Source organism: Centrocercus urophasianus, unplaced genomic scaffold (genome assembly GCF_019232065.1).
Source record: "Centrocercus urophasianus isolate 14NV4802_14NV808 unplaced genomic scaffold, USGS_Curo_1.0 seq_7, whole genome shotgun sequence".
Taxonomy (NCBI): Eukaryota; Metazoa; Chordata; class Aves; order Galliformes; family Phasianidae; genus Centrocercus; species Centrocercus urophasianus.
The window spans coordinates 3,824,722-3,896,810 of record NW_024885310.1 but is presented as its reverse complement, the minus strand read 5'-3'; the positions used below and the strand labels follow the sequence as shown (position 1 = coordinate 3,896,810).

Sequence of the window (72,089 nt, the reverse complement as noted above, 5' to 3'; positions counted from 1 at the left end):
TTGATAACCAAGCTGTCTATTTTCAGGTTTCGTATTTGTCTGGAGACAGATTTTGGAAGGTTGTCAGATGCACCTAACTGTAACACAGTCAGCCTAGAAGCAGTGAAGGAAATGCATGCAGAGCAAGCATTCCAGCTTCAACTTATTATTCAAATCCTGATGACAGATTGCCTTCAACAAGAAATAGACATTAGTGAAGATGTGGGAAAAGCTCAATAGCAAGATCCGGTCATATAACCATTCTCTTTGCAGTCAAGAGCTCCAGCAAGACACTGTGTGCAACCATATCTGTGCGAAGAGCAGACATGCAAAGCAACTTCAGAGACCCCACCATCTCCCTGTGGCTCACACACACCTCACCGTAGACACAGGGAGAGGGCTGATGCCTGAGGACCCTTTTTATTCACCAGCTCCTTTCTTCTCCTATGCCCTCTGAACCTCCTTCCAGCTTAGCTTGCAGCCATGGACCTATGGTCTCTTTACTTGGCTGGTGACAAATTTCAGTCCTTTCGGTGCATTCTTCAGTTTCTCTGCATTTCTAACAGTACTGGAGATGGATGGGAACTACAGTAACACAGAAAAGTACCATTCAAAATGCAAGTCAGCTCAGCAGCTGAGTCTCATAACATCCACATCTATAACACCTAGATTATATCTGCAGCCCTTATGCTGCGGTCTTGTACAGTGCAAGACAATCAGTTCCGGGGCAGCTGCCAAAATCCCCTGAAGTGCCTCGGCCCTGAAGTGCCTCACACAGGAAGCTAAAAGAGAAAGGAAAAACTCCGCTCTGCAGCCATGATGACAGCAGATACGTTGCTTGCGACCATTTGAGAACAGTCCCATCACATTCACTGCATTTCAGTGGGAAGGTGAAAGGCAAACTCTCGTGCAATATGAGCACAAGAGTTTTTAAGCCATTTTAAGAGTTGTTCTGATATTACCATGGCTGGGACTATCCCAGAGCCCACATAGTGGGAAAATCTTTGAAGGTTGTATCTGTACCATAAATCATTTTAAAACTTTTTCACACACTTCCCTGAATGCTCCCAAGCAAAACGGGTTGGAGCTGACCTTTGTCGCTTCTGGCAGAGGGTTCAGTGAGAATGTAACCATCCAACTCCACTTGCCAGAGAGCCTACAAATATTAAAAACACTGGATCACACAAGACTGAAGATAGACTTGAAAAATCAATTAAACAACAAACGGGTGCTTATCCCTATTGTAGGTCAACCTATAACACTAGGTCTCAAAGAAAACTAGTGTAAGTAAACACATCAAAGCAACATTACTTGCAGTCTCAGTTTAGTTAATCACATTACTTTTAAATATTTAATGTTGGAAGTGCAAGGAAAATGCAGAAATTGAATTGAAACCTGATGTCAAGACATGACAATTCCAGTAACGTAATGTGTTTACATGATGGACTACTAATAAAATGCTTTATATAATCAGATGCACAATAAAAATGCCTGTAAGTAGCTTGTCATGTATTAGATGAAATGTGGAGTATTATTTGGCATCAAAACCAGCTGCTATTCCTTCAGCATCCATCCCACTTGCAGTAGTTTTAGAGATCAACGCAAAGGCATAATAGAGAAGAGAAAGAAGAGAATGATAAAGATATGAAAAATGCCTGTTTAATTATGCTCCAGGTTTTATCTCTGTCTCGTATCTGCTCTCTCCCTTTCCTCTCCAAGAGAAATAACTGGCATGTGCAGGATTGTGAAAGTAGATTGACACAAAGGAAGAGAATTGGCCATGTCTCCTGGCATTAATCTCCCTTCACAACAGCCTGTGATTGAGTCAGAGCTATTATTCTCACTTTCAGGTCTGAGTCACTATCAAAAAGGATGCTATTTCTCCAGCATCCTTTCCAGCAGGGATATACACTGTCTGGCAGAGATGGTATAGAGCACTTTGAGTCCTACAGAATTTGCTCTGGCTCTTGCTTTTGACCTATTCACAGCTCATTCAGTGAAAACACAAAAACAAAAGGAGGACAAGGAAATAATATTGCTGTTTCAATTTCCTCATCACCTACTTTCTTACATCCGTCTCCTTTAGTTTACCCCCATGACAGCATCTAAAATGCTATCTTCCTCTGTCACTGTAACCACATTGTTTCTTGAAAGCCTCTTTCCATTAAATTTTAACTCATCTCCCCTACTCCTTACGTACAAAAAACCTCAACTCCCATTGCAGCTTCTCTGCTCCTTCGCCTTGTGCTTACATGCATCTGAGAAGATCAAGTGGAATCCTTATTCTGCTCTGAACTTGAGATCAGGCCACCTGAAATACCTGCTCTGACTGTTCACACTTGCAGTCACCCCACAGCCCTGCTGCCGAGCTCAGCATAGGGCACCTGGTGCTCTGAAACATCAGTTCTCACCTTGCACATCGTGTCTCACCTTGCACATCATATCTGCTTCCTGCTCTCAGCTTCACCTCAGCAAAGTCCAGCACCCCACCCCAATGACAAACAGAAGCAAGAACAGCCCTGCATAGGAGGAAGAAGCCCAGAACCACAACGACCTGCACAGGTGAAGAAATGGTACAACGCCTGCATCCCTGACCCTGGCTTTAAAGTTCTAGTCTTTGTTTCCCCTCCAGCTCTTTCCTAAGGTGACTATGGAGCTTTTTATTTGGGTGGGGAAATGGAAGAGGCTTACTCTGGGTGGAGTACTTGCTCCCTAAATTTTCCCAGCAAATGCAGATGGGATTTGGTGCACCCAGGAACAAGAGTGGACACCTTTCAGCCTTCCTCCAGTGGTGACAGTGTCACGCTCATACCAGCAAGAAGATCTGATTCTAGCAATTATTTCTGGTCTGCTCTGCTCTGAAGCTAAGAAACATCCTCCCTTTATCTTATTTCATGCTCTTCACTACAGAACCTGAGTGCTTTCCTCAGCCAAATTTCTCAGCTCACCACCTGCTTTCCCTGCAAACACCTGTGGAGATCTGAAGGCAGAACCGTGTCTGTTGTTGCAGTTATGAAAATAATGTAGGACTCACATCATGCTACCCTTATGCTTAGACCCTCTTTCATCAAGCAGCATTCCGGAATCATTTTATTGAACTCTTTTCAGGATCTGTTCCAATTTCTTCTACATTTTGAACCACAGATATTAGGTGTGACCAGGTGTGGGTCTGGCTGGCAGATGCATTTACTCCGGATGAGACCAGGCTGAAACTGCTCTATGGTCCTCCCAGCATTCATGGGAGAGCATTATATGCAGGAGATCACAGTGCTTCTATTAGCAAAAGGATACCCTGCCAGCACACCTGGCTGCTGGTCCCCAGGGCACCTATCCTGAGCCCTGCTATCTCAGCAGCAAAGATCCTGATGCTTCAGAATGGGTCCTTTCTAGGAGACTTTGGATGGAGCCATTTCTGTACGTTAGGAGCCGAGAAGAAGACACCTATTTGTTGTTACCGTTGTTTGTTTGTTTTCGCCTTACCTAAAGCTCTTTTCTTTCATCATTTCCTGTCATCTGAAAAAAAGCTCAGATACATTTTTGTGTCTGGACAAATCTCAGAGCCATCACTTAATCCTTCATCCAACATCACACTTTGCTTAAGTGACTTTACAGAACTAAGCCTATATGGAACTGACTGTAGTATTTTACTCTCGCTGTGAAATATTCTTCCCCTATGTGACACCAACTAGTCTTGAAATGCTGTAAAAATGCTGACAGAAGAAATACCAGAGAATGGTTTTAAAAAGCTTGTGAAGGATCAGTAGGTCCAGAGGTGGTTTTTTGGTTTTTTTTTTTTTCAGCATAGGAACAGCTAGGGGACATTTAAAACCAAACGGAAAAAAATCCTAGAGGACACAAAAGATTTAGTGCATTTCAGGGAGTCACCAACATGAAAGGTAGCATATTTTGGTGGAGGCTAGAGGGGACAGGATCTGATGGACAGTATGTCAGCCCCACAGTGGTAACAGGGCGGGGGGGCAGGCAGCACTGCTGGAACAAAGGGAAAGCAATGAAATGAGAAAGGTAAATGAAGCGAAGTGTAGCATCAGGCAGAGGCCCCAACATCACAAACACAGTCACAGTGTACAGTCTCATAGATCCCCCGAGTTTTACATTGAAGAGAAGTGACAAAATCATCAGGAGAGAAATGAGAATGACCAGCAGAAGCCTGAGGAGGAACAGTGTGAGAAGAGAGTCAAAAACACTAAAGAGCTGCCTGAGGTTAGTGCTACTGGACTATGATTTATGAAGGGATACATTCAGAACTGCCTCAAAGGTTAAATGTGAGCTTGGACAAGAGCATGAGAAAAGAAAATCTTTAAGAGACCACGATATAAGCAAGATACATTGCACACACAGCTCAGCTATCACAGCTGAATCCCTGAACAGCAGCTCTTTGCCTGACCGTCCTCGAGTGGCATTCTCTTTATGTCTTTGTCATTTGAACCCAGATATCTCCACTGCTACAGCATCTGAAACACAAAAAGGAAGGAGCCCAGAAATAAGGCTGCGGAAGGCTCATTAAAATCATATTAGCCTTTCAGGATTTGGATTTCAAATGTAAGCACTAGTCCACATATGAGCTTGCAGCATAGATTCATGTAGGCACACATAGAAACATCTCGATTAGGTTGCATATTCTGCTGCTCATCAGATCTCTTTAAGTACTGTTTAGCTGTGTTTTAAAGCTTTTTTCTCACTAATCTAGATACAAATGAAAGTAATTTATGCAAACGTCTCCCACTGTGTCGCTTTGGAGACCAAATTGGTACTTCTCACCTCTCAAAGAAGAGTCATGGTAGAGTTGCATTTCTAACAAGCGACTCTCATTTGGGTTTTCCCATGTCCTTTCTGCATTCTGGAAGAAGCCATCTGCCTTTCAAAGCAAGTGGTTCCACGCTTTCCTTCCCAGACCCACAAGCCACATTCTCCCTTAGCATTTGTCCACCTACAGATTGCAGTACGGACCTCCTGAGGGGTGGAATTTGTGGCCAGTTAATTTCATTCTGCTCCATCTATAATTATGGGTATTAATCTGCTTTAGATTTGAAACATATAGACATTTTTCGCTCAGCATTGTTACACCTTTAATTACGACCTTAGGTTCAGGTGGTATAATTTTACTTCAGAGATATGCCAGAACTCAAGTACTGACATCTCCAGGTTTCCTAGAAATTGCAGGGATCATAGAAATTTAACTTGATAATTACCTCAGTATTTCAAGTCAGACAATCACCTATAAAATAATTACGGGTTGTTGTTTATCCAAATTCACTTTGCTACTAGGTTACTGCAGGTTACAATATATGATGCCTCACAGAAATAGAGGTAGAAATGTATAACGTACCCAAATGCAAGGCTGTTCAACCGGACGTACAAAGAGTGCCAAAAGACAAAGAGAGGCACCTCTTTTCCAACACATAAATGCATAAAATAGTAAACACCACATTTTCAGTCAAGGGATATTCAGAATTCTTTGCTACTGACTCTTTAGCCACAGAAATCTCTTTCCCCAGGAGACTTCCAAATGTGCAAGGATCACAATGGCACGAATAGGAGTAAAAATATCCTTCACATTCTTCTTGCATTAAATGTTCAATAACTGGCCCCGTATAATCTCTCTTCTTACACTAACAGAAGCAGCCTCAGCCAGCATTTCATCATGCTTCTTGTCACAATTATGGTGATTTAAACTATGAACTGCTACTTGCTAGAGTTTCTTTCTTCAGTGTTGAAAAAAAGCAATTAACAAAGTCCAAAAGGGGAATATTTTAATATCTCATAATTTGATCAGATTTTGTGTTTGTTTGCTTGTGTGTGCTTTTTGTTTGTTTGTTTGTTTGTATTTCTCCTCAAAAAGCCAATGTTTTTGTGTTACCTCTTGCATGTAAAGATGGAGAAAAAAATTATTTGGCATGAATTCCGTCATGTTGATTCTTCTGGGTTCTCAAATATTATGATCCATGGAAAGTCTGGATTCATGCTTACTTCTACTCTTCATTAAGTCAGTTGTAGTTGAATTGCTGGTAGGGCAGGCTGCTGATACAGTAGGTGGGCATGCTGAATAAAATACATACCACAGCTGTACCTGCACTTGTCAGAGAGCCAAGCTGCTTTATGCCAGTCTGTTCTCCACTGCTTCCTGGTCATAGCCCATCTGTTTCTGAATTCATAAAATGCTGAAGAACACAAATATCTGAACCTATTATAGGTAACATGCTTCCATTAAATTCTGATTGTGGGGCTGTGCTTAACAGACTAAAATTGGTAATGCATCTCTTTCAGATTTGTCAATAAATTGGACACCCACTCATAGATATTTCAGTTGAATTCAAAGGCTTTTCTGTGTAGGGACTTTGACACATGGTGCACCTGGCCAATAGTCTTGCAGTTGTGAACAAAATCAGAACTAAAAATAACTATCAAACCAGAGTACGGAAGGTTACTAAGACAGATTAGATAAAAACCTACGTATAGGGAGAGGTCCCACAGTAGGAGCACTTACAGGTGAAGCAAGCCAGACAGCTATTAACCTGAAGCTTACCAATAGCTTAAAAGACTGCATCACCCTTCAGTTGGATTCAATAATGATAGGGCAGACAAAGACGATGGAATTAATCACACCTTACCTTGTACATATAATCTTTGCACTGGGGGTGAAACGCTCAACTTTGCAAGGTCATTTCTACAAAAACTAAGAATTAGAGGAACTCAGCAGGCTGTCAATAACTGATTTAATAGGAACAGACTTTAAACAGGAAAAGTAGGTGAAGGATCTATCCCCAGGAAATTTGCTGAGAATACCTACAGCACCTATGATTAAACTATCTGTCCTCTGGATGTCATCATTGCTCTTTTTATATGCTGTTGGTTAAAGGTGTATTTATGTAGAAAATAACTGTAGCCCTAAGGAAGCTGGCTTGGGTGCATCATTTTTGGTAGCTCAGTGCATTTCTAATTAGAATTGAATACACAAGAGTGCGGTCCAGATCATTACTATTTATGATAATCTACAATGAACCATTTTCTATAATGTAATGCAAAAAAGGACCCCCTGTGCACATTTCATTTGATGTGAATTCACATCTCTGCTTCAAGAAGCACTTTATGCCTCTTCACAAAAAATTTCCATCTTTCCATATGTGCAGCTGAGACATAGCTGCCAGTCAGCAATCCTGTTTGCAGTATTTGCAAAATCTTTCCTTTAACATGGAATCAGAAGTTCACATTTCAAAAAGAGGGCTCTTGGTTTCTCCAAAAAAAGGAAAGCCCCATTACCAGCAATGTGTCAGAGCAGAAAGGAAACATTTAGAACACACTTAGAACAGACTGTGACAAGGTCAACCCTGAAAAATTTGGTGGAGAACACAGCAAAGCGGGGCACTGCAGATATTCACCCTATTTCCACGAGAGCTGTTATAAGATATAACAGTGAAAGAGTTCAAATAGAAGCAGATCCTAAGCTAAATCGTTCTTTCAGCAAGAGGCATAAGGTTGATTTCAGATCTTCTCAGTACCTTTCCAGTCCAGATGAATCCCAAGACAAGAAGGGGCTCAATACCCTGGTGCTGTTGAGTCTGCTGGCAGGTGGTGCAGACCAAGCTGGCCTCAGCTCACTGGTAGAGGAGGCTGTCATCTGGGTACTTCTCCTGAGCTGTGCCAAATCATTTTTGGCTGCTGTCAGCATCCCTCCTGAAACAGCAGAAACAGCGTCAATTTTAGCAGCATAGGGAACACTCTGGAAATCTTTGAAACATAAGTATGATCTCCTTCTCCCTTCTGTATGGTCATTGCACACTGAGCGTTATCAGAGAGCTACAATGCATCAAAAATAATAAAAACATCACTTTTTTGCAGAGGAATTATCGTTGAACTTTCTGAGAGAGAAGCTGCCCAAGTGGTATAAGATAATGCTCAACATATTCCTTCCTAGCAACAAGCATTCTCCTCTCACAAGATCAGCCTGAGTCGCAGTTTGCACTGGAGCAGAGGGACAGGGGTCCAGCTTCATCCAAAGATTAGTTAGGTGTCATTCAGGAAATTGCTTATGCTTAGGTCTGCAGAAAGCAACTGAACTGAACTTTGTGAGACGGAGAGATGGTTTTGTGCCAAGACTCTGAGCTCCTGGTCAGCCAAGCAAAGAGGCACTTAGAGCCTGTTAGTTTCCCACATGCCTATGATGTCGTGGGGAACAGCCACAAGCTCGTACTATCAGCAGGGCTGAACAACTCAGCATATTTTTAATGCCTCAGCCTCAAGAGAATCATACAATTTGGTAGGTCACAGGTAGAGCAGAATCTTTTAGGTGAGCTAACTGGGCAAATTCCTAAAAATGGATACTGGACTTTCCTAGGAGGAGGTGGAGAGTTTTCTCAGCCTTTTACATAGAAGCTCAGCAGGAAGCATACCAAATTCCGAGGAAAAAGGCTATTTCCAGGTGTTCTTATTTCCAGCTAAGCTGAAACAGAGCAGCAGGTCACAGAAGAAGAAAAAAATGGCTGGATTCTCCTCTCCCAGTGAAGGGCCCCAGCCATGAGAAAAATCAAAGTGTTGTGCCCTTGTTCTGAGTCTTTTAAGCTTAAGTTAACCCTTTTCATTTAATGCAAGCAGAGAAGCTTAAAAAGTTTCCTTCCCCATATTCCAATATCCTCTAAGCAGGGCACTGCCCTTGCCTTCTTTTTTTTTGGAAGGACGTCTGCTTGGTTCGTTTTTTTAAAAAGATGTGTATACTTTGCCTGCTTTCATGACAAGTTCCCTATTGCCAGTCTAAATACTACAGAGTGTACCTACTGTCTTGCTGAAATGCTGCTCTGCGTTCAGCTTGCTAGGGTTTTATGCATCTTCCAGCAAGGCAGTCCATGGACAGGTAGACCTGAGCCCCTCCACCTGCTTGCCACACCAGCAGGACATGTGGCAGAACTGATCTGAACCCAACAGAGCTACATTTTTCCAGTATTGACATGCACAGGCTCTTAGGGCCTCACTAATAAGGATATAACGATGCATCATTGTGGTTTTATGGCTTCCAGATCAGAGCTAACCTCAGCTTCATAGGGACACTGAGAGAGACTCTGCCCTTAGAGAAGGGCCAAACAGTCTGCAAACATCTCACCGGGTGTCACAGAGTCATGCCCATCCTGCCTATCCAACATAGAAGGGTTGTGTCAGTTCATTCCTTACAGCTGGTCTGGTGTTTTGTAGAGAAGTATGAAGCAATGTTATTAGAAATGTGGTTCGGGCTGCTCAGTCAATTGTTTTTAAGCTTCCTCTGGAGATGTAAAAACATGGCTAGAAAAATAACTTTGATGTGCTGCCCCATTTCAACACTGGAGTTTTGCCTTGCATGTTAATGTGTATGTTTTCATGCCTCAGCTACACTAACTGTACTCCTTTCCTGTTTCTATTTATTTTGGAAGCAATATATGTTTACTAAATCAGTTGAAAAGTGTTAATGATCAGCTCACAGAATACTAATGTGGACTCAAATTACTTTCACATGAATCAAGACAAATTAAAAAATACTATTTGATCATAAACTGCTTGAATCCTTCTCACAAGAATTCCAATATCTCAGAATAATGATTCCTTCTTTTCACGTTGTTAATATCTCCTTAGAAATTTAAATTGATCAGAAAGGTGTAGGGACAAGAATGTGTGGATTATCTCTGGTTCTAGCAACAGAGAAGAGTGAAATAAACCCTACGCATATGTGTATATGTGGCAGGAAGGAAGGTATCCAAACTGTTTGCCCTAAAAGCCATGTCTCTTCCGTAGTCCTGAAAAAGTAGGAGACGTGAAAGAGTTGTGACATGGGTACACCTAACCCTACTTGCAGCTTATTTTTCTGCCTCGAGAAACAGATATGAAATCTGCAGACTAGTAAACCTAAAAGGCAAAATGGCTCCAGCACAAATTTGTATTTCTCTCCAGAAGATTCCCTAAAATCGAAGCTTAACAAAGACGAACAGATTTCAGTGACAATTCAGGCTTATCCTGTCTCAATCAGAAACAAAGCTGGGTTTCAGAACTGCCTTTCAACTATGCCCCATATTCTGGTGGTACCAACTTCTAAACTATTAGGTTCCTACAAGTTCTACTGCAAGAGAGTAACCCAGTTGAGTGATTCTTGCTGGAGAAAGGAAGGCAACTCAGCCATTGCAGTACACATCCCAGCTGGGAGCAGCGTGCAGGCTAAGGTCATATGCCATGCCCACCAGCTATACCTGCACACGGGTGACAAAGAATACACAACCTCTCACAAACCAGGCTTTAGCAGTTTTGCTGTGAAAGCCATTTTGCTTGTAATCTGTTGAAGTGTACTGTCTTCAGGCTCATGGGTGTCGCAAGTTAGTCCCTCGGTGCTTTTTTGTACAGGAACATACAAATGCTACACTAGTAAAACACTTCTCAAGATAACACAAATAGTGGCTTTGCTGGGCAAGTCAAACCAGCAACAGAGAGCAAAGCAGTACTGGTGGGTAAAAGCCATTTTGCTATGATGACTGAGCCTATGCAAGGGGCTCACTAGCTCCCGATGTGCTGAAGCTGTGCACAGAAGCAGAGCAGCCCGCAGTGCAGAGCAGCACTGGGCACTATGCCCCCTACTTTCTCTCACAGCAGGCTGACAGCTTATGGTGATGATGCTAATCACTCTATCTGTCCTGTAAGCTAATCCATGAGGAGCTAGTGGGTACTCCTCTCCTTGCTCACATTTTCCTTACCCATGAAAGAATAAGTGCTGGCACAACACCTTTGTCACAGGTGTCCCAAACTGAGATTTAGGAATGTAAGGAAGGACGTAAATCAGGGTTTAGCTCCTCCACTACTACCTTGCAGAATCCAGGTAGAACATTCAGCTGTTCTTTTATTTTTTATACAAAAATGTAAGCTATTGTAGATATTTTATGCATGGAAATTAAGACTCGTCTAAGAAACTATCAGAAGGAATAGGCTCTCCAACCTATTCTATTTCATTCAAGATAATTTTATCCAACCAATTTTTAACAAATTTAAAACACTGCCCATATCTACTTTGGCTATGAGGCGCTGGTAATCAAGTCAAGCACCATTGACTATGGGAATAGTGAACTGTAGAAAATGACTTCTCAGCATTATGTAGTGTCACAGCACAATTTAAATAACACATTCATTATTCAAGGTCTCCTAATTCGTACGTACAGAAATAGATACAGAGAGCTAAAAGAGGCTTTCAAGCTTTCAACAGTTAAATAAATAAGCGACCAATATCATTACAAGTGTATTGTACACTCTTTAAATATCTTATAGATTGTTGGAAAGTCCTTCCAAAAGTAAATTCAATAATATGAAGTGCTAATGTAGGATGAGAGATGCAGATATGGTAGAAACGTCCATTGCATACTTACACCACTTTTAAATGAATGAATAGAAGATTTGAGAGAAACTGTGCAGTCTGGGCAGGAATATCAGCCATTATTACGCTGATGTACAACAGGGCTCTTACAACTGTGATTACAGAAATCTAATATTGAAGTCATGCTCTTTTCTGTAATTTCAGTAGATGTCAGTATTTGTTTCTGTGCAAGGCAGAATTTATTGCAGAGATTGCTGTCTTGATTTTTGTAAGCATTTAGAAGATTCCAAAGGCAAATTGTTGCAATTGCATCCTATCTGACAATTCTGATAGGAGCACAGGTGAAGAACATTATACAGCTTTTCTTTTCATGGTACCCAAACCAGTTTCATATAATTTCTGTAACACAGCAATTTCAGACTATAGTTAGATGCAAGATGTGAAATATAATATGACATAACTGCTCATATAAAGATATAATAACCTGAGCTGTTCATAAGTCACTTCTGAGGAAATCTACCAACCTGATATTTGCCCGCACATTTTTAAGAGGCCCTCCCTGCGACTCCTTTCCTCTCTTGTATTTTATTATATCACATTCAAATTTACTCTGTAACTTTGCCTCTGTCTTGCTGTCATGCTCTGTCCTGCACAAAAAGCACCCTCTCTTTCTTAATATTCCTCTGTGTTAGCAAGTTAGGGAAGCATCAGTTCAATCCTAAGGCATTTCCACTCTTCATGGCAATCCCATGTGTAGAATTTTCTTTTTATGCTGATTACTTCTCCATATGCAATCCTTCCTCACTCATAACTAAGGAGGAGACATTTTGTATTTACCAAAGGAGAAGAACACACACAAACTGTCCCTGGTGACCTGTAAGCCCCTCCTGCAGCAGGTCACGGCCAGGAAATCAGGATTGTGAGTATGCTGTATACAGCACTTCCCCTATGAGGCACCAGCACTCTTTTTGCCTTAAGGCTGATGGAAACTGGCTTTAGTGAAGTCAGCTGAACTGCACGAAGTTGCAGTGGATTTGGTTTCACGTTACCTAGCTGTTAAAAGTGATCACCAAGCCACATCACTCATTTACTGAGCACACTGTATGAATCTCTGCCTCCCCCGATGTCTGTGTTGCTCTTTTTGCGAGCTAAATATGTACACGAGCATGTAGGTCAGGCCAAAATTCATCCTTGCCCAGTATCCTGTCTTTGGGCTATCAGCAGGAGTTTTCAGAGAATGAGAATAAGAAACAGGACAAATCAGAAAGCCTTCTACATACTCCCTCAGCTTCTAGCAATCAGCTGCTTAGAGGACTTTCCGAACGAGGGCTTGCCAAAGTACCATCATGCTAATAATCCCCCATGGACCTCATGTCAGTACTATATCTCATTTTTTTGAACTCCTAACATCCCGGGGAACGAGGTCCACAAAATAATTATGCCCTGCATGACAAAAGTTTGCTTTAAATTCCCTGTGTGGCTGTACCATCAGAACCCCCTTAGGTCCTGTATCGTCAGAAACAATGCATTAGTCACTCATTAATCACTTTCTCCATGACATTCATTACTGTGCACATCTCTGTCTTTCCCCCTTAGTGGATCCTCCGAAGGCTCTTTGATTATTTACTCTCTCCATATCATCTTTCCCTGTACCCTCTCCAGCCCTGTCCCTTTGAAACACAGCGTCAAATATAAGATCCAAGATGAGGGCACAGAAGCAGGGTGTGCAGTACAGATTCTAGTGGTCTGATGTGAGTGGTCTTTCACATAACTGAGCTTTACCTCAGCCAGCCCTAGAATAAAAATCAATATAACAATTAAAATAGTACTGGCTAGCAAATGGTACAAGTAATATATAAGCTGGTTTCTTAAGGAATAACATTAAACACCACCAACAAAAAAGCAGAATTTAAAAATTCAAAAAAAAAAAAAAAAAAAAAAAGGTAAGTGTTTCTCAAACTAAACAGTCAGTTCTTTTCCCAACATCTAGTGATGAAAGCCTCTTTGCTTGGGGAGGAAATTCTCAGAGAAGTTTACCACTTCAGGGGAATGAGAAATAAAGGGAAATGCAGAGCTGACTCCTGAGGTCTCTGTGATGAAGCAGACAATTTCATCTGCTCTGCTATTGACCCCTTGAACAGGGCTTCAGAAAATCCATGCATTTAAGAAACACTACATGACAGCTTATTACTTGCTAGAACGGTCACTTATCTCTGGCTACAAGTGACTCAGCTGAACAAATATCTTCTCATACATTATCATGTATCTGTTAGCAACAAAATTGGTTTTCTTATGCATAGTCAGCATTACACTTTTTCTCTCCCAAAGGCAAAAACCAAGGTACACTTAGGCTGAAGAGCTCAGCATCTGAATACTACTCTCTTAGATGCAGCTGTGCCTCCAGACTGTGCCACAGCACATAAAGAGTTGGGCTTCTCAGTGCTGCTGACTTTGCGTCAGCTAATTCTTGCTATTCCTTTAATTCATAGGAGAACTGAAGCATCTCTTCACAAGGAGAAAGCATGTTTGCAGTCACAGACAACGGGAGGCAAAATCCTAGCAAGAATGCAACCATCTGCAAACAGTTTGGCCTCAGCACAGGTTGAGCCTCATGCAGCCAACATGGCCACTAAAAGCCTCGCCCTCATTATGGCTTTCCTTTTCTCTTCTTTCCCAGTGAAACAAAACTTCTGCATTCAAAAAATGTTTTTTATAGAACACCCAGCAACTGATTCAACAGACAGTATTTCAGCCTACTTCACTGGGATCTGGAACTGCCCTCTTCAAACCACTCTTAAGAATCTGTACCCCTAAGAACCCTTTATGAGTTAAGCAAACAGACTTTGGTGCACAAACCACACGCAGGTGATTGAGATCCAGGCTGTCAATAGTTGTGCAAGAGTGTACACCCAGATATCATGCTCAGTGTAACTGAAAGCATTGCTGCTTCTTTGATCTTTCAAATCAGTGGATATTTGGATAGTCTTCGAGGAAACATTAATATGCCAAGGCTTCTCTGCTATCATTAAGAAAACACTGAACAGGTTAAGCAGGCATCTCTTGTTCTGCTGGCTTTACTCATCTAAAAGCTCTTCTGTCTATTGACAGTAGCTGTCGCAAATACCATAAAATATGTATGTGAAAGTAACTCATTTACCCAGACGTTGGAATAGAGATGGAAAAATGGAGTCTGCTGTTGTTTATCTTTTACTGCATCAATGTTTTGACTTTCTCCTCAAGCAGTAAGGATCACACACCCAGTCCCAGTGAATGCTCACCACCCCAGAGAAGAGGCAAATCCCAAGTGGTGGCATTTCTTAAGGGCAATCCTTCCACCACAGCTGCAGATCTTCCGGTGGGACTGCATGGCCCTCCCGCTGTCAGAGCTACTTCAAGTTCACCAAATGACAACCATCTCCTCATCTATAGAAAGTATCCAGCCAGAGCCTTTTGGGTCCCCTACTGTTTCTTTCTTGCTTGCTCTCACCATTAACACTGAGCAGGGCTGTTTTTGTACTAGAAGTGATGCAAATTCCAAAGGCCAATCAGAGGACACTAATGTATACCAGTGGTGCAAGCCTAGCAAATCAGATTAGCAAGCCAAGGTTGGCAAACCAGTTTCTTGCTGCAGCAAAGAGTAGCTTAAGCTGCCCAAGATACCATGTACAAATGGTAAGATTTACCCTTCCACTGTCCAGGTATAACCAGCCATTTTGCCAGGTGATGGAGAATGAAGTCTCTTCTCTGGTGGGAAGTTTTATAAGACTCCTATGGAAGCTGTTCGCACTAGAGAAAGCAAAGACAGACTGTAAACCATGCTGATGCTGGTGGCATGGAATATAGAATGAGGCAGCAAACAAGAAGATTTTGTTAACCATAAAAACTTAGATGATTTGGGAAAGAGCTTAAGCACAGCCTCCAGAGCTGATGCTGTGAAAAAGTGGGGAAAGCAGTTTCTGACCTAGAAAAAAATGGATGAGCAACAGTCACAGAGAAATTCACAGTATGGAAGAACCACTTGGATTAGGAACGATGGCTAAGATGACTCTTTGGAGAAGCTGTCACTGCTTGTGATCAGAAGAACACTGAGAAACAATAGCATTTCATCTAGTTAATGTATCTGAAGCATTTGTTTTTAAGTAAGACCTACAGTATTTTTTTGTCTCAAAAAATGTAGTTGCCAAAAACATTTGCACTTGTATTTCAAATTCACATTTCTAAAATGTTTCTATTCTACTGCTAAAAAGCGACGTTACACAAAACGTGTCATAGAGCAGATCATACTAAAAACTGCCCAAAGCGCTGTACTTGGTTATTACATCAGAATATGGATGTATCTAATTTGAATGCTCCTATTATCTTTTTTTTTTTTTTTAAATCCCTTTTGCATACAATTAGATCAGGAATGGATAGAAACACACTTGTCTGTCTAGGACAGAGAATACTTGAAATATTTAAAGTTTTAAAGGTGCACAAAGAAAAAAATGGCCAAAGGAGTATTCAAGAAACAAGAGCTGGTCAGTTATAACCTATTATTTGAATCAGCCTATGAAATAGAGTAATATTGTAAGAAAGGTTTTAATATAGACAGACACAGTCAGATATGTCAAAAGAGAATGTAGGTCACACTAACAACATAGAAGACCATAGACTGAAATGCAGTGACACTGAAAAGGACTTCAGAAAATCAATTTACCATGAATTCCCTATGCAATCCATGGGCTAAGGTTAATGCAATACTTGCATGATTATGCAGGAGATGATGATATTACAGGTATGTATCACTGATGGGACCAACATTGCTGTGTCCAGTTCTGCTATCCAATTTTCAAATCATAATGATACTGGAATATTGAAAGGGAATAAAAAATGTATCAGCAAATGACTTGAAATTGTGTATGTATGCCTACCTGTGCATGGCAGACTGCTGACAGCCATCCCAAAAATGGGGAGAGAACTCATCCCAGTGCCAGGCCTGACATCAGTGGATTAATAAGGAGCAAAACCGTACAAGTAATCATTGATTAGAAACAGAAGTTGGACAAATTTATGTTTAAAAAAATGTCTGCTTCACTTCAAGGAGTAAAAATCAGTATTAGATTAAAATCTGAGAGCAGTGCATGTGCTAAGTGGGTGTCTTTTCAGCAAGAATGAGTGCCTTTACAAAAGACCTGCTGTAGTTCACCTGGCACTTAGTGGCTCCAATCACATGGCTGGCATGATGCAAGAAATAACACTAGCTGCTCTTAACATCCTTAGAACCACAAAACCATAATACAGTCACTATGGTACAGCTATTTTGACACAGAGGAGAAACAGAAGGCAAGGAAAAATAAATCCGCACATATACATACTAAGTTGGTTAGCAGTTAGCTTTCAAAACAGTCATCTGCATCAACAGAAACCAACACAAAAATACACATACTTCTGCCTTAAAGATGCAGGATAGAAATTGGGTCCATGAAACCTTCATAAATAAGTAGTAGAAGGAAAAAAAGTAATTCCTTTTTATACTTTCATACGCACACAGACACATACCCAAGAGGCAGGGAGGAGGAATAAATGAGCATTTAAAGGTAACGTGGTCAAAGACTCTAAATATTTTATTCAAAAGAGGATTCTCGGGTACCAGCTCAGTGCATCTGTTTTCCCATGTAAAAAAAAAAAGAAATCAATAGCAAAGACCGTTTTCAAGGCAGAAATTACTGCAACATTTGTGTTTGGGAGAGACAGACCCCCCAAGAACCAGCTTGTGTGCCTGCAACTATTTTCCAAGAGGAAGTAATTAAAAAACAAACAAACAAACAAACAAGCAAACCACACATAAAAAAACCAAAACCCTGTATCCTTGCTCATTTACCATCAGCTATTGGAGAGCTGGAAGCTGCTGCGTAAATGCTAGCTTTGGAAAACATACTGAACTAGCCTTGAAAACTGCAACCTACTGAACCTTATTTCAACACCAGGTAAACAATACTCTAAAAACAAAAAGAAAATACAAACTCAACCAGACCATCCTTGCAGAAAAGGCAGAAAATAGCGTGGAGTTTTTTAAAAGAAAATAAGGCTCAGAGTCTAAGGAACTGCCTCAAGTACAAGCACATCTGATTAATCTAATGCTCTTTCTCAAACAGCCGATAGCCCTCACCACAAAAAGCAACAAAGGGAACAAAATCAACTGGGGAAGTAAAAATCACCAAAGAAGAGAAAGAAGAAAAGGCTTTCAATTGCTTTGACAATGAGGTGACTCAAAGAGCTGTGTTAGGTACAGCGCTGTTTAATATGTTAGCAAACAGGAGACAGGGCTTCCAAACCCGTCTGATAACACTGGAATTTGATACAATTATTGCAATTTGTCCAGTATTATGGGAATATTATGAACCACTTCAGAAGGACCTAATAAACGAACTAAATAGGCAGAGAGATGGCAAATGAAGGTCACTGGAGAGAGACGCATGTGAATGCATATTAGAAAGAACTGCTCCCATGCATCTGTGCTAAAAGGCCTGCACTGACACCGCCTTCAAGCCCATACAAAACCGCATTTGTGGGTACTGCTATTGACATTGCTGAAGAGCCCTGGTACGGAAATGAAATGCTTGTCTGGAGCAGGACCTACACTGCGTTTGTGACCATTGTGGGGGAGGTGGAACGGAGCGAAACCACGGGCAGCTGGCTGAAAATCTGTTCCTGTGCAAGAACGGGCAAAGAAAGCAAAACAAAACACGTTCCTTCTGCTCCACCATAAACAACTCGAACGCGGAAAGAAACAGATCAAGCCGGGAAACAGCCAGGCCATTACAATTTCATTTTGTAAAGCAGCGATTTGGCCTTTCTGCTCAGCGCAGCCCAAGGAATTGCAGAAATGAAATGGGTCCCAGAAGAGGCCACAGAGAAATGAATTAGCTCGCTGAGGAGAGCGAAGAGGGAGGCTCACCCTCGGTGATGCTCGCCAGAGTCAAGCATCTGGAGGCTCTGGTAAGGAGCTGTGGGAATTCCTCTGGAGAATCACCCCAGGCTAGGGGAAGGCAGCCAGCTTCTGCACAGTGTGCCTGTGCCCCCACAGCACAGCCAACCCCACCAAGTGATTCCCTGGGCCACAGGGCTGCTGTAGGGCCACAAGATGGGCTTGGCTGGTCGCAGTGCCTCCAGTCCTACACAAGGAAGACTTGCAGGGAAGAAAGCTCTCAAAGCCTTCATCAAGGTAAACGCAAGTGCCTTGAGCAGTCCAGAAACTGCAGCCCATCTGCACAGATGCAGGAATATCAGTTTTGTGTATGAGAAAATGGGGGTTTTGTGCAGGCTTGGGTGCCCGACTATATGGCAAGTTTAAACAAAGAAAAAAGTCAATTTTACAATGGGGAAAAAAAAAACAAACGTTTCACTATAACTAAGTTTCTGAGGATATTGGTGACAAAGCAGCAAGTACTTCAGTACACCGAGCAGACATGGAACAGGACAAGGAAGTATCCAGGTCTTTTACATTACGCCTTTATGTTTCGTGCGCTGAGCTTGCCTAAGAGCTAAACAGCATTTGATTTGTGCCTAACAATAAATAGGAAAAAAAAAAAAAAAAAAAAAAAAAAAAAAAAGGATTGCCAATTAAGAATGTGGGGCAGCTATTTTTAACGAAAGGTTTTTAAACTTTCGCCTAACTACGAGAGAAAGGCACTGCCATCTGTCGGGGGAAAGCGGCCACTGCAGGCAGCGCGGGCAGCGGCGGAGCGGCCGTAGCCCGGCACAGGTTTCGGCGGCTGCCCTGGATTCAAAAGCCAGTTTAACATTTAAAGGAACAGCGTGCGCCTTAGCGATTATTTCCTCCGACCTTTTTGGAGGTGTGTGCATTCCCACAGCCGCACATACACGGCAGCACAAACACTCCTCTGCCTCTCAGCTGGGCGGTGCGGCTAATAACGCCTTCCCGTAGCTGTTTAGAGTGTTATTATTTTCATTTGCAGGTCAGGGTAGGGCAGCAGATATCGAATATGGGCATTTTTTTGGCCCAGTGAGGGACTGACACATCGGCTACAATCACACTGATGGTTATTCAACACAACTGCAGTAGCCGCTATTTTTGCTCCGTTCCCACAGCAGCAATAAAACAGCAGCACAAAACAGAAAGTGACACACCAGATACATTGAACAGCAGCTGCCCTTAAAATCCAAGCAGCCCCCATGGACTGATTTGCCATTCCCAAATAGCTACCTTTTATTATTATCGTACATGTATTTTTAAGGGGCTATGATTAAAGAAGAGGACGCCAAGAGCAAATGCTGAGACCAGAAATACATTTCCTCAGTTGAATAGCTGTGCACTGAGAGATGCTGTGGAGAGGAGAGCAGGAACAGGACGTGGACAAGCTCATACTTCATAGCCTGGTTTTTGCTCAATTGGTACAAAATTAATTTTATATTCAATACCGAGTCACGCAGTTGGATATAAAAAAGCCACGCAAATGGCTAAAGCAGCATCAGATGTGCCCTTGGACAGTAGACAAGCTTTTGGAAAAGAACTGTTTGAATGAATAAATAGATTTCGAATGAAGTCAGAAAGACCTCCTTCCATGGTGTTCCATGCTGCCGATTTAAGGACTGCATGTTCGAAGGTGTGAAATTAGAAAAGCACTTCTCTGGTGCAAAGGGGAAGAGGGACTGGAAAGAATCACTTTCAGAAGCACCCTTCGACTTGCAAGATGTGAACTCTGAGGTTGTTTTTTTTCAGCTGAATGCTATGTGCAAGTCCAAGCAAAAAGAATATTAATCTTTAATGAAGTGGACCTAAAATTGTACAGGCTTGGATTGCAAGCATAATTATATTGTATTCAAAGGAGCCAAGGCTTCTTTCTGAATAAATGCACTTCAAGTATTCAGTGGAACAATAGTCTGAACTAAACAGAGGAACAATAGTCTCAACTAAACAACGCTTTGAAACTCAAGATGATATACAGGCCAACCAGGACCAGAACTGGAGCTAAAAATACGCAGTGACCCTATTTCTGCACAGCCTGTGATACTGTGATCTTTTTTTCCCCCCCCCAACATATGTTCACAGACATGTCATCATCATCTGTTGTCAAATTAGTGGCAGATCAAGTCTTGCAAATTTTCCTGGATTTTTCACCTCTCTGTTCCAGCAGTAACCTTACTTGCTTGCCTTTTACTCACTGTGCCTGGCACATTCAAGTAAATCTCAGTCATGATAAGATCTCATGCCCTCAATATTCACTTTCTTGTGAGTTGTTTTCTCTTTGTGTTTTATTTGTTTGTTTTTTAATGTTTGCTAGGATTTTTATGTTCTTTGCTTTGTTTTAAATAGGAATTTTAAACCTTTCTTATTATGTTTATTTCTTCTGACTTAAGAAGGACAGGAATCTATACATTACTGTACATGCTCCCAACAGTTTAAGACTCATGTCATCCTTCTACTTAACTTCAGTAAACAAAACAGCCTTATTTGGCACCAGGTGAGGATGCAGTTATGAGCAGAGCAAAGCTCTGCCCATAGTACCTGAGGCCAGGTGATTTGGAAATGCTTCCCAGTTCCTGTGGCTGCACTGCCTTCACGTCAAGAAAAGTCTCAAGCCTTTTTTGTCCCAAGCTCAGGAGTTCTCACTATAGACAACTCATTTCCAGAGTGTAAGAGCAAGTGAGCATTTACTAGCATTAGTGGCCAGTACCCACAGCTAAAATTCTTTTATCATACCCAAGAAGCCACTGTTTTGCTCAAAATTTATCATTCTATCTTGTCAGGCCCAGATCAGAAAGAGAGGCAAACACGTGCAAAACTTGACATCTCAGTGGGATGATCCAACTGAGTAAGGACAGAACTGCATTCAAAAAGTGTATTGTCACTGCTTACACTAGGGCAAACTGTGTAAATTCCATTTACCTTCAGGATGCAATGCCAAACATGCAGATTTTAGGGATATCAGTTAGTTTCTCTGATGCTGATGGGAGTTTTAAGCTCAGTCAAGGAAGTGTCTGGGCCTGAAGGAGGCTGAAGAAGCCAATAATCACTAGCAGGTGATGAGTGTCTGTGCTGAATGATCCCATTTAAACTCCTGCCAGGCATCTATTTGCCTCTTCAGCTCCTTAGTTACTTTTGTGTATCTGGCCTTTGTTATTTGGAGAGTCTTTGGTTTACTCCTCTTTCTATAGTCTTTTGTCTTTGAAGGGTTGATTTATTACTATCTGATATGAGCTACATAATCCAGCAAAATTGCCTTGCCTGAACAGCTTACAGCTCTACTCAAGATTCACATTTTTGTTCATCCTGCTAAGTATTTGCTTTTCCTTCTTTAGAATCTTAAATGTTCACCTATTCAGAAATAAAAGCTTCCTTTAAGGAAAGGAAATTAAACTAAAATCTGCATCACTCTAAACTCTAGGATGGCTCAATTTAGGAGGTACATTTTGTAACATAAAACCCTACACGTGTTTCCTGCCATCCGTGTTCCCCTGTGCATTTTTCTTAATGCACTCTCATTGTTTCTCTCTTTCCCCTTTCTCAGAACTTATTCACCTTCTGCACAGATTTCTCTTCCCTTATGTTGACTCAACACTGAGGCTAACAGCATTTTCTAACCCTGTCATTCACTCCCTCTTGAATCTCTGCGATCCTTTATCTCCCGCTACCCAGAATTAGGGTTTTAACTCCAGATCTTGCATAGCTGTCTCCTTAATTGCTTAATCTCTTGTCCACCATTATCCACTCATCCCTTGTGATAGACAGACATCTCATCCCTAATTGACAGATAGACTCCTCACTGGTGGTGATAGATCCCAAAGTCCTACCTCTCCTTACTTCCCTCCCGGGCACGGATTCAACATTAAAATCACCATGAAGGCAAATGTGAAAACCCCTGAAAGAACAACAAATTACTTCCAATTAAATGAGGAATGTTACAGTTTAACTTAAACAGCTATTTTGCTTATTGGGAAATGGTTCAATTAAAACATCACAAGCAGGATTCTGTGCTGCACCTTGCTGACACCTTGTAGGGTGCACATGCGAGAAAGGAAGGAAAGGTCCCGAAAAACTGCAGCTTTATGCCCAGCTTGGGCATTCCCCACTTGCAGAATTGCATTGTGAGCAATATTGTAGAGAGCTATAAGGCAGGGAACTCCAACCAAAGGTGTATCCTTCCAAAATTGGGCAGCACCTCAACTGACACCATGTTACTCCAGCTCGGAGCCTTCAGTCTGCTGCAGTTGCAACCCCCCTCCACAGCATCACAGCACCACTGCACCACCGAGTGGCAGCAAGAGCAGAATACGGTCCTTAGATGTAAAGCTGAATCAATGGGGATGTGAAGAGAGGAAAGAGGACACTGCCTGTTCTTTAATTCTGCAGACGTTCTGCTCGCAGCTGTTGGACCCCAAACTATTTTGCTTTAGAAGACATTTGCGTTGGTGCTTTAAGAAACCGAAATCATCTTCCAACATCTTCCACTTCGTGCATACACTTGTAAGTAAATATAGAAAGAAAACCAAACATGAGGCTTTCACACCAATAAAACTCACTTTTAAAGTTGTGGGAACCCCCGTTCCACGCTGTAGGAATTAAAAGGCTTCTGATTAAAGCAGTCAGCTCAATTCCTATCTCAACTTGCACATAAATCCTTTTAAGGCTTATAATAATCTTCCATTTTTATACTTACAATCTGTAGATATGTAATGAATAACTTTACACGTGTCAGTAAATATTCTTAAACCCAGAACAAAACCAAGAGTGTTCAGGTAGGATTTACTGCTCTCAGCTAAGGTACGTATGGGATTTCTGATGCGATCATTCACATTTATGATGATTGTCAATCCAACATCTGCTTTTACCATATTGGACTGTGAATATTCCAGATCAACAACTGAAATCCAGATGTGCTTCTGACATGAACTCTACACAGTTATACATGAAATGATTGGTCTTTAAAAACAGAATTAAAGATGTACTCATGCTTGCAACAGCATCCTGAAATGTTTCCAGCGCACAGCAGAGCTTCAGCAGAGAATCCAGCCACCTGGATCCAAACTCCCTGACACCTTGGGCAAGAGGCATGTGCAGATGGGACTCCCTCCCTTCACAGTACAACAGCTGGAAGTACAAGACAAACCATCGCCACATTCTATGCTATTATTATCCTCAATTTTAATTTAATTCTCCTATGCACACACACACACAAAGAAAAAAAACCCTGACAACATCTTACTACACATCTCTTGACTAAGGATAGAGTAACACTCTATACATGGTAAAAAAAAAAAAAAAAAAAAACAACAAAAAACAAACAGCAGTGAACAGCCACAAAGATTTTTTCTGCCTCTCTCCAAACAGCTGGATAATTTAAAATATAACGCCATTTATATAAGCAGTCATACTTTATCAGCCCTGGCTCTATCTCTCTTTTTTTTTTTTTTTAGTGTTCAAGTTGGGGATTCCTACTGTAGTCACTGGCTCCCCTTTTCTTCCCTCCTGTAGAGGGATAGCCAAGAACCTGTGGGGAGCAGGAGTGACAGGACAGGTTATGGAGCACATCCCAAAACCTGAGGGCACTGAGGAACAGTGATGAGATTTTTTTCTGACTGACTGACTTTACAAGAATCCTGGGGTTAGGCTAATACCAAACATGGGGAATTTCATGTCTATCTAAAACTTTAAACATTCCCCCCATAATAGCAGCATATTTCTAATAACGATGCAAAAAATTCGCTGGGGAAGCCTGAACTTATAAATGAACTTTTAAAGAGTAGTTCTTGACTTTTATCTCTCCTCCAAGCTTGGGTAAGAAGGGGTGCTATGGATAGAGTTCACACGCACACCTGAGAGCCGCACATGCAGCTGCTCTCTTGCACAGGGAGTTAAACTCAGCTGCCCAGACACCAACAACCTACCTCATATCAAAGTCTTCAGCTTTCCACGGGAAAATAAATGCCCATGGATTTGACCAGCTCCACCTGGGTTTGAGAGTATTGCTACTTTAAAAGGAGTACGGAGGACTACTCATCCCTGTGTGTGTGGTAGACAGAACATGCAGAACTGCTCTCCGTCTACCATTAGTGCAGCCCAAGGTGGATTTCAAACTCCCTGTGACATGATGAAGAGGCACAGAAGTGTGTATTGCTACATGGCATCCTTTCCCCAGTCACCAGAGCAGCTGCACACAGCCCTGCTCAAGTCTGTAGGTAAAAGCACACCCAGAGGACGGAGAATGGACTCAATCTTTCTATAGCTGCACTTCAAAACTATGCCTTAAAACAGCACTGAACAGGGAGAGGGATATATGGAAGCTCACCTTAGCCAGGTGGTCTTGTACCAGGCTGAGCCTCAGATGCAGGGTTTTTCCTAATTTCTGCTCATTAATACATTTATCGGATGACCCAGTTCAGCTGTAGATTTTCTGTTTTCTAAAGGCACACGGCACTTCCCATGTTTAGATAAAAGCTGAGGCAAAAGTGTTTTTAGAGAAGAGCTACAACTAACCAGGAGTATTCTGACAAAAAAAAAAAAAAGAAAAGAAAAAAAAAAGCTGATTCATGGAACCCTGTTCTTTCCTTTTCTCTTTTTATTTCATATATATTACTTATTTATTTATTTCCACAGGGGAAAAGTCAGAAACATGTCAAGAGTTCTAACAGGATTTTCTGAAGGAAAAAAAAAAAAAAAAAAAGACATTTCTGTATTCACCTGAGACAGTGGAGACCCAGATTCAGCTTAGAGCATCACCTGCTTTGATTTTGGCCTCAGCGCATCCCAAGTGAATGCTGTGAACAACTGCATGCATCTCATCCTCTGGTACTGGACCCAGAGAATCTGTGGTAGGATGATGGCAGGAGTGGGACCCAAATCTGCAGGAAGAGAAACAGATGCAAATATACACGTGTATATGCAAAGCGAAAGAGGAAAAAATCTCATCTTACAGTGTACCCGTCAGAAACTGCTCTAAAACAGGAAGATGTCTATTTTAAAAATGGGAAAACACAATTTCTTCCACCAGGTTTGAAATCCCCGTTTTCACTGATAGATATGCCTAAACTTGAACAAAATATAGGGATCATCAAATTCTAATACCCCTGAGTCTGAAGAAAACCCCCAGTGACTTTATTAAGAGTTTTGTCTTGATGAATGGAGATTTTGGAGTTCAGTAGGTGGCCCTGAAATTTCAGGGTCAGATCTCTTCAGAAGCACGAGTGAGCACAAAGCAACAAAGCTCAAAGGAATCACCCAGGACTTTGAAATTCTTCTCCTCCCCCTCAAGGCATCACGCAGCAATGTACAAGTTGCAAATGTGATGCGCGATTTGCCTTCTATTTGCCAAGATTTGGATTCCTTTCCGGATCCAAACTATTGTGCTATTACCCTGAATGGCACTGTAGCCTCAGCAAATGCCCTAAGATGCTACAAGTGTATCGTTTCTCAGCTTCTGCATTTCCCACGCTGCTTAGATGTGCCTGTCACTATTTTCCTGCTTGATAACTGCAGGGATGAGAATATTAGGAGTGGCAGTCTAATCAGTGACCACTCTGGGCATTCAACCTGTCAGAGCTGAAAACTCATGAATGAGCCGCAGTGGGTCAGTGATATGCTAATGCACCAACCAGAGCAGGGTGCTTCTCTGCACCAGACCTCTTTATCACATACCCAAGAGGTGAATGCAAACCAAGCTTCATCTGCCCTTCCCCAGAACCAAGCCAAAGCAAAAGCGATCGGCCAAGCAAAATAAACAATGGGCAAGGATCTAAAATTGCACAGTACAGATCTAAGTCTTTTTTTTCAGCTTGCTGAAAATATAACGAATATTTACTCGCCCCTGAGTCTTGTTATCAGGCAGGTACTGAAATAATGACAATTTGTTTGCCAAAGTCGTATCAAAGGTCTGACTTGGACCTTTCTCACACCTCCTGCAATCATGAGATGTGCATAAATTCTTTTAAACCTCATCAATAGCTATTTAAAAATACATGTCTAACAAATCCCACAAGCATACGTAAATGAATTCAAATGCTCACACTTCTCAATTAAAGCTCAGGCAGAGATGGGCCTGGGCAGCTATGGCCCCAGTTCAACAAACCACTTAAGCATAGGCTTAAAACAGGCTCTGGATCAATTCCCAGTGAGGATTAATGGATATTTGTAAATGCTTTGCTCCTTCAGAGCTCACGGAATGAAACACCCCTGGAAAGCCTTAAAAAGCAAAAGCACAAATTTGGTTGCTTGTTTTTTTAAATTAGGATAAGCCAAACTGAATATCCTAGACTCAGCAAACTCCGCAGACAAATGTTTCTTTTCGTTCTATGGCACCCTGCACAATGAAATTAAAATTTGAGAATGTAGCGTAGGGCAGCCAGGGGGAAAGATGACGACAGAAGGTGGAGGTTAATGCAGAAGGACTGTCTGAGCTTTCCAAGTACATTATAATAGAAAGCACATGAAAAGATGGCTAAGCTGGTAAATAATGATAAATCAATCTACTGCTATTTCTGTGGCTCCGCAAGATGCACACGTCCTGACACTCCTGTTTATGCATTAAATTGAGAATGTGAAGTGATACAAAGTGAAATGTTTTCCTTCCCTCGAGCTCCTTTTGTGCCTAGATGGACTGATGTTCACACTCCACATTTTTCTTTTGGTTAACCCAAGAAATAAATTCTTGATTAGATCCACATTATTCATGTTTCGTGGAGAATTTTCTTCCTTCCATACAAGTCCTGCTGGGGTAAGCCAGCAGAGACCTATTGACTTCGTGTCGTGGCAAATTACATGGCCTACGGTCAGATGAAATATTAACTCAAGGGACTGATATTTCCACTGGATCAAAGACTGACTAATGAGAAACAGAATACTGGTTTTCAAAGAGGGTTTAAAAAGTTAGAACAAAACACAGATCACTTTGTATATGGCAAAACTTATAGTAACTTCCTGACAGTTAGCTTGCCTACAAACCTCTTAGCCCTGATTTATTAATATTAGATGCTGTGCCAAGTTCATGTCATAAAGGATAGATGCTGTGTGCCCACGCTCTGCTTGGAACTGCATAAACATGATCATCAACCAGATCTGACATCATAATCAAAACAATGAAAATAAGTTAAAGGTGGCAGGCAAATTCCAAGAAACAGTATTAAGATGCTCCATCCACATTAAGAAAAATAACTTTTGTCTCAAGTGATGGAAGGAACGACCTGTTTTTTTTTAAAGGAACCTAGGTGGCTAAAGAAGCAGATGGATGCACAGTGGGATTTTTAGAAGCTCTTAGATGGCGACTCCCACTGAAATTGCTGTGTATTAAGCAGTTAGATACTTCGGAAAATTCACATTACCTGCATCTTTAAGCACCTAAATACCTTTAAATATTTGGCCCAAGGACAGCTTACTGTAACGTCACAGGAAAGAGAGCAGTTCCTGCTCAAGGGAAAACAGTTTATTCTATGGCTAATTAATTTTCAAGCAAGAGAAATACATAAAAGCAATTTGCAAGAAAAATAAAGTCAGAGTTCCTGAGTTATGCCTTCCAAACTTTTTTTTTTGCAATCGAAAGAAGATATGAGGTACACAGAGAAATCTTGGGCAGTTTTTGGCAGCACTATACAGAGCTGACAGGGGTGCAGGTTGGGCGCTCATTTAAAACTGGAGTCCATCCTCTCCCACAGAAGAGGAAAAGATAAATGCAGTACCTCAGTGCTCGTGAAGGAAGTCAGGGGCTGGCAAGTGTGAGGGCTACGGGAGCGACACACACCCAGCAGAGAAGGCAGGAGCGTGGATGTGGGCTTCATTTGTCTCCCTGGGCTGGGAGGAACACATCAGCAGACAGCTCCCATCCCGAGGATGCTCAGGGATTCCAAACATGAACCCAGACAGTTTTCAGGGACATTGATCACTGTGAAGAGAGGGGGGCATCCCAGGTGCCACAGAGGTGAGACTCTGCATCCAAACTGGCTCACTGGCACTTAGTTTTCAAATTCCAGTGGTCCTAGCACAAACTGATGAGACCTATGGAAGCAAATCCCACACAAATATTTTTATTCCTACTTTGGCAGTAGGAATCACCAGTAAAGAAGGTCATCTGTGGCATGGCTTAAATCCAGCCCTTGTTCTCTTAGCCTGAGGTGCAGGAAATCCAACTGACTTACCTTTTACAAAAGAGGAAATAACACTTATAGATTTATTACACCATGACACCTTTCAGTGGCAGAAGAGGATTTCTCCTGCATCACCAATCCAAATCACTTCATTTAATACGTAAGACAAAAAAAACAAGCAGTGACAGAACAGGGCCCTGAGCGTAAGGCTCCCAGCATAGTGCAGCCACAAGAATTTAACAAGTGGGATTTACTTTACTGGTCACTAAGAGTTAGCATTGCTCTGGAGACATATGGTTGAAAGTGTTTGGCCATAAAGAAAAAAAAAAATTGAGACAGCAGAGAAAATGCCTGGCAAGCAAACTCCCTTTTGTTTAATAGCTCTCTTCTTGTAAGCCTAGAAAAAGCTTCATTAAAGTTAATGGACAAATCTTCCAGGAAAAAAAAATTAAGTACTTAAATGTTACTGATTTTCATCTGAGCATGCAAAACCTCTCTTCCTTATTGGGTTTTCTGCAAGAAGCAATCTTCAGACAGAATTACATAAATACTGACAGGTTTTAGGCTGGCTTTGAGTCTCAGACCTGGTGAGTGACCAGCAGAGCTCACAGGCTAGGTTCACCAGCCCTGCTTCACCAAAATCACTGGGACCTGCACATATTACAGGAATCTTTCATAAATAGAACAGACCTTTCTCCATTTGCACTAGAAATGACTGCTAGTTAACGCCAGCAACACTGCAGAAAAGAGTATTTTTCACCCAGTAAACTTCAGGGGAACAGCTGCTGAGAGTACTATACAAAAATACCTATTCCAAGGCACTATCATAGCTACTGCTGTGCCACCTTTTCCTAGAACATTTAAATGATCTCTTTCATATCAGTGCTTACTGTAACTAGACTTCCTATGCCTCCAGCATGCTACTATGCTTACTTTTCAAGAGGTCACTCAGGCACAGACTGTAACCTTCACAGGTCCCATGGAGTCAAAGGGGAAAAACAGCAAGGTGCTGGGACAGAGAAAGCTGAACATCATCACTTATAGGATGGACTTAATACTCAGCCTTTCCCCACATCAGGCATTTCACAGAAGGAATGCTTCATATAGCCTCTTCATAGACTCATGGTGCAGTAAGAAGGAATCTTACCTCGACTGTTGCACGCTTCTGAAGTAACATTTAAAAAGCATGGATAAAAAAGCTCAGACAATGCTGCCATTTTAGATTTCAGGTAAAATTTTAAATGAAGGGCCACTTAAAAAAGGCCCTGTGTCTCCCACTGTAAGCTGGGCAAATTGCAAGTGAGGATGGGACTGAGCAAAGGAGACTGTATCCTAGATCCACACAACATGAGGTGAGACATAGCGAACACAATCCACAGTTCCCATTTGGGCGTTGAAAAGTGTAAAAGCAGCGTTGGAGATGTCCTGTTCTTGCCAGACATGAAGGCTGCAATCAAAGATAAAGTACCCTGCTGTGAAGCCTGCAGTTCATACAGGGAGCAGAATGTAACCGAGACCACTTACGCAACATGACACTCCGACTGCCCTTGGTACAAGGTTGCAAGACACTTTTCTGGATGAACAAGGAGGAATCATTCCTCATTACTGACTAATAACTAAAATTTTTAGATACTCTCCTAGTACAAGAGAATCTAACATTGCTAATTGCTGTTTGCTCAAACTAATACAGCTAAAACAGAGCTCATGATACATAAGTTACTCATTTGGGCAATTTTAAAGAATATATCTGTAAAGTGCAATGCACCGTGTTGTGACTTTTCAGAAGAGACTTAACTGTGCTTGCAGAAGAATCGATAAGATGCACTGAAAAAGATTTAAAAATAGGAAGAGATGGAAGGCAGCTCATGGCAGCCCTCATAACTCACAGTAGTTTCAACCTGGCTGTGAGGTCTCTAGTTCAGAAGCCGAGGCCAAAAAATGTGGTCCCAAGAAGCAGCAGTAAGGTCTTAACATAAATATGTGAACAAATGACTTTAAATCTAATCAACTTCCCATACCTTCCCTGTCAAAATGAAGGGGAAGAAATCCAGTATTTCACTACACTAACTTGACAATTCAGGCTGTCCTCCAAAGCAGAGCTTCTTGTTTTAATCTGGCCACAACACATAACCCAGTTTATGCAGGCCTTTTCACTTTTTACTTTAAAATTCAAATATTCGTCAACATTGCCTTCCCCATTTTTTTTTTTTTTTATTAAACAAAATATCCCATTTTTAATCCCATAAAGTGTTAGAAGGCTTCCAGACTTCCCAACAGCCTTTAAAGACAGAGACAAGGACACATTAGCCTATCAGACACACTGGGTAATGGCTAATAACAGCTTCCTTTCCCTGCTCCAGCTCATGGCTCTACTCCCTGTGCTCAGCCGTAGTCACTACAACTTCCATGCCCACAATTCCTGCAGCTGTTAAGCAGTATATCTCTGAACACCAGCCCTAGCTCACATCTCCCACTTCCAAATAAGTTGTTCACCCGAGAAATTCTCCACCAGCCACCAGCTTTCATTCTCTTCTGATAAAACACAACATAACAGCTTCAAGCTGCACCAGGGGAGATTTAGGCTGGACGTTAGGAAATGCTACTTCTCTGAAAGAATGGTCAGGCAGTGCAGTGGGCTGCCCAGCGAGGTGGTGGAGTCAGCAACCCTGGAGGTGTTCAAGGAACGTTTGGTTTTTGTGTTGAGGGACGTGGTTTAGTGAGAGCTATTGGTGATGGGTGGATGGTTGGACTGGGTGACCTCGTAGGTCTTTCCCAACCTTGGTGATTCTGTGATAAATATTTATCGGAGTTTATCTGTCACTTGTAATTTCGTATCTGTACTGAGAGCTTCTGGGGGCACGGCTGCTTTCTGTTCTATTTCTACAGTACCTCCCAGAACAGCTTTCAGTGGTAACTGAAATCATACATTAGAAACTCCCATATAATTAAAGAAAGTCACTGGAAAAGGGGACAGTGAGTAAGTGCTATTATCTGCCACACCAATCCATGGATTATGCTTCCTCTCTATAACCACAGTGATCCAATGGAATAATTAAAATTGATCAGTGCAATTGTTTCAACATTAGATGCAGACCTTCAAATCAGAAGCAGCTGCAGGGATTGCTTGAAAGCAGGTGCAAATATGGTTGCTTGTAGGTATAGTAAGTGGTGAGACAGAAGATGATGGTCTGATTTCACAGCGTGGTAGAAGTACTTTACTCCAACATTTTCCAGCAGGCTTCTTCGCAAAGCCACCATAACTAAGATGAATTTGAAAATGTGTTCTTCAGGAAGTCTATAGAGAAGAGGAGGGGAAGGGATTTTACTGCTTTTCCAAAGCATGCAAGTATCACTTGACAATTTTTTGTCACAACGATTCAAATTCATTTTTACCCCTGAGAAGCATAAGAATTCATCAGCTTTCCCTGTCTGATTCCTGCTGTCAAACACATCAGGAAGCATGTACCTCTCCATAATTCAAATTCTTTCCTGCCCACCTTAATTGAATGCCTCTACTCTAGATGTAACGTAGTAGGAATGGGCTGTCTCAAAGGGAGATTTCCTCTAGATGCCCTTATATGGAAGGTATACATGATCACTGAAGGATAAGTCCCACGCATAATCCTTCTGTCATCAATTCATTTTATGTCCCCATGCTCCATGACAGCCATTTTGATTGCCTTCTCTACAGGGAATACAGCCATGAACTTCCTTAGACTCAGAAAGGAATGAAAGGAAATGTGTTCCTCCAAGAATAAGTAATTCCAGCTGTTTCAGAAGAAAGGAAAATGGTAAATTCATGCTCCTCAGAGGCAATGAAACAAACCCCGATTTAGCTGATTGTTTTAACATAGGATTTGAATACAATTTTCCGTTTCTGTGGAAGCCAGATAAGATTTCCCATATCTCTGTTTACCTTTAACAACTTCCAATCAGCTGATAAGCAGAGCTGTCAATAACAAGAGGTTGGCATGGCAAAACTGCTGGACAGAGTAGGTGTTCATCCCCCTGCTTCAAGTTTCACAAAGATCTAATAGACTGTATATCTTAGAATTTGAATGCATGAGGCTTTTTTATTACCTTGACTTTGTCCCCAGTGTTACACAGAAGGTATTTGGGCCTCCGCGTTACCTGAGGTACATCTTCAGGGATTGGAGCTCTGCAGCTTTGCATCTGCACCCTTTTAAATCCAAATGTCACATGCTGCTAGAGAGCATCTTAAAAATACCTAAAATTGGAGCAGCAGGACTGGGTTCCTTCAGCACAGCAGCTTTCTGAATCTTCCACACTACAAGATGCTGTGTTACCCACTGGAGGATTGTAAACATCAGTAGAGATTTATTTAAGAAAGAAAAAACAATGTCTTTGCAATACCTAAGTACCATAACAATACTGTAGAAAAAGAAAAGAAAAAGAGAGAGAGAAGAATGAAATGAGAAGGAAGACAAACCAACTGTAGCTAGAAAAGCTGTTCTTGCCCCAATACATTGGAGATTTCTGAAAAGAGTTCACAACTAAGTGGTGTGAAAACATGTCAAGGTCACTGAACTCAAGGCATGTGTTTGCTAACTAACTGCTGCTTACCCTTCTGACCTTTAATGTCTGTTTAGCCAGCTTCCCTAGGACTTGGAAAAGCATACCCATTATACTAGCTGATCAATACTTGGGGTTGAAATCCCATTGCTTATAGAACAGTCAAAAAGCTGTCCCCTTGCCACACTTCCCCATTCAAGCAAACCAAATAGGAAACACATCTCAGCTGCACTGTAGACATCTGAATACCTCACAATAAAGTTTTACATCTGTGCAGGAGGTGCTAAGCTTGTTAATATCCATACAGAGCAGATAATGGTAGAGAGGGCTGTGCAGATGTGTGCAGTAGTGAGCAGGCTATGCTATTCGTTCACTTGAATGTCAGACCTATCAACAGAAATAGAAATAACAAAAATAAATGTATGAAGCAAAAGATTGTTCCATTCTTTTCATATTTTCTTTCTGCATCTCAGAATATATAAAAGGGAGATTTCTCCTATTTAAAAAGAAGAAACCTGCTAAGACATTTAATCCCATGAAACCTTCCCAGGCTTGCCATCATCCAAACAATTTCTCATTCAGTTAAACCACTGCATATTTTAGAAACCTGACGTTTACTGCTGTATATTATTCCTTAAGGGTCTGGGCACATCTAAAGCCGCAGTTCTAGGAGAAAAATACGTATAACAAAAAGCACAAACAAAACAAACCTGGAAGAAAAGGCACTGGTAGTTGTGTTTGAGAGATGCTACTCTTGTCTTCTTCTCCTTGTCCTGGTTAGACAGATTCAACCTTCAAAGAATCCCAACATTGCCTATTGCCAGCTGGAGTCCCTTCCTGTTAAAGTCAGAGAGAATCAGAATAAGGTTTGCAAAAACCTGAGAATAAAACTAAAACAATCACCCAGCAAAAAGGGTAAAAAGAAATTGTAAGCAAATATTTGTATCAGTAAACTTGAAAAACATCATCTGCTGTCTTCACTTAATGTCAATAGTTACTGATGTCCACTCCAATAAATATCAGCCAGTAACTGGCTTTTCATCCTCTCTGTGCATGCTATCCCTCCCCCTCAACACACACACACTATTACAACGAAAATGAACTCTGCAAATAAATTCCAGGCCAGAGTATTGGCAAATCTCAACAGATTTCTATAGAGTGCTGGCAATTTATACAGATAGCTCATTAAAGAAGTTATTCTGGTCAACGAATTGGTCTGTTTATGAGTAAAAGGCAGTAAGTAGTGGCTGTGAACTGAAGTGCTGTTTGAACGAGCCTTATTTACAAACTCCAGTTTAACAAGTCTTACGCTATAGTTACATTTGATTAGAACTGATTCTGTGGCACAACTTAGACACTCATTAAATAACCCACACTCAACCAAAGTAACACGTTTTACCAATAAACGGTAATACGGAACCCTACCTCTGTTTCTCTAACTCTTTCCAAAAAAATCCATAAATATACATCCACTGTTTCTATGCCCAAAGGCCAAGTGAATATACTTAGTGTTAGTTGAAATAAAACAGTTGAACGCCGCTGAAATCTTACTGAAGTAGCTAGCAAAAGGCCTGAGGAACAGAACACAATAAGCGTTCAGAAACATCTCACAATGTAATAATCAATGTGTAATATGAGCTAGGGGTTAGTTAAATAAAATGTGAAAGCTGTATTAATGAACCCTTTCGCTGTCCAACACAGCATTTCATTTTCTTTCATAGGCTGCATAATGCAGGGCCTGGGAATAAATTATAGATGAAACCCCCATCATATGTTTATAAATACACTAACATTAGCATTTTACTTCCTCATAAATCTGCACCAAACATTCAGGCGCAAGATAGAAAGCCCTGTAAAACAATGATATATTCTCTGCTTGCAAGACTTGCCTAGTGGCCCATTCATTTCTACCGCTGTTCTTCAAACATTACTTTCTTCACTCATGCCCCCTCATTTAAAATCCATTTTAATTTAAAGATGTTCGATGCAGTCCTAGTGGTACATTTGCTCATCCTGGTTATACATCACGGAGCAGGGAAAAGAAAATTGTTTAATCTAGAGATACGGTTCACTGTGGTCACCACTGAACAGTGGAGTAATTACCAGATCAGCTCCGCTAAAAATGCACTCAGGGTGTTCTGTGACCTATCATCTTCTAATCTGCATAGTGAAGTATAGCTTCATAACTATAAATTGCTGACTTAATTAAAACCAGGACCTTTCTGTCATTTAATTACAGGGAGAAAGGTTATTGCTTAAATGCAATTTTCCAAATGTGATTTCTTAACAGTTATTAACTGCTTCACCATCATTTATTGTTTCAGATTTTTCAATTTGAAAATAGTCTCTGTGACAGAAGTAATGACTTCATGAAAAACTCAATCTAGATGGAGCTGAGCAGACCCATTTGTTTCTCGTAAGTGGAGCAGACAGAAAACTTGAAAATGTCACAGGAGGATCCTGTGATTGTTCCACTTTACAGGAGTAATTAAAACCCAAGAGGTTGTTTTAGAGGTGAAGAAAAGAGGTTTAGGACAATTTAAAGGTTTTTCCCCCTTCCCAAAACATTGTTCTTGCATTTTCAACTCTATTAGAGGAGCTACAGATTAAGAATTGTTGATTAACACTACTCCAACACACAATATCAGTACCAATACGCTAAAATGAGCTAGTTGGAAGTTCGCACATTTTCAGCCAATCTGCCAAGACTTTCATTTTGGGAAAAAAAAAAAATAATAAACTCCATATTTTTTTTCCCTGTGCACAGAAAGCTTTCCACTTCCAGGAACTGTTGTTTTCATTAAGTGTAGAAGCACATTTTAACTGAAACGTGAACAGCTCAGGGTCTAAGACAGACCTCGTCATCCAGGAAGGGTCTTGATTCCACCAAACCACTTTTATACCAATCTGTGTGCAGAAAGGGAATGATCAGCCTCAAGACCGCACCTGCAGAGTTCTGCATGAAAACCTATTTGAAGGACAAACTTGGCCATTATAACTCAGAGGAACAGCTAAAGCCTGAAAGGACTCTTGCAGGGCACTGTAAATCCAAAGCAAGGCCAAAAAATAAAAATTAAAAGGAGGGAGAAGAAAACATATGCTTTCTGTTGCTAGGACAACGATTTCTTGCTCCCAATATGTTTTTAAACTGAATTTTCCTTGCATTCCATTCTGTGCAGTTAACAGTCCTTCCAAAGCGTTTGTGAATGCTAGGTGCAAGAGGTTTTGCAAACCAATGGAAGCTTCATTGTCTGAGAATTCTACAGGGTGATAAAAACCTTTCTACCAGGCAGCCACATATTCCTTCGCCTATGCACTGAGACCCCGGCACAAAGCTTCACTGACAGGAACTTTAAGGTACCCGAGTATCCAGTACCATAGAAGGCTGCACTAGAGATGTATGTATTCTAATCAGTTTTGCGATCCCATAAGGTCATCATGTTCTCTGGTTCGTAAGTTCTCTGACAGCTTGATCAGAGAGAGGAGAGCTGCTTTGCCCACTCACTGCTGAGAAACAGGAGGGGAGACGTCAATCGATTGTGTCTGAAACTTAGTGGATACTGTGAGTTTCTTTAGCAGTTAATTTCTGCAGATATTTGCTGTATGCATGTTGCTGACTGCGTTACATAAGCCACGTGCCAATGTCTCTCATCCCTTCAGTAACAACTGAATATTGCCCATTCAGAATTTGTTTTGGATTTACAATTAACACAGCACCAAGAATATGTTCAAATCATGTGTTATCTGTATTCCAAAATGCATTACTAAAACAGAATACAAGATTTTAACTTTAAAAAAAAAAATGATTCTAAGGACAATCATATTTTCAGTTAGTCACCAAACATATGTGGTGTTGGTTTTGTCCCCTGACTGGTAGACTTGCATAACTTAGCAATGGAATCAAAACTGTAAACAGACAACATATGTGCATGTACAACGTGCAGTTTGCTTTCAGCTAATGATCAAGCACTCTGGGTTACAGTTTGCCCTTGGCAAATATCTGTACTGGCATAGCTGGAATCCTTACATATTTACACTCAATGCTGGCAGGGGAGTGGCAATATGGCACAGGAAACAGCACAGGAGAACATGAATTATCTATTTTAGGACTCTCTAGGGACAGTCTCTGTGAGAATAAATCTACAGAGAAGGAAAAAGCAAGATTGAGAGAAGGAAAAAAAAAAAAAAAAAAAAAAAGGAAGAACTTAGAGGAAAATAGGAAAGATAAATGCAGCCACTAGAGCATTGGGAAAGGAACAGTGGATAACAGCCACGTTCCCTGGAATGAAAATGCAGCAGCTCTGAGCTGAAAGCACCGGGCATAGACTGTCTTGACAAGGACTCAAAAGCTGCAGTATCCTGTCAGGCCAAATCAACGTCTCGGTGATACATACTGCAGCCTTACCTGTTTACTTAGAAACCATTGCCATTGCCAGGATCATGGAATTACATTGTAGGGTTATTAATTACATGATTTGTGTGACCTTTCCATTTCTCAGAAGAAGGCCTCCTTTCTTGCTGAGAGATCTGTCAGAGTGCAAATCATCTCCCAAAGAAAATAATGAACCCCCATTAAAATGAAGCTAGAAATTAAACCAGGAACATGTACTTCTCCAAAGCACTGGAGGTGCTTGGTAACAATTTTCCAGTCTCAGTCCTGCACTCGAGTTTTGTTCCTGCAAACCTGAAGATGAAGGAATGAAAGGCAGGACCTGACACTGCTGACTTCCTCCCAGATTGCAGTCACACAAAGTTGCAGAAAAGATCCCTGCTATCACATCCATGCCAGGTGTTAGTTTCCACAAAGCCCTTACATTTGTACAGGACCACAGGGAATAGACATTCTCTAAAAGAGACTACAGTGCACTTGCAGAATATACTGATGCGTGTCTTTTGTCTCCAACCTTTCCCAAATGCTCTTCTAGTTTAGATGCCACTGTAGATGAGACTAATCTGACAGTCAGAGACAGAGTTCTTAACAGCAGAGGACAGGTCCGTTGTACAGAAGGGAGAATTTTCCAGACTTTGGTCACTCTTCCCTAGGTTTAATTAAAATTCAAAAATAATTACATCTAAGAAATTCTAGATGGCATTTTCCATTTCCCCTTGCAGCCACTGAGACTCACAAAGCAACAGGACACCTACCACAGCTCAGGGACTTGAGAAAGTACTCTGAGAGCAGGAATGGCTGCTTTACAAATACTCAAAGACTAAATTCAGTTCAATTCCCTAACAGCAAAGCCACTTCTTCACACCTGACAGATTCTCACAGGTTTCTGTAAAGCAGTGAACTCCAAAATGCTAATGGATGCCTATAGGTCAGTTGCAACCTTGGACATGCTGTTGACCCCTGACACACACTACTTGCATTCACCCCATTAGAAACTTGTGGTGCTGTTACCCAAACAGAATTGTCTTGACCATGTGGAACACCTCACCTTCAGAGAGGTCTGCCCAAGCGTGCACTTACAAATCTGCATGTCATGGCAGCTCATGAGCTTTTCATACTTCTCCACAAATACAGAAATGTATACTCAGAGAAGCAACACAAGGATTGCAAACCACAACATTATACCAGGACATAATGGCCATGCAGGTTAATAGCCTGAAAACGTAGAATGAGCCTTTTCTGTAATTCCCTATATTTTGTTCACTTGATTAATTGAGCCCGTTCAATTTCCATTTAAGACTATTAAGAAGTCTGCAGCTCTAGCTATTTTTGTCTGTGAGACTCAGCTCGGAGATTTCAGAAGCCTAACATTCTAGCTGCATGTCACTGCCACCATTGTCTCTTGTCACAGTTCTAATTCTATGTTCTGATAATAAAATTTCATTAGTGTCTGCACATCCTTTGCCTTACCTTTGAAGTACTGTCTTGTGCTGAAACGATTAGCAGTACTTTACGTCATATCACTTGACTGTTTGACAGCCATTGTGAGTGAGCTAAACAGAGAGAAATTAAAATTTCTGACAATTTCCATTACATCTAAATTGCTGAGAAATTAAGGGATATTTACTTTTACAAATATTAAAGGTTGTTTAAAATGTAAACTGACTTCACTTTATTAGCAGATTTCACAATGTGCTAATTCAAAATGACTACATGGCCTTATGTGAATAAATTACCAACTCATTTCCCAAAAGCGAAGGACATTTCCTCCAGGCTGCTTTTTGACTGTTTGTGTCAGTAGGAAAAGAAAACAAGAAAACTTATGAATATTTCAGAACGGGAGATATTCCTTGCTGCCTGTGCTCCTTGTTTCATCCCAACAGAATAATGAGGTCTATTCCTGTATGATATGATTTTGTAACAATTTTTTTTTTTTTTTAAAGCATGCTACGAAGCATTGACTTATCATTGATGATAACATATTTTGGAGGAGATCCTCCTTGATAAACATGTCTTGATTCCTACTAGTCCAGATGGTCACAACCTACATGTCCATTCATGCAGTGATTTGAAATCCCCTTTAAAACTAATTTAGGTTTCTCTATTCCTCTTTGCCTCTCCACAAAAAACTTCTCTGCTTGAAGAGGTATGCATACGTATATGAATTTTGCCAAGTAGCAGCTTTGTTTTCTCTAAATGATGTGGTCATTCCCCTTGAATTCTTCAGTCAGCCTCTGAAGGCCTTGCTGGAGGCCACCAAATCGAACTATGTATGATTTGACTTCAGGTCACAAGACTGTGACTTGGTTTCACAATCTCTTCTCTGCTTTTTGTGTTTCCTCACCATGAAGCAGCCCTTACCATTGCAAACTGCAAAATTCTTGAACGCTTCAGCAAAAGAGGTCATAAGACTCACAGAGTGCCACCGGGTGCCTCCCATTTCAGATGCAAATACATTGCTGACCCCTGGTTTGCTTTTTAACCACCCAGCTCAGCTCTTCAGCTAATTTAAAAACTGAGTTGGCACAGCTGCATGTAGTTATTGAGGTTCCAGGCACAGTTAACAAGTCACAACTTTCTGTATCTCAGCTCAAGTGCCATAGGAAGGCCAGGCTCTCCTATGCATTTTGTTCTCCAGCCAAGAAAACCTGGTCGTGCCTCCTCAGCTATAGAACTTTCCCACTCACCACCCCAGACCCACTTCCATATTAACTTTCTTTCCAAAGTGCTGAACCTCCAAGCCCATCAATAAGATTTTCTATCTTGAATTTTTTCCAAGACTTTTCTAGTGTCTAATCAGCTTTCATCACAAACCACTCTTAAAGGTGGCTGCACAAGGCTCAAAGGCAAACACAGCTCCTAAATGTCCTAAGTTTTTGCCTGGTAGGTACCTCTTTTATAGACTCCATTGTAGGCAGCATTCATGTGACCATTCTAGGATGAAACCCTGAATGACTGTTCATAGCTTACTGGCACGCTGAATGCAGATTATTCCATGAATTCTGGCACCCTTAAACGGGGTATAATAGTTACCTACCACATAGGACGTTGTAAGGCTTAATTTATTACTGCTGTAAAGCAGTTGAGGTCTTTAGAAGAAGGGTGTTACGAAAACATAAAGCACTATTGCCATAAAACATTTGTCTGGCTGAAAGCTCTCTTATAACACTGGTCTGCTTGAAAAACAAAGAGGGATGCAGGGAATCAGAATGTCTTACTGGGCATTTTCCATTAAGAAAAAAGGTACTGCTTTAATTTATTTGGTGTCAGCCTACATATTCTAAGATGCTAGGCAATGAAGAAGGAAGAAAACTAGAGAGCATGTCTACTGCATAAAGTATATGTGAATAAAAGATTACCAGGACACGGAAAAGCATACAAGCTATTTCTCATTGTCAGCTACACACATTTACCAAGAGAAAGAGATATGCAAATAAAGAACTTTAAAACTGTAAGTCCTTCAGATTAAAGCTAATCATTATGAATAATGCAAATTGTGTGAGAAATGCTGAGAGAGGATGTTAACAAGGAGAAAGACTACAATATTCTTGATGACTTGTTGTGTGGGAGTGTTTCGTTTTGTGGGCACTTTTGAGACACAAGAGTGAAATTAGGAAATGCAACCGTATTCAGTGGCTGCCACCAAAGCTCACCATGCTTTAAATTCTTCTTTGCAGGCTTTGCTGAATCAGGACTTTAGCATGTGAAATATACTTTGATCCTGACAGTGGTTCCTTAAAGTCAAAGACCATTTTGGTGGTGGTTTTTTTTTTTTTGTTTTTTTTTTTTTGTTTTTTGTTTTTTGTTTTTTTTTTGCTTTTATGCACCGTCAAACTCATACACATCCTTTGTCAAAATATATCAATGAGAGAATTATAATAAATAGTTCTTTTAACAGTTCATTTAGGATTCCAAAACGATGAGGTCCGCAAAATGCAAAAGAAAAATCAGATGGAATTTTTAAAGCAAACAAACTGTAACAACCCCCGAATTAATACCACCACCGAAAGAAAATTAAATCTAAAGATATGTTTATGTGATCTAAAAGCAGCAGACTGCAATATGCTAAAGCACACTTACAACCACAAGCTACGTTAGGACTCACAGCACGGACAAGTGCCACATTCCGAATGTTCCTCCACTCCTTAAAATAGATATGTACTTACCAGATACTGACAAACAGCCAGTCTCTAAATGGGTAAAGGAAGATTCTTTTTTCTTGTTCTCATTCGATTTACTTTTGCTTTTTATGTCATATCCAGCTTCTACTCACATGCTACTGAGTCAAAAATAGAGCTATTCCATGAGAAATGTTGATGTGTGGTATTTTTGATCTGCCCAGAAGACAACAAATGTGACAGCACACATTTATCGAAAGATTTTCAGTGAGTTCACTAGAAATCCTCTCATAGGTGCTCATAACTTGGCTCTACGTTTTGATTCCAGGAATCAGAGGTTATAAGTCTCAAAAAGATCTGTGAGACCCTCCAGCAAATCACTGCAAGATTCCTCCAGCAAATTGTGAGGAGCATCTCAACTTCCAGGAATATACTCAGATCAAGCTTCCAAACGTCTTTCCACAATGTAAAAACAGAAATAAAACTGGCAGGTGCATCTATTGAAATGTCCCGGATCACGAAAATGATCAGTCACCTAATTGAAGTGATTGGAAGTCAGAAAGATAATCTAAATATATGCAGCTGTTCTCTGAAGTCTGCTACACTGTAGCTAGATTCCCCAAAAGTTCGCTATGAAGCTTGCAATAACATCTAAAATCAAATTCCACAAAATGAGCTTTGCTTTAAATTCTGAAGTTAAACACTCTCCTTTTAGAGTAAAGAAAGTATAGGAGCAAATAATTGCAAGGGTAGCTTGGGTGAATCTGTACTTCATTGAGCAGCTGCACAGCAATCTGTGTGTGTGTTCATGCCTTCCCAATAGGGATAACCCCCAGCAGGGGTTACCTACCCCTCACCACCAGTATTACAGATTCATTTCTGCATTTGTTTCACATGGACGAAACAAGGAGCCCAACAAATCTAAGTATCCTACTCTAATTAACTTTAGGCTTGGAAATTTCTGTCTTAACAGAACAGTCTCGCTGACTGCACAGTAGCAAATGGAAGATTGTCACTTGCTTTAAAGCACTTGCTTTTTACAGTGAAGAGCATGAAGCGTACCAGCAGTGTTAACCTCCTGGAAACACACAATATTTAAATTACACCACTCAGAGAACAGTAATAGAGCCAAACAGACGTAACTCCATATCCACTGAGCTTGCAACACAGCAAATGCTGCCATCGATCCATCTGAAGCACCCCAAGAATGGTTCATTTGCACAGAACACTGTCTTTCTTTCCCCTTCAACTCTAGTAGTGAATTTAATAACTAATCACTTTATTTTTTTTTAATTATTTTTTGTTACAACTGTTAGCCAGGTATGTTGTGCATGTTCAGAGTGTTGGCTAACTCAGATCTTTCCCACAAGCTCCCTGAGTAAAGAACAGAGAACCTCTATTCTTTGCCCCGTTCCTGAGTAAACAGCTTCTAAAGTGCTACAAAGATTATCTTTAAATAGTTTATGAAGATTTGTCACATTATTAACAAGCATTTTTAAAAAGTGATTAGTCAATCACTTGAGTCCCTTATTTGTTTCTGACCCATATCTAATCATAGAATCACAGAATGGCCTGGGTTGAAAAGGACCACAATGATCATCTGGTTTCAACCCCCCTGCTATGTGCAGGGTCACCATTCACCAGCCCAGGCTGCCCGGAGCCACATAATGTCAGCAACAAAACTTTCCAGTGACCATTAGCATGCTCACATTATTCCAAGGCCCAGATTCCTGCTCATCAATCTTTACTTCATTATTTGCAAAAATGAGAATTATAAAGGATGATCCATTTACCTACAGAATTCCTCAGGAAGAACATACCTCAATTCCTGTTTTAATTTTCTCGACATTCGAATCTACTTTGCAGTCACATCTGACTATTAAAGACACCAGAACACTTAGCTGCCACACAGATGTCATCACCAGATGTTTCAGCCTGGGTGATGCTGGCTTCCAGAATAAATGAGTACTAATATTCTTAGAAAGGGAAGGACTGTCCCATATGTGTGGTACAGTAAGGATGCATCCTCACTTGTTACATCCCACCTCAATGACTCTCACATGCTTTAATATAAGAAAACAAATAAGGCAGACTCCAGTTACTTGGTATCTTGCAGAGAAACATAATATATATAGCTAATATATCTGCAGAGATATTTCAAAAGGCATCTAGAATTGCAGCAACTGCACTGAACACTCCTTTACTTTGTACATCTTTCATTGAGTTTCTGGAATCACTGCAATTTGTGACAGTCATGACATTTTAAGTTCTTGCAGGGTAAGGTGTAACCTCAGTGGAGTGCCAGAGCATGGTACATGAACCACTACTGTGCCTCCTTCATCTTCAAAGAGAGGCATATTCACCCCTTCTGAGACCATCAAAAGCACTGCTGGGTCACACGGGCACAAAGCAGATGAGGCAGAGACAGAAGCAAACACATTTGCTCATCTAAGAAATCTAAACATCCTCTTAAAAATTAAGGCCTAACCTATCTTTAGAAGGAAAGCATATCACACTTCTGAATAAAAGAAGCATCTTCGCTATCTGATAAGAATCTGTCATTAAGCATTTCTGGTTTTATTAACACGTAAAATCTTGCTTCACTAACACAACTGTCAATACGAAGGAAACAGGCAGATGCTCAGCACTGTCTACTAGCCGTCTGATCAGCCTATCGATATCACATACAGAGGCTTAATAAGTTTTTTTTGTTTGAAGTTTTATAAATCCAGCTGTAAAACACATGCAACATCACAAAGAGTTTCACAGTGTCAACTGAAACTAGCTTTCATAGCTTTCTGACCTCATCTCAGAAGCAGTGCCCATCTTGAATAATGCCAGAACTTGAATTTGAGATTATTTTTTCTTGGGGAAGATGGGCTGACAGGGGTGAAGGGCTGACAGGAAGATGGATTTTCTAGGGACTGATGGGCTAGATCCTGATTCTGTAACATCCATAGTCACGTTGATTGAAATAGGACTGTTTCTGAAAACAGGCATGAGGTGCAGAATTTGTCCCTGAAAGGTAGAAATGATATTAAGAAAGCCTTAAAACTTAAGACATAAAAGTCCTTTTCTTCTCTAAAGACACACTGATTTCAAATGAAATCTCCTGTGTAAATAAGCCTTGCTCCTGATTACTGTGCTCATCTCTTACTCGTAAAAGCAGTGGTTCAGTTTAAGAAAAAGTCTCTTAATACATCATTTAATGGCCTATCATTTTTCACAAGTATTGGGCAATAAAAAAAGTCTCATACCTATCTGCTTTTCTATTTCAGGCAGTGTGTTTATGGGCTTCTCATTTCTAAACGGAAAAAAAAAACAACACCCTATATAAAGTCACTCTGATTAGTGTAAAACCAACTCAGAAACCCTAATTATACCTTTGCCTTTGTTTCAAATTGACAGAGAGCTATTGAAATCAAATGCTAGGAAAAACAAAAGATTCTGGTTGTTCGTATCAAGCACCTAAATTGTGTGTAAATTTACTTAGTGCTTTACAAGAGAGATAAGAGACACTTCCTGCTCTAAAGAGCTTAGAATCAACATAAAGCACGACAAACACGAGGACCACAAAGAACGCGGCTTGAGAGAATGCGGCAATAGCAGGCTATGCTAAAAGATAGGGAGGGCAATCGAAAGTGAACGCAGTCTGAGAGGTGGGTTAAAGACAAAGCCGCTTCTTTCCAACAGCAGGTGGGGCTACTGCAGTACCAACCTTTGCTAAGGGATGGCTGCAAGCTGCACCGGCACTTCAGCCTTGCAAAGGCCCTCAGAAATGGGAAACCCTTGCATTTCAGATTCGGGTGTGGGGAAAAAAAAAAAGGAAAGTCTCCCATTTAAAAGACCGGTACAAATGATGTGATTCTCAAACGAATTCTTTCTTGCTTGACCTCTGCAAAGTTTACAAAAATACAGCATGCTTTTACATGTGTGACTAAACCACAGACTCAAAGATGCAGCTCCCAAAGTTGGATTGGCACAGCTGCAATGGCTTGTGGAACCAAGTTAAAGGAGCACACCTGAGCAACTCCTGAAGATCTGTACTGCCTCTCACTTAGAGCACACGCCACGCATCAAAGCTAGCTATTTAGAATTCAAGTGTCACCTACACATGCAGTTTGTTCACATTACCTTATCACAGCTAATAGCATGTAGAAATGGTCCTGTAAAGAGAATGCAAGAAGGAAAGCTTCGTTTGCCAAAAGGCAGATTATTTTCAAGCCCAAAGATCCTGTTCTGCTGGACTGAATGGGAAGCAGAGTCTTTTTCCAAGATAGAAAATAGGTTCAGGACGGTGGTAGTGGGTTTAGCATCCCAAAAGTTCCTGCAAGGATGATAGATACAAGTTCTGGGCTCCACCAAGCTGACACAGTTCGTGAGGAGAAGTACTGACTGGGGCTGCAGAGCCACCTGTGTTCTCCCAGATGTTCAGTTCAACTCCGTGGACCTTTATTAGTATGACAGCTTACAGAAGCCATGCCACAGGGTAAAACACGAGAGCTCCAGGGATCAGCCTGTGGCAGGTAACATCCATATATAACTGTTTGGGGTTTGAGGCCCAGCTTTCATGCTCTATTTCTACCACTTGTGAGTCAGTGGCATGTTCTGCAGTATGACAGCCTCAGCCAGTGCTTTCTTCAGTCTAGGAGGGTACAGTAGGGGTCATCTTTTTTTTTTTTTTTTTTTTTTTTCCTCTGGCACAGGCTCATACTTCCAGCACTGGAGTGGAGTGGGAGCAACACTTTACCCCATCCTTCCATTTGTCAGCCTTAAAGTTGCTCTACACAGGAGCCAGTCTTCTCCTATTTCCCTTGCTTTCTATCTGTAGTTTCTTGGCACTGTTTCTTCATGTGCTGAGGACGTGTCTGGATGGACATTTATATTAATGTCAGTGTTCAACTTTAGCTAGAACAGGTACATCCTATCTACTACAGCTTGGAACTCAGGACAATCTGCAAAATTCACACAAGAAGCAAAATAAATGCTGCAGCAGTTAACTAGCTTGCTGCTAACTAACAACAGGCTCACTGCACAACAGTTAACAGCCATCTCAGCTACCCCTGCAAGCATCAATTGCTGCAGTGCCAAAATACCTTGAGGTACATACACAAGGTCTCTGAAAACTTAATATGTTGGTTGATAGCCAGTGCTGGGGCATCCTCACTGCTACTATTACCTCTGCCAGTTAGATTAAGACTGGCCAACATGCTACAATCACACCTTCATTTTGCTGAGTAGACCTGTGGAGATAAAGACAGTCTCCAATCAAAAGAGAGTCCCTCATCACAGTGAGAGGCAGAAGCACAAAAGACAGGTAATTTTTTCTAGTGAACATAATAATTCCGCTCTTTGAAGAGCAGCATGTAGAACCAAAAGATGTTAAAACAAGCTTGGGCCGTGGGCACATCTCAGACACTGCTGAGGTAGATAAAGCTGCTTTCTACCAAATGCACAGCGCAAGGCTCATGCTCCCTGTCAGCCATCCAGAGCAGAACACCAAAGGAGTAAGGGGAACAGGAGCAGTAAGGGGGCATGCTGCAAAGTTAAGGACTCTCCTGTTTTTCCTTGGATTGATACTACATTTCCATCACTTCTGTGATGCTCTTGTTTATAGGACTATGCACAGCTTCCTGATGACCAGTTTTCTGGGCTAATAGAGGGCAAGGTTTCCCACCCAGATGAAAGAAATGCCACGTGGGACAGTCAAAGGAACAAAACAAACAGTTGGATTCACCTTCAGAAGTAAAGCAGGCAAAAGAAAGCGCTGCTCTTTATTCAAGTTTTGTACTCCTTGTAAAACATCTGGCTGCAGCAGAGCACTTTGCAGGGCCAAAAGGAAGAAGCTGCTGCCTGAACAAATGATGGTAAGTCCTGGAGGCAGAGCCTCAGATCTGCATGTACCCTCTCTGGATAGTCACCACCAGACCATGGACACATTTATATTTGCTTTCTGAGCTGGCAATACCGCCAGCACAGCACTTCTCTACTCCAAACCCACACCTCAGCCATACTTACACAGCCGGAACACTGGCTTACAACCTATTTGCTAGCTCAGCTTAGCCCTGGGATCTCAGAGGAAGGCTCTTGGCAAGAAAAATCAAAGTGCCCGTGGTGGCTCACACTCAGAAAATCTCCTAGAAGGCAAACTTCCCAATGTTACAACAAACATGCCTCCCTTCAAATACATGCCTGTTTCTCATTGACCTGTATTACACTAGGACTGAAGTCCTTTGAAATCAGATGGTCTGATTCTGCCCCAAAACCAGTTTTACGTAAGACCAGTTTCTTCAGCAGGCTTAGTCTCAATTTGTACTTTTCTTGACAGCAGAATCTGAAATCTTTTGAGACACACCAATACTGAATGAGCCAACATTTTTCCAAAAAGCATCATTCCAAATAGGTGCCTGCTCCTGAAGAAAGAAGGGCACACTCTTAAATGCAGTTATTAACAGGCAGTATAAAAACTAATGACTTAAATATTAACAATATGAAATCTTTAGTAGACTTTTTGCATCTACTTTTAGAGGGCTTTTGTTTTTCCATGGAAGACAAAGCAGTGACTGTGGAAATCCCTCTGATGTGGAATGCTAAAATGCAATAATATATCACACCACAAGGTGTGCAGAAATGACTGTTTTGCCAGGTGTTTTGTACTTAAAGCTAAGTAAGGTGTACTAAAAGCTAAAAGTCACCTAATCATGCAGTGCGGCTGGCTGGGCTGTTTGCACTCTAAGCACAGCCCAGGTGCTCTTACATGTTTTGATTTGAAATCTGCAAGTCACATTTCTCACAGAAAGTCAAGAATCAGTGGCACAGACCAAGTTCCTCACTCCTAGCAGATGAATGCCCGCAAAGGAGCTCAATTATATCACCTAAAATAACAGCCCATGCTTAGTCACTGCAGCAGTCAAGGCTGCAAAGCCAAACAACAGAACTCATGGGCCACTCTCTCCATCCAGCCTGTATACTGCAAGGACACTCATTCATGGAAAGAGTTACATACCATTGCTAACTCCCTTGGGCATTGCTCCAATACAGAAATCCCAGGAGAGGCCTTTTGCAAAAGGCATTTCTTCCATCTCTTCATGCATAGCTTGAAGCAGCAGAGAAAAACTTCAGGGTCAAAACTTATTCTCTTGTGAAGAACTCTGGATTTGCCAGTGCAGCAGCTCTTTTCCTCCAGACACTGTCCTATTCCTCCACTTCTGTCCTCCAGAGTTGCTGCCACTTATCTGCTAGAGAAATCCCTGCTGGGAAGGGTGAGCTGTGGTTTGAGAATTGGCATAGCCAGCATCTGGACCTTTCCTTGCTGCGGTTGCCCTCACAGGGAGAAGTTGACTTTGGCTAGAGCGCTGTGTGTTCTGGCTAACCCAGCTGGCAGAGGTATCCCAAGACTGCTGGCAGTGCAAATCACAGCAGCCTGAGGCCACGCTCCAGTGTTCAGGAGGAAGGCTGGGGCAGAGACACCACATCCAGAGCAGAGCCCAGCCTTCACTGCCCCCATAGGAGCCTGAGCCAGCTCAGAGTGAGGTTGGTGCCAAGCCTCCTGTACCAAAGGGAATCCAGCTTGTTCAGAACAGCGTCTTCTGTACCACTGCCAAACTGCACAGGATCTCAGGTCTGTGTTATTCACAATGCTGGTGGCAATACACATTTCTGGGATTTGCAGTAGAGACTCTGCTTTGTTCATTCAAGAAAGTCAAGTTGGCTTAATCCTATTGTGTTAATAGATCTAAATACGGACATGAAGAACTGCAGCATACGTAAGCACAATGAATATGAGTTTCTCATTCAATTTTGCATAGTACATGGTGAATTGCCAGGGCAAACCTTTCAGCTTACCGACATCTTCAGACTTTGCCTCACAAAGATTATGTTCCCCTGTCAGCAATTCACTCTCCTTCTAATACTTCTAAAACAGAGGAAAGGCTGAGACCCCTAGAGATGATGCCAAAGATCGAAGGGATGGTCCTGAAAGCAGATGAACTGCAACAGTCAGTAAAGCAAGCAAACCATGCCAACAGCGGTGCTCTCAAGCAAAGGAAGCACAGTTTCAGTTCTGGCACCCATAGAAGGCGAACACTGACACACACACAATGCAGATCTCTACAAGGCAACAGCGAATGTCTCCTTTGAAGGGATTTTTGCTACTTGGAGCTTTTTCAGGCTTTCCCTGTTCTGTGGTTCTTACAGCTCCTTCACCCTTCTGGTCCTTTTGGAGAAATGAAATTCACTGATGCTCAGGCTCTCACAGTGACTGGACCCCAGAAAGCTGCATTTGCAAAAGGCTGGAATACCCTGGCTGATACTTTGGCCCCCCCTTTTTTTTTTTTCTAATAAAAAATGACATTAATTTCCCTCCGAACCACACTATGCACACATCATCGGAAACCAAAAGCATTTGTAAGGCTGGAATCTCAGCATCGAGCATTATTTAAATTTGTAGGGCTATTTAATGTTCGTCATGCATTTGAACCTAACAGTGCAAGTGATTTTTTTTTATCAGAGCTTTTTTTTTTTCTTTCCATTTTAACAAGGAAAAGTGCCCCTCCAAATATAAGCTTTGCTTGTTATTTTGAGGCAGTGAGGCAAAGCATGCAGCACACAGACCACATTTGGCTTGCTTAGCAGATGTCTACAGATCACTTGATGTTAATTTCAACATAAAAGCTATTATATTTCTGGCCTTGCCCTATTAGTTGTTAAATCATTATTTATGCTTGGCAGATAAATTCTAGGAGCCTTGAATAAAGCCCATCAACCCTACTAAACTAACCATATTTGACACAACAGTTTTCACTTATAGAAGGCCCTAGATGTAACGTTTGTTGTGTGTATGATTCCATTTCACAGCCTAAAAGGTAATCCCATATTTATATTTAAACATAAACCGCATATAATATGCATTCCAACATTACTTCACAGGCAAAGAATTAGCTTGTCTGGTTCACTGACGTTTACAACTGTGTACAATAGCTAGTTTCAGTTCATAACTCAGTTTACCTAAATAATCTCCTGTTCACTGGCACTAGTTAGTGTGTTCTCCTATAGAAGTTTTGGCACTATACTTGTGATCCGTTACAAACTTACACACTGTGGCCTTGGTGGCTATACAACAAAACAATAAGTGGAACTGTGTGCTTCCTTTAATTGATACATTTAGGCAATTAAGCTCTTGTATGAGCTCTATTTATGCACACTTAAAACTGCAGTTGCCATATGTTCAGTTCTAATTTTAAAATCCAAACAGCCATCAGTCGATGTGTTGTTCTTTGTGAGCATCTTTTAGTATAATGACGTTTGGTATCCTTAACAGACTTGTTAGAATTAGGAAAAATAAAGATTTTGAATGTTCTACTGCGGACACCTCATTCAAGATGCCTGTTTCTGTTTCATCTGTCATGTCAAAGGAGCACAACTTCCCCACTGTCACAGTAGTGTACATTATGACTGCATTTAAGGTTGCATGCAGTCCATGTTTCATGCGATGAACCTAAATAAAAATTAGGTCCCAAAAAGAAAGAAAGAAAAAAAAAAAAAAAAAAAAAAACACCAAAAAACCCACACTCCCTACAGCACACTGCTCTTCTGGTCCTACATGCACATAGTCTGTGCACTATTAACACTCAAACCAGGTCACTAAAGTCACTAAAATGATTTCAGTGGACCTTGGACAGACGCACATTGCATTGGTGTTTCTCTGTTTCGAGGTGGCTTAACTGTGCTGTGTTGCAATGAAAAGTCTATGCCTAGAGGCAGCCTCCCCTCTGATTTCCAAGTCAGCCCCATTTTTCTTCTCCCAGAAAGCCAGGCTGCCTAATCAGGGCTGGGTATTCACATTTCTTCCCAGTTACATTGCAAAGCATGGAGCCTGCAGCACCTATGCTATAGCTCTCTGCCACATTTGAAAGAGTTGCTTGCTGTATAACTTCAATCCATCCTTCAGGTCCTAGTATTCATCAAAACAAGAACATTTTCCAAGCAGGGGAAATACGGCTACATCTGAAGGCTAAGAGGTAGGAAACACCAACTGTGAGGAGGGAGGCAACCTTTGGAATGTGTGTCACACCATTACAGCTGATTGGAGCTGCCCCAGCTTTTCACAAATCCCTATGGGAGTAATGGAGGAACTCACCAAAATTTCAGGAGGTTAGCAGATATCAAGGCTCCTTGATGACACCTCTCCCCTGGCACAACAGATACAAAATGGTGAGTCTTCACCAGAAGCTTGCCATTTGATGATCCCCTAAGACTCAGTTAGAAAAGAAAGCTGTTTTCCCATTCCTCGGGATACCCATAGTCCTCCTGCTCTCCTGCTACAGCCTGGATGCACCTCTCAGTCCTGTGATGAGCCCCATCTCACACTTTACTTTTGCACATGAAGACTTTAACCCTGGGTTAAATATGTTCACCAGATGAGAGCTGTGGATTTTGTTTCACTTCTGCTCCCAGGAAAGAGAGGTTGTAGCCAAAAGCAGGCAGTATTGTAGGGTTGGTTTTACAATTACTGTTGATGACAAGCCAATTTCTCTCCCTTGATGTCTGCTGCATGTGATAATGCAATGTTTCCTCAAACATCATGTCATAAACTAGCAAAGGTGAGCAACTGGCGAGGCGGAAAAAGTGAGGAGAAGAGACAGTAAATAAAGTCATCAAATATTATTTATTAGCAAATGGGCTTTTTTGACATGTGATTTTGATGTTATTATTTCCTTTGCCTTCTGATAAAATACATCCAGCTGTAACATACAAACTCTACAGTTGGCTAATATAATGCTTTTATGCATGCCAGCAGCTTCCTTCAGTTATACTAGCTGGAAAGAAATACAAACGAAAAGCCCACCTAGCACAGTGAGGAAAGCAAAAGCATTGCTAGAACAGGGAAACAGAATCATTAAACCCAATATTAATCCCACACGTGGTGTTAACTTGGGCAGATCTTCCAGAAGCTCAGTTTGGCTAACCCTACAATTCCAAGACAAATACTTCAATGTGTTATGGAGCTTAAGCGGAGCCCATCCTCAGACAATCACATGCTGAATACAGAAACAACAGAGAAACGTATGTGTTAAGCAAAGACAAACAAAAACTTCAGCAATACAACTAGGCTCAATGATTTTTGGCAGGTGATGCAGAGTCTGAGTTCACCTATTTCTTTCTGGTAAAACAGCTTGTTTTCCTTAGGTAGGCATCCTAGCAGACTGAAAAACAAAAAAAACCCCCACAACTTCAGTGAAAGCCAGGGATCGCTGTAGCCCAAAGCATGGTTGTGAAGCTTAACAGTTAACTGGATTACCTCAATATGGAGACCTTTTGGCTTTCACTGTCATCACCAGCTGTTCTTGGCAGGCTGGCACAGCTGAACAGTGCTATCAGTGCTACCAATAGGCTAAGTATTGAATTGCTGATTCAAAGAGAAGCAAGAGTTGAAAGAGATCAAAACTGAACAATCTAGATTTGTAGGCAGACCTGTATGAGTGGCTAACAACTCTGTACAGCTATCAGGGGATACACATCAGGGGTGTCTTGCATCTCCAGTTAACACTCCGCACATCTGCTGTCTCTAGCATCAAACTGAAGTTTGATGCTTCAGTCACTTCAATAATTCTGTTTCCACTCCTCCACATGCTTCTCTTTGAGAGAGATTATGATTTTATGATGAAGACAATTCAGTGCTGGCCCAGTGCATAGCTCAATTTGCTTTGAGAATGTTTTTCTTTCAAACAAGGCCCTGACTACAGGCTCCAGCTGCCTGCACAGCCCTTCCAACTCTTGCAAATCCCCATTCTCTTTAACCAAGGTGCTCCCTCTTCTAATGGCTGCTGCAGTTAAGAATTCCAAAATCAGTGACTTCAGCATGGATTGGAGGACCAGCACTCGTGTTACCACTATTGAAACACAGAACCAAAAATTCAGCACTAACTTCACTCCTCTCCAGAAAAACAAAACCAATCCTTGCTTTCTTTTTAAAAAATGTTTTTAACAAGAGGCTCTAGCTACCTCTCAGGTAACAAAAGGATATGCAGATTAGCACATACATAGGTTTTTCTCTTGCTTATAACCAAACAAGGGATAACTGCCACCAGCTTCCTCACTGCTATTTGTTCCTCGCAGTGACAACGCACTGCCCCTGATAAGTATTCAGCCACAGCATGTCTGCTCTGAAAAACAAAGCTGCTCTCCCACCTCCACTGTAACTGATTTCAGGAGGTTTACACCTCCGTCTAAACATCTGTGGATACAATTCCACCCCCACATGCTCACACTCCATGTTTGCAAATGCAACAACTTGGGCTGAAGCACAACACGGTCCTGCAGTGATTTCAAGTCCCTAGACTTTATGCCCGATATACACTGTGGAATTTCCACCCTGCACACAAAATTATTCATGACAGAAACACGGAAGGACCACCTTCCCCCTCCCTCTGTGTGAATACCAATGAGAAAAATAGCAAGAGGGTTTCTTTCCTTCCCTGATCACAGAGAGAGAAAAGGAAATTTTAAAACAACATATATACGGAAGGGAGGGGAGAGTCACTGCAAAATGCTGAAGACCAGGGGTGTGAGCACTACTTATATTAACATCTTCCATCCCTGGAGCTGCAGTAATTTGCATGACATTATCTACCTGGGATGTTGCTATGGTTATCACCATACATAAGTAATTACCAGGGCAAATTGCACATACGGCGCACAGATTCCTGCTGTCAGAAGCAAAGGATTTTTTTATACTCTTGAAAATGTAAATGTTTGGGAAAAAAACAACACTAACAACAATTCCTGATAAGAGGAAAAAGTTTAAGGCTTCTCCCACATGGTCTAAAATGATCGTTAACCATGCTTATTGGTAACAGTACCTTGAGGCACAGCTCAGACTGTTCCTAAGTGAGATGGACACTGCACAGACTCAGTAGAAAAATCAACAGAGCTCATAAAAATAGTAGAAATGGTAACCAGAAGCAGCAATAGTAACAGCACTAGTAACCAGAAATTAATCAGTAGAAATACTAGAAAATCGTTGCCTGAAGAGTTTACAGTGCAATTAGATGAGACCAGTAGAGGACAATAGAAGTAGGATATCCCACAGAACAAACGAGGTTGCCAGCATCGTGGCATTGCCATGATCAATTTGGGTAGATGTCACTTAATTCCAGATCATACAAAATAAACCAGGTATCAGCTCATTCTGAAATAATGCTGCAATTACATTGCCAGTAAAATACAGCACTGCTGCATGCAGTCTCTTGGTGTCAATGGAAAATTTTCAGCAGCATCGATGAGTGTGTTCTGTGGCCTTTGGAAAGTAAAAAGTTTTAACAAACAGTTCTGCTGCTGTGATCTGAGTTCATGCAAAGCACATTAGGCTAACTGGGATGTAAAGCACGGATCTGTAAAACACAAAATAAGTTTCTCTAATTTAATCTGAGGTGACACACATCGTTGAGTCGTATCTATCCAAACCAATCACATGTTCTGTGTACAGAGGAATACCATAATTTGGTTACTATGAATTCACAGGGAGCAGTGGAGTTGAGGGAAAAAAAATAAATAAATAAATGTATTTTCATTTTCTAGCTTCTCAGAAAAACATGTTCTTCTTTTGCTTGCCTTAGAAAAAGCATGTTTCTCCCAGACATTTACCTTCATCTCCTATTAATATTAGCAGAATTGTCATCAAAAAATTACCATGCTCTCCAACTGAGCTACAGATTAAACTTTTCAGAGCTGAAATAATCTCTGCTCCTGGATCTAGCCTCTCACAGCTCTCAGTGGGAAACTGGGCATCCTACCACTCCAGCCCTGTCAGTGGCAGTACTTCCCCACACTCACCCACAGAAAGTTAAGCTTATTTGTGTTCCAGATTCCAGCCCCAGCATGCCATCATTCCCTAATAACAAAGTGCCACCATGAATGCCTGGACTGCTGGGTTAAATCCACTGTCTCATTTCTTCAGGCTGCCTCACGGGACGGTCAAACACAGCCACACAGGATGCTGAGATGTGTTTGATCAGACGATAAGAAAACCACTAACCGTTTCAGAACTTCAACCTATTTACTTTGGGATCTCCAAGTAAATGGGGCCAAGTGCCATCAGGCACCACGTACGAACAGGAAATAAACTGATTTTGCAAGGGCAGAAGTAAAAGGTATCAGCTCTGGCAATCAGCCAGGATGAGAGTGTCTTTGCATGACTGTTAGCAGAGCTACACAGGCCACAAAAAATTAGATCAGGTAGAAGATTTGAAGCAATTTTGGAGACTGGCTCTTTAACTGAAGATGTATTTGCACTCTATGAGCTATTAGGTACTCCATCACTCTTACTTCTATCAGTCTTTAGGCTTGAGTTGGATTCTAGTTTTAGTGCAGACTTTAAATGTCAGTAAGAATATACAGTGCTCTTTTCTTTGAAAGCTACATTCTGATGCCATCAAGTATAACGACTGTTTTACTAGTCAAGAATCAAAAATGATATGGAGAGATGATGTGCTTTGAGAAGAGGATTGCTACTGAAAGCATAGGAACAGGTATTAGCCAGCAGGCAGACAGAAAACATGGCATGCCCTTGGGCTCATCACATGGCCTGAGGAAAGGCACTACTAGCAATGCCCAGAAATACTGACCAAAGATGTCAGCATGCCCTTATCAGGGCAAATGCAGACTGAAGATAGGATATAGAACAAGTCATCTTTGTCTTATCTGAGTAAACGGACCCATAGGACATGCACGCTGTGGCTCTGAGTACAATTCAACAGTTTGTTGAAAGTGAATATATCAGTGAAAGTAAATATGTGAAGAGTGAAATGTAAGATGGAAAAAGTGAGATAAATATTGTTAGATTCAGGGGAAAAGTGTTATAAACAGCAAGCTAAGCTCTTTGATTTGCACTGCTTTCCAGCCCATAAAACCCTAATATCTGCCAGTGTTTCATTAAAAGATTATAAACTACCCAGCATGCCTGCTGCTGCATAAATAAATTGCTAAAAACACATTTTCAGTGTTGCAGACCTTGTATTCAAAGAAACCCAATGTGCATAAAACTCAGCCACGTGACTGAAAGTAGTGTGGATCACAAAAATAACCCCTTAAACGCTAACCATAATTAATGTTGATCATTCAGCAGTGGTCAGTTTCTCTGAGCAGACATGCTCATAGTGACACTTTTAACACAAAAAAATGCCAGTATCCCAGGGAGAATTACTCAAAGAAAAGTGTTACAACTTAAGACTGCAAAAGAAAGCTTCTACAATGTTGTGAATCGTGTAAAATTGACAGAAGGAACAACTTTTCAAAGAGGACTGAGAGTTTCAGGTGTTTGATGATGTCATGAGAGCCCTACAGCAAAATCAAAGTTAAACTGAGCAGTACAAACACCTGGGAACAGCAAGGCTGAGAGGATCTGTATAATCAATGAATATTAAGAGGCTATAATTACAAAATAAACAAGAGAGTTTGTCAAAGCAGATAACAATAACAAAAAGAAAATAGACAGAAAGCTTACCCCTATCCTGGACTCACTCACAAAACTCCAACAGTGCAGATCTCCAGAAGAGCTCCTTCCCTACTGGTAGCCAGCTCTTAAATAGGTCTAGGAGCACATTGCCTTCACCTGTGCTCCTCTGGCTGACTCATGGCTCACCTCAGATGGTCAATCAGAGGTTCAGGCTGTGACAGCAGCAAGACGCACCTGCTACCCTTGCAGGTGGCTTACCTCTTGACTAGCACCATGCGGATCAAGAAGGTAAAAATTCAGTACCTCAAGGACAGAATTACTGCAAGATTGGAAAGGGGAGCCACATCTGAATCATTGTACAAGTCTGAAATGCCAGAAGATGTTAATGACGACTATTTGTTTTTCTTGCACCAAGCAAATACCTGTTAAACAATACACATGTTGCATCTCGCTGGCTCTATAAACCCAAACAGTTTCAGTTACTCCAGCGCAAAGCCTCTGCTTGTACAATCTTGAGCCACTCAACTGTAATTTAAGGAAAAAGCTATTTATTTTTTTATTTTTATTTTTTTAATGCTGAATGATGAGCAGTTTTCAGGATCCCAACTTTGTTTCTGTTACAGGGGTGGTGGCACTGGTGTGATTAGTGTCTCCTAGGACAGTGCTGGCAACCTTGTTTCTTCTACTACATATTGTTGGGGTATTAATTAGGTGTTACACGAAGTTACAAGCTATGCTTGTTTACTTACTTTACTGTTGCTTGTCTCAAAAAGCAAATTATCCTATTTTTGTCCTTTCCAAACCACGGTAGGGATGACAGCAGGACTCACAAGCCTAACACATGGGATGGCCAAACTGTAGAGACTGAGAAACAGAAAGGAGAGGGGCTTTAACATTTAAGCGAGCTGCTGCTTTGTGCCGGCTCGTTCGTGTATCAAGAGAGCAAGCTGAGAACGCGCTGTGACTTCTCCAATTTGCTTCCCCGAGTTCTCTCGGCGAACTTTAAAGCAGGAAAAAAGACAAGGCAACCACCGGCCGCTTCCCAAGCGTAAAAGCAAACTTCGATGAGCCCGCTGCAGCTGTCAGGCAGGCACAGGTGGGCAAGGAGCAGGGGACAGACCCCCGAGCTTAGCAGGAGCAGCCCCGCGGCCTCGGTCCCGGAGGAAGGACGGCGGACCGCCCCGAGCCCCGCAGCTCCGCCCGAACCGCCCTGCAGACGTGGCGCCGCCGGGCCGGGCCGCGCTGGCGGGCGGCCGCTGCCCAATCGCGAGCGGCGGAGCGGCGGGGGAGGAGCGGGGCCGGGCGCGATGAGCGGCGGCGGGCCGCGGCGCGGTGCTGGCGGCGGGATGGAGGGCGTCCGGCGCCCGCGGGGAATGGGCGGCGGGGGACGGCGGTGCCCGGCGGCTCTGCTGCTGGCGCTGCCGCTGCTGGCGCTGCCGGGCGGGCTGGGCAAGCCGACGGCGTGGCAGGAGCGGGCGCGGCCCGGAGCGGCGCAGCAGCACGAGGACGCGCCGGGATTCCGGTACGACCACGAGGCCTTCCTGGGCAAGGAGGAGGCGCGGAGCTTCGACCAGCTCAGCCCGGAGGAGAGTCAGGAGCGGCTGGGGTGAGCGGCGGCCCGGGAGGCGGAAGCGGGGCGGGGGGGAGGGGGCGGCGCGCGGGGGGCTGCGGGGCTGCTGCGTAAAGAAGTGCGGAACGGCTGCCTCGCTTCTGTATCCCTTCTCTCCCTTCGCTCTGCCGTTCCCGTGAATCAAGCTGAAGCCGTTTCTTCTCTTGCCTTCATCACAATTCTTCTATTTCCCAGGCCGCCGTTAAACCAACTCCCTGCAACTTCTCTGCGCGGGACAATTTGCTCCGTCTTGTTCTTACTTCCATGCATCAGTTGCCTTAATTTACTGCTTCTCTGTCCTTTACGTCTGCGAGAAGGCACGTTGCTAATTAGAACAAAGTTTCACAGTAGTTACAAAAAGATCTTTGCAATCAGTAATCAGAGAATAGTCAAAAAAATAGTCAAGTTCTGTACTATGAGTGTGGTGAGGTGCTGGAGCAGCTGCCTAGAGAGGCTGTGGATGCCCCATCCATCCCTGGAGGTGTTCAAGGCCAGGTTGATCCCTGGGCAGCCTGGGCTGGTAGGAGATGTGGAGGTTGATGGCCCTGCATGTGGCAGGGGGTTGGAGATCCATGATCCCTGAGGTCCCTTCCAGCCCTGGCCATCCTATGATTCTGTGAAAATGTCTGTACGTTCTCACTAAGAGGAGTTGTGCCCTTCCACAGGGAGCGGTACTGAAGCATGGTTTGTCTGTCTGATGCCACCATAATGGTGCTGTTGGCTCAGCGTAACCTCCTGCTCCTTGTGCAAGCTGTCAGCTATTGACCTGCATCTCAATAAGCAAAGCCATGAAGCACAAATGACCAGTTTAATCCAGATTGTTTGAAAAGCGAGCAAAAGAAACCATCTCAGCATACACGTTTGTGACTTACATAGAGCATGTCACTAAACAAGGGCATGGGTTACTTAAATTAGGCCTTCATTTTTCCAGCTGGGGGTGTGAACCATGTGCAAGTGGTGAATGTTCACAGGACTCACCCCAGCCTAGCATCGATCTGCTGGAAAGCCGCAGAAGGAACTGCAGGGGTCCGCAAAACCCAACACTTTTGTCCTTGTGGCCTCTGCTAAGATATGTGCTTGTATTGTAGTTGTTTTCCTAGTCTAAGTCCATCGTAGCCTCTGCTTGCAGCCTGTGAGCAGATTCCCCCCCAAGTCAGTAGACACAATCTACAAGCCATCCGAGATAGTTTGTTCAGTAACTTTGAGAGCGCAGGTTCCATTTTGATTATTCATAGCAATATTGAATAATGAATAGAGAAACTGTAAGATAATCTTCAAAACGCAAGAAAGCCTCCGTCAGTGGGACAGCTTTCTGCATTTTGGGCATTACATTTTAGAGGAAAATCAGGACCAGGTAACAATAATGAAGTTGGACTGACACCTGGTTTGTTTTTCTGCCCACCCTTAACAGATACCGCTCTCTTTTTACAGGAAGATTGTGGATAGAATAGATGAAAACAAAGATGGCTATCTCACAACAGAGGAGCTGAAAAACTGGATTAAACGGGTACAGAAACGCTACATCTATGAAAACGTCGCTAAGGTTTGGAAAGACTATGATACAAACAAGGACAATAAAATCACCTGGGAAGAGTACAAACAAGCCACCTACGGTTATTATCTAGGTGAGACACCATCAGATTATATGCTCAATGATAGCTGAGGTTATGAGGCACCTTGTAGCCAAGCTGACTTTGGTATCACAGTCAGGGCTTTGGGAAATTGCCTAAAGATGCTCAGAGGTTGAAAGCTTCTTGTGTCTTTATTGTGACCATTTCCATGTGGGTCACCACTACAGAGAATGTTTTGTAGAGGGCTTTATTGAGTGTACTGACAAAGCTGAATTAAAGTCTCCTGACTCCAGTTAGAAATGTGTTATTTTTTAACATTAAAAATGGTGCTTACATTCAAAAACACAATTAAGGAATGTTTGTTAATTGAATCTCACTTAAATTTGTGTGAGTGTAAATGGTAAAAACTTTGGCTGGGTATAAGCTGTAAATATACATATAGCTTATCTTTGCTATAACAGTGCTGAGAGATCAACAAATGGATATTAATTGGCCATGGGTGCATTTATACTGGAAATGAGAAGACAGTGTCTTAATGCCATATATGCAGTTTCTGGAGCAATAGCAAGCAATCATAAATAGAAGGTTTGATTGCTTTTTCAAACCAAGGAGTTGTGTACATCGTACTGATTCCTAAAACGAATAAAACTTCTGTAAATGAAATCTACTCTGAAGACTTGCTGAGCAAAACTTATGAAAGCAGATTAAAAAAATTCATTTACCAAGTATACTATGTGATGCTGCAAAAGCAGGCTGGATGTGGCTCTGGGCAGCCTGATCTAGTGGCTGGTAACCCTGCCCATGGCAGGGGGGGTGCAACTAGGTGATCATCATGGTCCTTTTCAACGCAGGCTATTCTGTGATTCTATGAAAAGCCTGGATTCCAAGAGGAGACTTAGTTGGCCATTAACCTATACTATTAAGTCACCTATAAAATCGAAGAGTTTGACTCTACAGTTCCCTAGGAAAGAGAAATTCCAGTTTAACACAGCAGCTATTCTAGCAATAAGCCTTTGTATTTCTAGACTCAGTGTATATATCAGTATATTAGGAGAATTTGTTGTTCCTTGTGAAATGCACTATCACGTAATTTTGTGATTGTCTTGATTAATTGGCAGAAAAACCAGAAGAATTCCAAGATGCAACAGATAGGCACAGTTTTAAAAAAATGCTGCCCAGAGACGAAAGGCGATTCAAAACTGCAGATCTGGATGGAGACTCAGCTGCCACTCGTGAAGAATTCACTGCTTTCCTTCACCCAGAGGAATTTGAGCACATGAAAAACATCGTTGTCTTAGTAAGCAGTGCAAAACCAATGACGCTATTTTTACTTCGCTTAATGGCCAACTGGGGAACTGAAAGGGATAAATTCTTGAAATTTACTTGATTTAGAGCTTTCAGTACAAGGAAGACCGAACAAGAGCACTTAGACAGCTCTTAAATTGAAGCCATTTTGGTATGGATGTGTACCAAAATAAAGGAAAAAGTATGCTGATGTGAGGCTGTCAAAAACAAAGTGTTCAATACTGACTTGTAATTGCACTTAGCTTAAAACATCAGCGTGATGTCCAGGTCAGGGCTGGAGTGCAGAATGACTCGAGGAGGGGAATAGCCAGAATTCTGTTTTCTCTTGATTACTTCAGTGCAAAACTATTTTCCAGGAAACGTTAGAAGACATAGACAAAAATGAGGATGGCTTTGTGGATCAGGATGAGTACATTGGTAAGCCTTGAAGTTTGTTTCTTACAAAGTGTCCATTTGTCCGTCTTCTCTCAAAGCTGCAACAAAGAGGAATGTTTCTGTGCTCCCAAGTTGCCTGTTTTTACTAAGTAGTCTAGATTATTCAGGAGGTAAACCCACCTAGTTCTAAAAGGATTTTTTGCAGCAATGTCTTTGTTTCTCCTAGAAATACAAGACATTGCATTAAGAATGAACCTTAGAGAAGTGAGATTCAGGGTTCTCAAAAAACTGTGATGTGAAAAACAACTCTAAGTGACAGAGAACAGAATTGGAAACATTAACAGCAGATCAGTCACCGTTAATTTACACAAACTTGAGTCACTCTGTGCAGTTAGCTGCTGTCTTGTGCTTAGACATGAAAACAGAATGGACTAGAGATCAGCTATACATAACACCTTTTACCCTTTTGAATAATTCTGCTGATTCCAAAAGCTAACCTCTCCCTTTTCACTCACTTTGATGGGTTTTAAATCAAGGAAGTAGTACCAGGAAAGCTATAAAGATCACTTCTCATGTAATCAGGAACAGTATACACATGTTAATTAATGGCAGGGGGTTTCTTTGCCTTGTAAATTATATTTAGCCTCAGAATGTGAGTGCTATTCATTTATGACTGAAATAACAGGGCAGCATAATTTCCACAGTAATTTCAGTTCATTCAGTGACATTACCTACATATAATTATAAGGTAATTGTCAACATTTGTTACCATTGCAAATGCTGTTTTTTTCTGTCTCTGGGATAGAAAGCATAGAATGTTCTAGTCACAATCACCCCACATTGGCAAGGATGATAAAAATCAAATTGACAGGACGTCAGGCGCATCGAATAAACAATATAATTTGCTCTTTAAAAATGTGAAAGTGAATGTGTTGTCTGAAGTTTTCTTTATGAGTTGAGGAAAATTGTTTAAAATATTCCTACATCCCTTTTTCAGATACAATTGCGTTTTGGTTTTGATCAAGCTGGGGTTAAAAAACAGCCAAATCACTTCTTTGATTAGGAACAATAAAAAAAAGCCCACAGAATGCAGTCTCTGGATCAGGTATTTGATGGGGAAACCTGCTGAAGGTTGCAGAGCAATTCCTCCCTCTTCCCTCCTTCCTTCTTGCCTCTTGTTTTGACTTTTACAAAATTAGTTTTAGATTTTATAAAAGCAGCAAAGCAGAATATCTCTAGTCACGTAAAGCACAGAGGACTGAATTGTCACCCTGCATGAACAGGTACTGAGCCTTTCAGGGATATTTTGAACAGTTCTACCAATAGAGAGGCCTCAGCCTAGTGTATATGCTTCCACTGTAGGGTAAGGGGAGACTATTCTTACATTTCAGGTCAGCATTTACATATACAAATGCCAGTGAGCCTGACCTTAAGACCAACCCTGTGGGATGCACTTTTCCATACCGTACCCCTGAAAACCAAATGCCACAAGTCACAGTAGTACTATCGACAGAGCAAGCTTCAATAGAAAAATCAAAGGCATGAGAAATAAGCACCCCAAATGAGCAGGCACCAATTGATTGGCCACAGAGACCAGAAGGATAAAGCAAACACACTTGTGCTTCCTGAAGGATTTTTGCAACTATTGTGATTTGGAAGGCCTGTGCTGTAAAAGAACAGATGTAAATCAATACTAGCTCTTACTAGTCACTGGTACTCTCCAAACCCTATTTCTATAGATAGCAGCTGCCACTGTGGCATTTTCCTACCACGACCCATAGCAACAACATGTAATGGAATATTGGTGGGAAGCTTCAACCTCTACTGCCGTACCACCAGCATCTGTCTCTGACATCATGGGCCAACATCATAAAACAGGAGGCATTAGTTTCAGAGCAGCCCTTGTAAAATATATAATAAACATTCTAATTTTTAATATGTTCCTTAAAGTGTTAAAAAAGAAGAACAAAGAGAAAAGACGAGTGAGATATTTTACCTTGTTTTTTGAGTTGGACATGCCTGCCTTAACCACTCTGCTGGCTGGAGTCTGATTTTATCCATGAAGATGTTTGCTGGCAGGGACAAGATAAAATTGCTAAGTCCCTTTCTACGTGACTAAGCCCAGTCTGGAGTCTCTGATTGCTATTTAGTAATAGTTTTCCTGAGGAACACTGCAAACATCACTAGTTGGTATATAATTTTCAAGTTAAGTATGACTTGAGTGAGACTTTGATTCCCTTTCCAGCTGATATGTTTGCAAATGAAGAGGGAGGACCAGAGCCTGACTGGGTGACCACAGAGCGTGAGCAGTTTGCAGATTTCCGTGACCTCAACAAGGATGGAAAGATGGACAAAGAGGAGATTCAGCACTGGATTCTCCCACAGGACTACGATCATGCACTTGCTGAAGCCAGGCATTTGGTCTATGAATCTGATGTCGATAAGGTACGCAGAGTTCCAATGTATTTTAGGGAAAACTAATGTTAAGGGTTGGGATTTTCTTGTTTGGTTGTTGTTGGGTTGGTTCTTTTTAAACATAGAGTCAGACAGCAAGAGGTGATTCCTGGTAACTGTCATTATTAGTGCTCTGTGCTTAAAGTTTTAGAGGCTAGATACTATCTAGGAGGTGTTTCTGTAATCATACACACATTCACTTCATTTAACATGAGAGACTAGTGGTTCTGTGGATCCCAGATGGTGATCATCTGAGGTGTAATGCCAGCAAAGTTGGATCCTGAAAAACCCAAACGCTTACACAGAGCAGCTTAAATTTCTAACAAGCAACTGTCTTGAACCAAATACACAGAGGATTTTTATTGTTAGGAAGGCAAAACCAAACCACGTGAAAAACTATGTACCAGGTAACTCAGACTGTTTGGTAGTGAGTTAATTACAAGTTAGTTTCAATTAGCAGTTGACCCAACTGAAGCCAGAGGGACTTCAGTGGGGTCGAAAAGCTCACTCACAGCTGCAATGACTCCTGAATCTTAAGACTGGTTTCTTTGAAGAACTTTCTGTGTCCCCGGGCTCTCGTAAGTCTGTGTGGTATCTTCTACTTAGCTTTGAAAATGTCCTTAAAGAGGTTTTCTTTTCTTCCCACCAGGATCAAAAACTAACAAAAGAGGAGGTTTTAGACAACTGGAATATGTTTGTTGGAAGTCAAGCTACTAATTATGGGGAAGACCTCACAAGAAACCATGATGAACTATGATATAAGTATACCAAGCAGCATGCCACAGGCCTTTTCTCCATTTTACTGAATCTACCATGTCCATCCCCTTTTTGGGGAGGATGGACAAGGGACACACACAAAACTGAATGACTTGCATATATTTTTAACATGGCAGTTTATTACCTCAGAAACTACGTAGAAATAGGGTTGTTTTTTTTTTTTTTAACTTTCTTCACAAGGTTAAATGCTATATCTAATTATACAGTTCTGTTTTGGGGAAAAAATGGTAATGTTTCTTAGTAGGTTAGATCTGGGAAAGGCATTTACAACGTAACTCCAAGGATCTTCAATAATAACAGGTTTTCTTCAAATGCCCATTTTTATCATAGTAAAATGCAGCTACGATTAGTAAGAAAGAAACTTACTTTTTCAGTAGTCTAAGTTGTTTAGTCATCATTTCTAATAGCGTTTGAAATCATAGAATGCCTTAAGTTGGAAGGGACCTTGAAGATCATCTAGCTCTTAATTCCCTGTTGTGGGCTGATTGCCACCCACCAGATAAGGCTGCCCAAGGCCCTATCCAGCCTAGTCTTGAATGCCTCCAGGGATCAGGCACCCAGAACTTGTCTGTTCTTACAGTTTCACCCTCCTGTACAGAGGTCTGACAAGATCCACAACCTTTTTGTCCACGCTGCATTTTTCTCTCTAAGTTGGGCTGAAGGAGATACCAGCAGACCCATGGGTCATAGCTTTACAAGTGCATCGTGTGCAATTGGCCCTTCTCTCTAAGTCCCACTGCAGTGCAGAAGCAACACATGGCCCAACAGCCATGCTGGCATTCCTCAGCAAGGGTTGTGGAGTTCAGACTGACAGCTGTTCCTTCTGACAACAGAATAACGTACATTGTTTGTGTGCTGTTAGTTATGCTGTTTCCTGGAAGGAATTATGCCACATGGAGCATAATTTATCTCACACTTTTCGCGCTTTACCCAAGCCATGCTCTTGTTCACACTGTGAATGGCAGCAGCTCCATGATGGAGAAAGAATGAGACATATCACCCCTCTGGGCCTTCTGTTTTCTGTACTACAGACGGGGACAGATCATGTGGCTGAAGTTCTGGTTTGTATGTATGTACGTATAAGTAAGTGTTACTGAAGCAACTACATGGAGACAGCTTTCCTTCCAAAGAAAGGAATGAGCTTTCCACACAGGTGCTTTCTTTTTTTACTGTATAATGTGAGCAGTAACATGTATATTTTTATATACCTAACTCTGATAAGTTTGGTTGATTTTAAATATATTATGTTTAAAACAAGCACAGTAAAACCATAACTTTTTGATACCATGAAGGTGCAACAACACTAATACAGACAGACTAGCATAGAGAGATGATGTGATGCTTCTTATGCCAAGAGTTCAGCCTGCAGCACTGGCTGGTCATCTACAAACAGCAGCTGGATGTATGGCACCAACTTTTTCTTCTTTGCATCATTAAAAAAAGCTAGAAATAAGTCGAGTGTATATTTTTAGTATTGCTAGAACCTGTTCTGAATGCTAAGGTCACATAAGAACAGTGCTAAATACTTTCAGTTGAAGATAGCTCTGTATTACACACACTGGCAGGGATTACTTGCCTTTGCTAACTTTATTATTAAGCTTTTAGCATGCACCTACAACATTGCCAGCAAGGTCTCCTAAAAGTCCCTACCCCTTCTGCTAACATAGAGTAGGACAGATGTCATAAGACATAAATGGTTTTTGCTCTCCCAGTAATTCCATGTCAAAGTAATGCCTAAATGCAGTGTTACCTGAGAAGCAATAAAATTGTATCTTGGCACACATAAAAAAAATTATCCGTATGGTTTATTATTTGGGTTTGGAAAGGTTTGCTGTATTGAATAGTCCTAACAATCTTGATAACTGCTGTTTTCTAGCAGCCCTTTCGTACTAAAGTTTGAGATTTTTATATTTTAGTACAGAGATTTTATATTTTAGTCCAGAATTGCTGTGCTCTCTCTGCACTTGGATCATCTTCTGCTGTTTCAGGAAACAATACCTTAAGAGACCACAGTAAAAAAGCTTGTTTCCTGCTACTGAAACTGCAGCTCAGACTAGATAGGAAGCCAAGGGTTTTCACTGGAGCCCAAGGGAAGGTTGTTTGGTAACTCTTGTTGAAATCCAGTGGGAGCTGGGTGCTGAGACACTAAGCATCATTGCCTGCAGCTAAACATGACACTTCCAAATCCACTGCATTCTGCCCCAGCAAAAAAAAACTGCATCTGAGCTTTGACAAGCAATCACATTTTCTTCTACATTACTCAATGAATTTGGAATAAAATTAGCATCAAATGAGAGATTATATTCCTTTATTTGTTCTCAATTTCTATTAATGCTTGGAATACACTGGGTATTTTCCAGTATGAAATAATGCAAGAAGAGTGGTACTCAGAATATGCCCAGCTACGATTAAGGCAAACATGCCAGTTAAAATGAAATTCAAGCCAATCAAGTTATCAATCATTGTAAGTATAATGGAGTCACACTAAGAGCATTTTTATAAAACAGAATACAAAAACATATTTTAGAGAACATATCATTGATGTGATTTCATTCTAAAGGCAACCTCCTTCCGTAGCTCTTAGTGTTTCACTTACCAACCTTCAGCAATGCACAGTATATTTTGTGCACTAAATCTTCCTTTCAAGCTCAATGCACTGTGGAAGAGTAACTCCAAAAGAGACTAGAGCTTCTGGGTTTAAATTTAACACTATTTAAGGAAAGCAAACCTTTGCTAGGGGATATAACTGTTAACATTGTGATTTTTCAAGCCTAAGGTTTCTAATGGGGTTTGACTGTTCCAGAGATAAGATTTTTTTTTCCTAGGTAACATATTTCAAGTCATATTATGAGCAAATGTTACAAAATTTTAGTGTAATGTGAAATACTGTAATGTCAGATAGCATTATTTATCTGCTTAATATGACTAAACCCATTAATTGCTGGGAGCCATGCTTCATCCCAGCAACATGAAAATTCATTTTGTGCCTATCTTGTCAGTTATTGCCAATTTTCTTAATGAATAGTGACGTAGTGAAATTCTGTCGGGAAATGTGTTTATGTATTTCCAACTGCAGGTTCTGTGTGCTAACTTCCTGTTACACAGATCCTCCATTACCTACGTGTTTTCATTATGCCTATGCCACACCATATCAAAGGTGCATTTTTCCTCCTTATGTATCTGGAAAGCCATTATTATTGCACATGCAGTTTTAATTATTAGAATTTATAGAATGAACTAAGTGGCTAATGTGCATTGTCTTATATTTCCATTCAGTGATTCAATCGAGTTAAATCTGTCTCCCATTCCAATCGAGGTACTTTACATAACTCCCTGTGGAATGGAGAATGCAGCTCATCCTTATCCTATTACTTTTACACAAGTATCTTAAAATAGTCGCATAATGATTTACTGTCACAATACAGAAGTCAGTCTGGATCCCAGTGAACTTAACAGCAGAACCCCTTGACCCTGTGCAAAGGGACAAAGGCCTCGGCCACATAAAAGCAAGCACAGTTGCAATGGGGTGGATGATGGGACTTGAGGTTCCAAGAAATTTGATGACCATCAGCTCCCAATCCCCATCTTACCACTGAACAATAATGCTAGGATTTTAGGTTGATTCATTCTCACGTAAGGTATTCAGGGCATAAGCCTGTTTCAAGGAGGACAGTGTCTAATGGTCTGTTCAAATACATTTATCCCTTCTACTGAGTGATGATATCTCTCTTAGACAGCTGATTACCATTAGCATATGTGACCATTGGCACATGTAGCTTGTTTTGCAGGGTGGCAGAAGAGGCCACATGAAACATTTCAAAGCCAAAGATGTTGCAAAGCCTGGCATGGTCCATAGTCAAATACTTGGAACTAATAAGCTGTACCTGTCTCTAATTTAGGATGCTATGTTCCATTTAATATGCCCAGCAAGGAACACATAAACCAAAGTTACTAAGATTCAAAGAAATAAAATTAGGTTCACATTTAATTTACAGGTACTAACGAGGCCCTTCACATCCAAGTGCTGTGTAGATTCCAAACCTGATGATTTTCAAAGCAGAAGAGAAAGAAAAGGTACCACCTTTCCCATAGTGTGCAGGTATATAAGGGACTTAGATGCACGTGACACAGCAAAGGCAGCTTCCCAGCTGCATTCTATCTCTTCATAGGGTGAGATAAAATTTCTTTCCCAGACAGGAGCAATTCCTCACTATGTCTGCCACGAGAGTACAGCAATCATCAGGTATGTCTATTACTATTCCTGTTGACAACTGATGGATTTCTGTCTTCAGAACAAACGTTGGCTGTGCTTATGGCAGCAAAGTTCTGCAGCTCAGTTTCATCTACTGCACATTTATCATTTTCCTTGCCCAAACTAGCATTAGCACTTTCTATATAAGGCAGATGCTCAAGATTGGTGTCTACCAGTGTAAGAATTTATCGTAAAGCATCCAAATACCTGGGCAGCTAGCATTTGCAGTTTTATAATTTAAGAGTTGGCCTCACATTTGTAGTATGTGAAACCACGACATACCTGAACAGCTATATGGAGCAAGTTATGCCATGATACTAAGTCTCTATGGTAATTAAGGGTGACACATATGTTAGAAGTAACAGTGTTTCTTCATATCAACAAAAACTTAGTTATGCATCAAGACACTTCCACAATTCAGTGGGAAATAACTTTTTTTTTTAAACAGGAGTAGCCAGGCAGTCTTCAAAATGACAGTCCATAGGACCAAGGAAGGTACAAAAACTGGTGGAAAATGATACGTACAGCTTTTGGAAACATACCTTAAAACCCTCAGTGAGACTGAGGATTGATGTTACAAAAACATGAATTGATAACCTTATAGCACACGCCACATTCTCAAAATCCAGTACAGGAGTGCCCAAGGTAAGCCATCCTCAAAGATGCTGCATTGATAACCAATGTATGGCCAAGGTTTAGGTAAAACAGAGTGTTACTCAACAGCCCACTCCAGTGTGCATTGCTTTCTCCCTGCTAAGGCCACAGATGGATTCTGAGGAAGCTTGACATCAGCTCTGAAGTTGGATATGGCAAAGTATAGTTTAGTAGAAGAAACCAGAGGTAGTAGCATTCTACTCATCTGTATTCATAAACAAAAAGATTACCATTAGGATTACAGAACACTTACGGAGAAATCTGAAAAGATATAATAAACAAAGCTGGTAAAACCAAGAACGCTGAGAAAGAACATGTTGAAATACTGCCTTTAAAATCTACTTTCTTCAAGTGGAAACAAAACATTTTAAAAGACAATAATGCTCTAAAAGCTATTTAATTCACTAGCCAAATTGAACTGACCAAAATCTAATTTCTTCCTTGTCTTGTTTAGCAGATGCTTGAAAGATCAATACAGTTGTCTCTGTAGATCGGCATGAAATATTAACAGGTCTGAACATTCTGAAGCTTTTTACAACATATTCAGCCTCATTAAACATTAAGCAGGCTTGAAATATAAACATAAAGTAACTATCAGCTTCCTATCCTCCATAGGCAGAACAAAGGTAGTTCAAAAGTGGGAAGCAGGAAGAAAGCTATTACATGAATTGGGAATTCAGAGAGAAGTTAACGTAGGAAAGCTGTCAGTATAAATAGACTCAATCAGATAAATTTTACCATAAGGAAAGATAATATTCTTCTGTCTCACAGACCGCAATATGTGCTAAGGAGCAAAGAACTGTAGTATTTACAGCACAAGGAATTCATAAAAATACACCTCTGGCCACAAAAGTACCCATCTGAGGCCCAATCCTCATTTACACTTCACCCTTCATGTTTGCTATTAGACCTCCGACTCCATGGGTTCAGCGAGAAAGAACCTTGTTCACTTTGCCCTGCTTTTCATGACTGGCTGGGCAATACAAGAGAGAGGAGTTTCAGGTTCACTAAAGGGAGATGTCAGCTTTGCAAATCACTGGAAGTAACCGGACATAAACTGTCAAAATAAGTCAGCAAAACGGTGTGGTTATTGTCAGTACGTAACTCAAGTCTGCAAGCCAAACTGTGGCTAAAGATTACAGACAACACAGCGAGATGGCTGTGCCATGATGTGCAGATCAACTCGTTTACCTACAAATGCTGTTCTATTCTAATACCTTTTTCTCCCATTTGCCTGCTTGCCTTATCGTTACTGCAGACATCATTAAGAATAAAATTCAACCACACGCTGTGTTGCCTTTACCACTGCAGATACTGGTAGGGTTTATGGAGAAGCTTTTTAGGTAGCTTTCTCACTGTATTTCTTCTAGAATTGCCTAGACGTAAAGGCATCAGATCAGACATTACTAGGGTTAGAATTCTCTACAGCCTCCGCTCAGTTTGGGAAGATGGTAACAGCAAGAAGAGAAACTGTGTAGAATTAATTCCTTGTCAGACATGCTAGATTTTCCAAAAAAGTACACCAAGCTATTAAGCTAGCACTATTAAGCTCTCTCACACAACGATGACAGTAGGAATACCATGCAGCAGTCATCATTTCTTACGGTTTCTCCAAATTCAGTTACGCCCAGAGACAAATCAAGTATGTATTTTTAAAACTCTGCAACTTAAGTGAGATACCAGTGGGCTTAAATGAGTATCAAACATAGTTAAGAAATGATACTCAAACAGCATTGAGCTATTTATGCTACATTTTTTCTGAATAGAACTGAAAATAGACTTTAGACTTCTGCATTTCACTGCGTTGCACCATACTGCTGTACTTACTCTACCTATAAGCATTCTGTTAATAGGTATTGACTAGAGCAGCAACAAATCAAGTGTTCTACATTAATGCGCGTGCCAAACCTGCAGATGTGCTTTGAGGAGATGCCCGTGCTATCTACGAAGCTACATTTTAAAATTAAATGTAAAAATGTATTTAATGGGAAAAGATTACACGCTTTGTGAGCAAAGCCAGGTTCTGCGCTTTCCCCACCTTGTTCCTAATAAAACATGGAGCAGTTTCAGATGCAAAAAAGCCCTGCATTATTAGAACAACACTCATTCCTTCCTTACTCTGCCTTTTTAAGTTTTTTTTCTTTTTTAAATGCACAATGAATGCCTGGAGCTGCCATTCCAGCACAGGTGGTTGTGCAAGGAGTTCATTTCTT

The 72,089-nt window shown here is 41.3% G+C and overlaps 1 protein-coding gene across 1 annotated transcript; it reads left to right on the top strand.

The window, feature by feature from the left end:
* Positions 1 to 58,252: 58,252 nt before the first annotated feature.
* RCN1 (reticulocalbin 1) lies at positions 58,253 to 66,762 on the top strand. Its single transcript, XM_042837335.1, has 6 exons — positions 58,253 to 58,485; positions 59,920 to 60,113; positions 61,178 to 61,356; positions 61,721 to 61,781; positions 63,985 to 64,184; positions 64,843 to 66,762. Exons 1-6 carry the CDS (start codon positions 58,253 to 58,255, stop codon positions 64,948 to 64,950), a joined length of 975 nt encoding a protein of 324 aa, XP_042693269.1. The 3' UTR covers positions 64,951 to 66,762.
* The last annotated feature ends 5,327 nt before the right edge of the window (positions 66,763 to 72,089 follow it).

Coding starts and splice junctions, on each gene's coding strand:
- RCN1 (XM_042837335.1), top strand. CDS start 58,253: ATGGGCGGCGGGGGACGGCGGTGCCCGGCGGCTCTGCTGCTGGCGCTG. Junction 61,357..61,720: donor TGAAAAACATCGTTGTCTTA/GTAAGCAGTGCA, acceptor ACTATTTTCCAG/GAAACGTTAGAAGACATAGA. Junction 64,185..64,842: donor ATGAATCTGATGTCGATAAG/GTACGCAGAGTT, acceptor TCTTCCCACCAG/GATCAAAAACTAACAAAAGA.